The 52,207-nt window shown below is 43.4% G+C and overlaps 4 protein-coding genes across 13 annotated transcripts; 2 read left to right on the top strand and 2 right to left on the bottom strand.

Annotated features, from left to right (window-relative positions):
- Nucleotides 1–1,379: 1,379 nt before the first annotated feature.
- SCYL3 (SCY1 like pseudokinase 3) lies at nucleotides 1,380–18,189 on the top strand. 7 transcript variants are annotated; one of them, XM_069023767.1, is made up of 16 exons: nucleotides 1,798–2,075; nucleotides 3,074–3,255; nucleotides 3,490–3,544; nucleotides 4,774–5,048; nucleotides 5,877–6,062; nucleotides 6,719–6,832; nucleotides 7,422–7,478; nucleotides 8,166–8,268; nucleotides 9,405–9,516; nucleotides 9,875–9,952; nucleotides 11,359–11,498; nucleotides 11,796–11,983; nucleotides 12,337–12,508; nucleotides 14,348–14,491; nucleotides 15,729–16,450; nucleotides 17,749–18,189. In XM_069023767.1, the coding sequence occupies exons 2-16, from the start codon at nucleotides 3,175–3,177 to the stop codon at nucleotides 17,809–17,811; spliced, it is 2,490 nt and encodes an 829-aa protein (XP_068879868.1). In that variant the 5' UTR covers nucleotides 1,798–2,075; nucleotides 3,074–3,174; the 3' UTR covers nucleotides 17,812–18,189. The 7 variants fall into 7 exon arrangements, with proteins under 7 accessions (XP_068879874.1, XP_068879873.1, XP_068879868.1 ...); XM_069023772.1 differs by lacking the exons at nucleotides 1,798–2,075; nucleotides 3,074–3,255 and adding an exon at nucleotides 1,383–1,461; XM_069023771.1 differs by lacking the exon at nucleotides 3,074–3,255 and having other exon boundaries at nucleotides 1,966–2,064.
- An 88-nt stretch (nucleotides 18,190–18,277) lies between these two features.
- FIRRM (FIGNL1 interacting regulator of recombination and mitosis) lies at nucleotides 18,278–35,768 on the bottom strand. Its single transcript, XM_069023779.1, has 24 exons — nucleotides 35,652–35,768; nucleotides 35,025–35,064; nucleotides 34,230–34,318; nucleotides 32,912–33,016; nucleotides 32,233–32,373; nucleotides 31,079–31,241; nucleotides 30,653–30,737; nucleotides 29,969–30,107; nucleotides 29,436–29,516; nucleotides 29,037–29,101; nucleotides 27,486–27,634; nucleotides 26,804–26,912; nucleotides 26,152–26,338; nucleotides 25,726–25,808; nucleotides 25,298–25,349; nucleotides 24,890–24,979; nucleotides 24,005–24,190; nucleotides 23,206–23,328; nucleotides 22,198–22,293; nucleotides 21,654–21,767; nucleotides 21,124–21,228; nucleotides 20,284–20,364; nucleotides 19,455–19,568; nucleotides 18,278–19,148 (listed from the first exon to the last, which is right to left on the bottom strand). Exons 1-24 carry the CDS (start codon nucleotides 35,748–35,750, stop codon nucleotides 18,963–18,965), a joined length of 2,682 nt encoding a protein of 893 aa, XP_068879880.1. The 5' UTR covers nucleotides 35,751–35,768; the 3' UTR covers nucleotides 18,278–18,962.
- Nucleotides 35,769–35,798: 30 nt separating this feature from the next.
- On the top strand, nucleotides 35,799–37,593 carry METTL18 (methyltransferase 18, RPL3 N3(tau)-histidine). Of its 4 annotated transcripts, none has more exons than XM_069023776.1 (2): nucleotides 35,799–35,885; nucleotides 36,395–37,593. In XM_069023776.1, exon 2 carries the CDS (start codon nucleotides 36,516–36,518, stop codon nucleotides 37,572–37,574), a length of 1,059 nt encoding a protein of 352 aa, XP_068879877.1. In that variant the 5' UTR covers nucleotides 35,799–35,885; nucleotides 36,395–36,515; the 3' UTR covers nucleotides 37,575–37,593. The 4 variants fall into 4 exon arrangements, with proteins under 4 accessions (XP_068879877.1, XP_068879876.1, XP_068879879.1 ...); XM_069023775.1 differs by having other exon boundaries at nucleotides 35,830–35,885; nucleotides 36,392–37,593; XM_069023778.1 differs by lacking the exon at nucleotides 35,799–35,885 and adding an exon at nucleotides 35,956–36,082.
- Nucleotides 37,594–41,715: 4,122 nt separating this feature from the next.
- LOC138113829 (14 kDa phosphohistidine phosphatase-like) lies at nucleotides 41,716–45,110 on the bottom strand. The gene is made up of 3 exons (XM_069022650.1): nucleotides 44,922–45,110; nucleotides 44,393–44,517; nucleotides 41,716–42,052 (listed from the first exon to the last, which is right to left on the bottom strand). Exons 1-3 carry the CDS (start codon nucleotides 45,100–45,102, stop codon nucleotides 41,960–41,962), a joined length of 399 nt encoding a protein of 132 aa, XP_068878751.1. The 5' UTR covers nucleotides 45,103–45,110; the 3' UTR covers nucleotides 41,716–41,959.
- Nucleotides 45,111–52,207: the final 7,097 nt, after the last annotated feature.

The raw sequence follows: 52,207 nt of genomic DNA, 5'->3' as shown, positions 1-52,207 counted from the left end.
TGATTGGAGTTTGGGTGTGGATCTGAGGGAATCCCTTTTGCTATCCAGGGAGCTGTGCTGACGGGACTCTGGCACAGATGAGTCACTGTCCAGCAGACCTGTGTCTGGGATCATTTGTGCTGTCCAAGCACTGGAAAGCTTCACTAGAAATGGAGGGGGGAAAGCATATTGCGAAAGAGCACACTCTACACAGTTCATGCTGGATTTGACAGCACAAAACAGTGCAGGTTAAACTCGTGGAGTTGAGTTACTAAAGAGAGCCAAGGCGCTTGCACAGCTCAGACCACCTGTGTTAAAACACTCTGCCCTGGCCATTAAATCTGCGTCTAGACGAGGCCACGGGTCTAGGCTGTGCTGCCGTTCAGAGTGACTGAGCAAACCACATCCTCACGTCCTGGAGCTGCAGGAAACTGGAATAACACCGGCGATATGAAAATAGCGTGTGAAAAGCCCAGACCTCCCACCGCTCTGGAGTCGTTACTTTCAACCTTCGCTCCGCCGTCCAAAACACTCACGTGAAATCTCTCCCCGGAGTCACTTTACGCCGCAGCACGGAGAGCAATTAGTTTTAATGGCATTAAATGGATCCCCTCACGCAGGATTGTCGGACCACCTGCCTCGCTCGCATCCTGCCGCCCCGCTCCCGGGCTGGCGGGGAGCTGGCACCGGGGAACCAGCCCCGGACGCGGCCCGGGGCACTCGGGGTGCAGGAGGACCTGAGCAGGGGAGGGCAAGGACACATAAAAATGTCCTTTAAAAAGGACATTGAGGGGCAAGAGCGTATTCAGCAAAGGACAACAACGCTCGTGAAGGGTCTAGAAAACGTCTGGTGAGGAGCGGCTGAGGTAGCTGGGGGTGTTTAGCCTGGAGGAGGCTCAGGGGGGCTCTCATCGCTATCTGCAACCACCTGACAGCAGGCTGTAACCAGGTGGGGGTCGGTCTCTTCTGCCGGGCCTGCAGTGGGAGGACGAGAGGAAATGGCCCAGCGGAGACAGGGGAGATTCAGATTAGATATTAGAAAAAAAAAAAATTCACCATCAGGGTGGTCAGGCATTGGAATGCCAGGGCTGCCCAGGGAGGTGTTGGAGTCACCGTCCCCGGAGGTGCTCAAGAGGCGTCTGGATCTGGCGCTGGGTGATGTGGTTTAGTGGTTCCAGTGGCATTGCTGGGTGCACGGTTGGACTGGATGATCTTAAAGATCTCTTCCCACCCTAACGATTCCATGATTCCCTGGGTCTAAGGGTGCCTGGAGGGAGACTCGCCCTCATCCAAAATGGCGGCCGCCGCTTCGCGGGCCGCGCCCCCGCGCGGGTGAGGGCGCTGCGGCCGCCGGGCGGCAGGGGGCGCGCGAGGCGGGCGGCGCTGCCGGGCCGGGAGGGCGGGCGGAAGGACGGACGGACGGACAGACGGAGCGGCTGGCGGGGTTCAGTGGCACCGGCACCCCCGGCCCGGCGGGGACAGGTGGGTGGGGGACTGGGACAGGCGGAGCGGAGGACCGGAGGTGTTGTCGGGGGCCGCCTTGGGGTCTGACGGGCGGGGGGCGGGGAACGGGGGACGGGGCGAGCACGGGCGGCCCGGGCCCTGCTAACCGCGCTGGGGACGCGGTACCGCTGCCGCCCTCGGGCCGGGTGTGACCCGCGGGCAGCGTGTGCGCGGGGCTGCAGCTCCTGGGCAAAGAGCAGCTCCCGCCGTGGCGGCTCTGGCTGTGCTCTTCCCGCAGCCGGCGTTACCCGGTGTTCCTGGGGAGCCTGTGTGTTAAAACTGTGCTCTCCTCGGTGCTCAGGGTTGGACCGGTCTTGGGGGAGCGCGATTGAACCGGGCTTCCTTCCCGCGGAGCCTGCTGATCTCCTACCTGCCTGCGAGGGACTGCTTCTGCAGGGTGCCGGGTGGGCATTTGAAGGTGTCGCGTTGGGAAATCTCTGCCTTTGGGAGCAAAGCCCCCAGCACCTCTGAGAGCACTTCCAGGAGGCTCTGCTGGCGTGGGAGGTGGCCGGCAGGGCGCCTGGAAAGGGGGAACTGCCTGTCTCTGAGCTGTGGAGTGCCAGGGCTCGGCGTGTGTTTCAGGTGAATACCCTGTATCCTCCACAAGGAAGTAATTTGAAATTCCACCTCGTTCTGGTAGCAAATCCACATTGTCCTTAACTACCAATCCCTCTGGCTTTCCCTGCTGGGCTCCTCTTCGTCCCAGGGTGTGCTGTGTGTTACATCTGACGTTCATGTTTACAATTTGTTGAAAACAAGGTACAAAAGGGTTGATGCTCTTAACTCATAGTTGCGTGAGTAATGGTTTATTTTAGCTCTGGAGAGTTCATCGAAGGGTTGTAGCCACACCTGGGCATAGACCTTTGCAGATGCTTTTGCCAGCTGGAGTTCCAATAGCCATAAAAAAAGCTGAAAAGCTCGGGGTTCCACAGGCTGCTCTTGTCCCTTGTCTGTTTGGAGGTGCTCAGTGTTTGATACTGAGAGCTGCCGGGCGCTTCCTGAGAGGACATCCCTGGAGAGGGGAGGTGTGTTTGCAGCTGGCTGTTGTACAGCAGTACTCAGGTGGAGCACAGGCACGAGAATGACTCTGGTGTTACAATATTCGGCATGAGAAGGACATGGAACTGTTGGAGCAAGTCCAGAGGAGGCCATGAAGTTGATAAGGGGACTTGAACACCTTCCCTATGGCTGATTGGGTTGGCGTTGTTCTGCCTGGAGAAGGTTGCAGGGAGACCTCAGAGCAGCCTTCCAGTATCTGAAGGGGCTACAGGGAAGCTGGAGAGGGACTCTTCTGTAGTGACAGGACAAGGGGGGAATGGCTTCAAACTGAATGTGGGAAAAATTAGGTTGGGTGTGTGGAAGAAATTCTCCCCTGTGAGGACGGTGAGGCCCTGGCATATGTTGCCCAGAGAAGCTGGGGCTGCCCCATCCCTGGAAGTGTCCAGGTTGGACGGTTCTTGGAGCAACCTGTTCTAGTGGAAGGTGTCCTTGCCCATAGCAGGGGAGTGGAATGAGACAGTCTTTGAAAGTGCCTTCCAACCGAGACCATTCTGTGATTCTGTTCCTTAACTGTGGGTGTCTCTGAAGCCAGATATGTCCATGTGTATTTGGAGGAACCTGAGGCATCAGGTCAGCTCAGGTACTTACAGGTGTCCTGAGTGAAATCTGAGTGATCTGAAGTAGAACAACTAAATGAGGCACAACTGGGAAGAGCAGAATGCAGAGAAATGCATTGGCTGTGCCCAGGAGCAGCAGCTGGTGCCTTGCACACAGGTGAGGAGGGTTAACCTGGGGCAACCAGGGCAGAGCTCCCAGGTTCTGGCTGGAGAGAAGAATATTCTGTCTGGGGCAGCATGAATGCTTTTGTGCCAGGGAGTTCACCAAAAAATCCAGTTTAGAAACAAGTGCTATTGCTCCATTGTGTTTCATTTTCACCTGTCAGCCCCTCTGTGTATTGCTGGGAAGCTGCAGTTTAGACTTCCATAACTTTCCCTTTATTTCCTAAAGGTCCCATTAAAGGAATCAGTGCTGAAAAGGTGCACATCCGTGTCTGACACCAGAGGTGAGAGAATGAGAAAAAGCCCAGACCTCCTACCTGCAAGTTCTGTAGTTAATTCAGTTTAGATTTTAGGTGGATCAGGACACAGAAGCTCAGTTAAAAGCTGCTCTTCCCCCCCATTTTGGACTGCAGGGGTTGTTGTGCCCTCACTTGGTACCCTCTGGGGGGTTAAAGGAGCTAGGAAACCATATCAGACCAGCTCTCTCTCTCTCCCGAGCACTTCTGACCTCAGGGCTCCTGGGAGACCTAACTGGAGACACAGGTGAGGGCCAGAGCAGCAACTTTGGTGGAACAGCTCTGCTGGGGAGCTGTGAGACTCCTGTGTTGTTGCCTTCCTGAAACCTCAGGCCATGGCTGGAAACAACCACAATAAAGCAATTCTCGAGTTGCAAAAAAGAATGCTTGGGGGTGGGCAATTTTCCCCCACTTTTCCTGAAAACTGAGGGTTTGCTCTCCTTCAGATTCCTGATGAAGGTTTGCTGACTTCCATGTACAGACAGGTTCAGGTCTTGCCCATGGCCTGTGATCACAAACAAGCCTGATGACAGAGCATATGCTGGGTCAGTGTTTTCCAAAAGAGCCTCTGCAATCAGTGTGTTTGTTTTACCGGTTTTGTGTGTGAGGAAAAGGCACAAAAATCTCTGTCAGCCTCTTCCTGACAGGCTGTGGGAGGAAAGAAGGGTTGGCAGGCAGAAGGAATATTTGTCACATGGAGAGAAGGTAATCAACGGGGAAAACATGCTGCTGGAGGAGGGTACCTGGCTATAGGTAACCTCCTGAAATCCACTGTAATCCTTCCTCCTTCACTGAAATCTTCTCTGGCTTGGAGAATTGAGGAATGGTGTTTTTAAGAAGGCCAGAGGCTCCTTGTGGAGTGGCAGTCACACTTCCTAACTGCTGACTGTGCTTAATGTCAGTTAAACCCCTGGAGTGGGTGTCTATGTGGCTGAGGGTGTTGGTGGTTCCTGCTTTTGGTGGATCTCATCTTGGTAGCTGGGTCAGGGGTTGGCTGTGGATGCTGCACTGTGTCAGAGCTGGTGGTGATGTTGACACAGGTACCAGTGCAGTCCAAGCGCCAGAGCTGAGAGCTGCTCACCTGTTGATCCAAGCCCTTTTGTGAACATTGGGTTTCCTTTACAAAGTTAAACTTTGGGGATTTTATTCTTGTCCTTAAACTCAAGGAGAGGATACCGGGAGGAGAAGGTTCTTCATGGCTGTTTCATGGTTTGCAGAAAATGCTCTGAAGGTGAGCTGGCCAGCGCCTGCCAGAACTGAATCTGTCCAAAGGAAGTCCTCCTTCACCCAAAGCCCGTTTGTGGTGAGGAGGGGACCTGTGCGAGGGATGGGCTCAGAGAACAGTGCTTTGAAGAGCTACACCCTGGAAGAGCCGCCGTTCACGCTGCCCACCGGCCACACCATTTACCCGGCCGTGCTCCAGGATGGCAAACTCGCCTCCGTGTTCGTGTACAAGCGGGAGAACGAGGATAAGGTCAATAAAGCTGCCAAGGTACTGCAGTGTGCCTGGGACACACTTGCCACAGGTGTCCCTCCTTTTATTGGAAGGGTGGGAATCAGTTAACAGGGATCAAACCCTTGGGAGTGAGGGCAGGAGAAAAGGTGGAAGCCAACCCTGGCCACGGGGCAGAAGGGGGTTGGCAGCTGCCGAGTTCACTGTGTGCTGCATGATGAGGGCAGCAATGTTCAGATAGCAGTGCCTGCCTGCCTTTGCAGGGTGCTGCCTCTTCCTGCAGATGCAAGTCAGGGTCTGTTTTGGGTGAATCCCACCCAAAATACCATATTTATTATAAATAAGAATTTTATTCTGTGTTAGATTTTCTCAATCCGGTGCCAGCAGGGAGCCTGCAAGACAGATGGAGAGAAAGAGCATGTAGTGACGGGACGAAGGGAAATGGCTTCAAACTGAGAGAGAGTAGGTTTAGATTGGATATTGGGAAGAAAGTCTTCTCTGAGGGGGGTGAGGCTCTGGCACAGGATGCACAGAGAAGCTGGGGCTGCCCCATCCCTGGAACTGTCAAGGCCAGGGTTGGACAGGGCTTGGAGCTACCTGGGATAGTGGAAGGTGTCCCCGTCATGGCACAGGGGTGGAATGAGGTGATCTTTAAGATGCTTCCAACCCAGACCACTCTATGATTCTGTTTCAATGTATTATAAAAAGTTCTGCCATGAGTGAGGAAGATTTCCGGGTGCTTGGTGACGAGCAGGGATGGGCTGTCTGAATTCCATGAGAAAATATGGCTAAGGGGACAGGACTTAAGCTCTGCAGCCAGAGGAGATGCCTCAGATGAGGTCTAACAGATGTCTTTGTTTCTGGAAGCACCTGAAAACCTTGCGCCACCCTTGCCTTCTGCGCTTCCTCTCCTGTACTGTGGAAGCAAATGGGATCCACCTGGTTACGGAGAGGGTGAGGCCCTTGGAGATGGTCCTGGAGATGCTCTCTGCTGCAGAAATCTGTGCAGGGATCTATGATGTGTTGCTGGCACTCATCTTCCTCCACGACAGGGTAGGTACCCCTGGCGGCATCATCAGGCTCTGGTGGGAGATGGATGAAATGTGACAGGAGAGCGTTGTACCCGAGTTTGTCTGGGTGACTCATTCCTTATTCCTCCCAAAAAGACAGACATGTGCCCCACCGTTCTTGTAGTCTGAAACTGCTAAAATTGGCTGCTTTGGAGGAGGAAGGGTAATTGAAAATGTTGTGGAAACAAGGCAGCAAGCAGTTCTCACTTCATGGATCTGCTTGCAGTATTTCTTGCTTTAGGGAAATGGGATTGCTTGGCCTTGGCATTTGTTTACAGCTGTTGCCCCATGCCAGAGATTGGTGTCACCACTGCCCTGTCTGGGCACTGTGTGTTTGCCCAGCACTGCAGGTAAATCCTAGCTCAGACTGTAGCTCTGGGGTTTTGTGTTCACAGTTGAAGAACTCCCCTGGATTTACAGTTGCATTGCAAGGGCTATGACAATTAGGGCTTTGTCTGCTGTAAAACCCTGGCCCTCCTGCTTGGCACCTGCTGGTCACCTACAAAATCCCAGAGGAACTGTGTGCTTTTTGGCATCTTTCCCTCAGCCCCCTGCAGCACCTAATTAGTGCTGATTAAGATTTTACATCTTCATCTATCCCCCAAGTCAGTAACCCTTTTTTGGGTTTTTGTGTTTTAGGGAAACCTGACGCATAACAATGTCTGTTTATCATCCGTGTTTGTGAGTGAGGATGGGCACTGGAAGCTGGGAGGAATGGAAACAGTCTGTAACTTCAGTGAAGCCACCCCAGAGGTAAGAGCCAAGCCAAGTGCACCCTGGATGCCCAGGGGAGGATTCCTGGCTTGTGGAACCAGGCCATCTACGGATGTGAAGGGCCAAGTCCTTCCACTTAGCTGGATTTGCTATTAAATGTGTTGGCTTACTTCCAGCTCTGTCCTGAATCTTTGCTCTAAGGACACCGTAACTATAAACTATGATGTCTACACAAATTAATTCTCCATTAGCCCAAATGCAGCTGCTTTTCTAAGGGACACTGCTGTCTGGAGAGGGAGAAATCTTTGCCCTTCTGGACTGATACAAAATTTTTTTAAAAAGCAGGATTCAGGTTGAAATAAGTCACTAAGAAAAATAATTTAAATGCCTCCTTAGCTTGTGGCATCTTCACTGCTTGGTAGCAGAAAACAGAATTCCTGGTCTGATTTCTGCTGCCTGCTCTGCAGAGTCATTGCAGTGGCAGGCTCAGCCTGCCCTGGGTGCCAGTGGAAGGGGCAGGGGCAAAGCTGCTGCCGCCCCCCAGCCCTGGCCCATAGGGACAGCCTGCTCTGCTGCTTGGCACTGAGGGGAGGTCGAGGCAGCTCATGGCCCCCTCTTGTCCTTCCAGTTCCTCTGTCACATGAAGTCGGTGCGAGACCAGTCGTGCATCCCCTGCGAGGAGATGGTGAGTGATAGCATGTGCTCAAGGAGCTTCCTGCTGGCAGCAAAGAAAAACGTGATGGTCAGGAAATATTTTTTTATTCACGTTATATTTCCTCTTGCCTAAATGGCATGGAAGTGGCTCTTGGATAATATCTGAGGTTTCCTCTGTTCCTTTTGTCCCTCCTCTGTCCCATCCCTGTTTTGGGAATGGTGTTGGGCACAGGTAATACTACTTTTCAAACACTGTGTTGCTTCTAAATCACCAAAGTTTTGCAAAAATCACAGGGCAGTTGCTGAGATTGCCCAGATCACTGTGGTCCCATGGTTGTGTAACTCTCACAACAGCCTTTTTCCTACCTGTTAGTCACTTCCTATGTATTGAGAATCCTCAGGGTTGCTTGTGCTGAAAGGAGCATGCTTCTGCTCTCTAATTATCACCTGTTTCCATAGAAATGCTGAAAGCTGTTGACTGCTTGCATTCATCAGGGAGTTGTTCCATCATCATAGAGTTGCTCCTTTGGGTTATAAATTCCCCAGTGGAGGTTTTTTTAGCATAATATTCTACTTGTAGGGTACACAGTGGAGCTTTGATGCTATAAAAAGAACTGGAGAGTGTATATGGTGGGGGGCGGGAATAAAGACTCATGGAAAACACCAAATATTTCATAAGCTCCTGCTTTTCTGGGGTTTTTTTATGTTTTATTTTCAGTCTGCAGACTTCAAAATCCTGCCCAGCAGCTACGGGCATGCGAGGGATGCCTATGCATTTGGGACAACAGTTGAGAATCTCCTGACAGTTCTCAATGATCAGGGTAAGAATGACATTTTGCTTGTGACAGGCCCTGTGGTTCATTCCTTGTGTGGTTGTCTTGGGGTGACTTTATGATGTGTATCCCATATCGCTGCCCTATGCACAGAAATTAATTCTTGTGCCTTTCTATGCCTCTAAACTGAGCCTGAGAGGGGGAAGGAAAAACTGAGCAAAACTTTTTCAAAGCAGTTTGCAGCTTGTTTAAGGTCACACAGAGATAGCAACTTTTGCCCAGCTGTGGCAGGGGAGTGAGGAAGCACCCGGCTTGCTGCTCCTGGGTCAGTTTCTGGCTAGTTGTTCAGTTTCTTTTTCTCTGGAGAGAGACTGAAAGTTGACCTTTTTTCCCTTCCCTGGAATTTTGGATTTTCTCCCTTTTCTACTGGACTGCTTCAATATCAGAGCACATCAGGAGGATTTTCCACCGGGCACAGAGGGCCTGGCCCTGGGCCAAGCCCCAGCTCCGAGGAGACCAAAGGGAGGACTCGAACACTTTCCCGGGTTTTTCTCCACAGCGAGAGATTTTATTATTTAGCATTATTTTCCTTTTCCCATGTGTTTTTTTTGAGGAAAATTTATTTTTTCCTGAACCTAGTGGGGGAGGGGTGGTGACCTGCCTTCTCTCAGAGGATATATTTCTAAATTTGGCCAAACCAGCACAGTGGTTGAACATTTCACCTTTTGTTGCAGCTGGCAGGATTGTTGTGGGCTCAGTGGCTAGTGTTGGTCTTTGTTTGCAAACCTTGGCTTCTCCTGTGTTCCCCTTTTCCTGCATTTGGACGTGGTCAGATGTGGCTGGAGGTCACCAGCCCGTGTGACACGAGCACTCCCGAAACTGCTTTGGTCCTGCCTCACCAAGGATTATGGATGTGGCATGTGGGTCTTGAGTGCCACAGCTGAGCAGGGGCTGCAGCTTGCAGCAGAGGCAGCAGGAAGATTCTTGGGAGGACAGTAGCATTCCTTGAAGGCCCAGTAACCAGGCAGCTTAGGAAGAGAAATGGAAATGCTATTTTTCCCTTCCTTTTGCACTTTTGCTATCCATTAGAGCTAAAAATAAATTTTGGGGAGGGTGGAGGACTCCTGAACATATCTTGTTCAGTGTGGAGAGAGAAATCTAACTGTAGGTGCTTTGGATTTCAGTTTCAGCAGATATTCTCTCCAGCTTTCAGCAAACCTTGCACTGTGCACTGCTGAATCCAGACCCAAAGTGTCGTCCACCACTGTCCAGTTTATTGTCCCATGAGTTCTTCAGGTAAGGACAGGAATATCAGGCCTCTCTTAGTCTTGATACTGCTTATTTCTGTCTTGCAAAGCATTAGTTTTGTGAAGGTGAGATGGGAATGCAGACTTAATCCCTACCCTTTGCAGGGATCTTTGACAAAGAGGCTCCTTAAATTAAGGAAGTGTTACCAGCCTTCCCAATGAGGTGCTGAGCAGCAGCTTTCAGGTGTCACCTCCTTGCTGGCACTCTTGATCCACCAGCATTTGACTTGGGTCCCTCTGTCTCATTCTCTCTGCTGAAGGAATGGTGGGGGTTTGCAGTCTCTTCACTGTGGGTGGTTTAAGCATCAGTAAGGATTACACTTAACAGCTTTTGTTTTTGTGCTTAGGAATGATTTTCTGGAAGTGGTGAATTTTCTGAAGACCTTAACACTAAAGTCTGAGGAGGAGAAAACTGAATTTTTCAAGTAAGTGAAGGAACTGTAATGTGGAAGCTTCTTACTTCAGACATACTTCTTCCAAATGGATTGTGTGGGGACCTGGGAAGGCTCATGGCCAGAGGTACTTCCTCAGGTGGCAGATTTTGATGGCTTTGGCACATTATTTACTCTGTAATACCTTGGGTGCTCCAGCCAAAGTAACGATCCTATCAAAGAGGAAACTCTTCATCTCCTTGTTTCCTAGTTCCTTGTGAATGGTTTGGTGTTTGGGAGGAGCAGTCTCTGCTGGGCTCTGCATCATCCTGATGCTCCCCAGCCTCCAGAGTGATGCAGCTGCCAGTGAGAGAGTTTGCAGTAAGACTTGTTGGGTGAATTAATCATGCAGTGCCAAGAGTAAAGCTGTTGCCTGTAATAGATGTCTTGGCTGCAGTAGTGGAACATCTTGCAGTAAATCTCACTGTTGTGGACCCCAGTAATTTTTCTGTCAGGGAATCTTCTGTGTAATCATGGCATTATATAGGCCTGAAAAGGGGAGAAGCTGAGTTTTTTTCTTTTTCCATATAGAAGAGCCTTGGTGTTCTCACAGAGCTGTTTTCCTGCCTGTTTTATACTTCTGTGGTCACCATCAGTTATTTTTTCATTAATTTGAGGTTCAAGTGGAGGAAGTAAGAGAACAGGGATCCTTAACAGGAACATTCAGAGTGGTTCTCACTATCTCTGTGTCAGCAGTATTTACTGAGGGAGGGAATGAATACTTTGCTTAAAGACGGGAGTGTTGCCCTTTTATCAGGCAGAGGGGCCTTCACAGCATGTGCACCATTCTCCTGGGCTCCTCCAAGCCTAGAGAAAAAGCAGTAACTGTTAATTGATATTTTAAAAATGAAAATCTGACAGACAAGAGCAGTTGCACAAAATTGAACTCTGATAAACTCAGTCAGTACTCTGTTGGCCACATTAGATGGAAGTGGTTTCAAAATGGGATTCCCTCTGTGCAAGGGAAACTTCCTTTGTGTGGGAGGTAGAACAGCCTTTTCCAAAGCAACAGGAAAATTCTTGCAATGCACCAGGGTATACAGTGAGAGGAAAACTCTGCTGCAGTTTTGACTATAGCTCTCCATGGGAGATGCCAGCTCTGAGGCAGTTTGATGCCCCAGCAGCTTCCTGTGCCAGCTGGATGTGCTTGTGATAGCCCATGATCCGGGTGTGGGGCTTTACAGGATGTGGCTCTGGCTCCTGGTTTGTGCCTCCTCCTCTTTGCCTCAGGCAGGAGCAGAGGCTTCTCTGTGTAGGTCAGAGTGCAGACAGAGGGAGAGGCTGCAGTGGGGCACTGTCTCTGGATGAGTCAGACACAAAAAGGGGAGATGATATTAAGGGAACAGGCATAAGTGCATGGAAGGCTGCCTTGATACTAATTGCTATCTCCTGGAATGCAGATTCCTGCTGGACAGGGTAGCTGGCTTGTCAGAGGAGCTGATAGCATCACGGCTGGTACCTCTCCTACTCAATCAGCTCGTGTTTGCAGAACCTGTAGCTGTCAAGAGTTTTCTTCCTCATCTGCTGGGCCCAAAGAAAGGTGACCTTTAAATACTTCCTCATCACAGTTATTACTGACAAGTTTGGAATTAATTCAGAGCAGTTGTTTCATTGAATCAAGGGAATAGTGGTGTTTCTCTAAGCAGAACAAATACTATAACATACAGAACTGGGAAGGACAGTTATCTGTGCTTCCTCCTTTGCAGTGCTTGGCACTGCTCTGCTGATGCTGGGAGGAGAATTAGGAATGATCCTGGTGTCATCACTCAGTAGCTTCTGGGTGAGCTGTCTCTCATGGCGGAAGCAGCCTTTTCCCATCCTCACCTCTGTTCCCTAGAGCAAAGTGGGGAGAGCCAGACCAGCTGCCTGCTGTCGCCAGCCGTGTTCCAGGCCCACGTGATCCCAGTGCTGCTGAAGCTGTTTGAGGTGCATGAGGAGCACGTGCGGATGGTGCTGCTGTCTCACATCCATGCCTACGCAGAGCTGTTCTCTCGGGAGGAGCTGAAGAACATCATATTGCCACAGGTTAAGGACAGCAGACCAATGGGTGGTGTATCCTGGAATACGGGATTTCACAGAATCACAGAACGGTTTGGGTTTGAAGGGACTTTAAGGGACCATCTAATCTAACCCCCTGCCATGGGCAGGGACACCTTCCACTAGACCAGGTTGCTCAGAGCCCCATCCAGCCAACAGGATCCACCCTCTTTAGCTTGTAGCACAATGTAGAAGGCTGGTTTTATGGAATCCCATCCAGTTTCTACTGAGAGCTATAGGGGATTAGAAATGAAATGGGCTGCAAAGCTAACACTTAAAGAGGAAAGCAGTGCAAAGGCAGAGTTTTCTGTTGTGGTAACATCAGTGTGTTGTTGGTGCAGGTGTTGCTGGGCCTGCGGGACACCAGTGACTCCATTGTGGCGATAACGCTGCACAGCTTGGCCGTCCTCGTCTCCCTGCTTGGGCCTGAAGTGGTTGTAGGTGGAGAAAGATCAAAGATTTTCAAAAGCTCTGCACCAAGTTTCATGAAAACTGCTGATCTCTCCCCAGAAGGTAAAAGATACAGTCAGAATATTCTTGGGATGCTTGCATGTTCTGTCCAAGAAGTGTAGGCAGAATTTCTTGGATGATTAATCTGTTGCTGGTGACAGGTTAATTGAAAAAAAAAAAGCTAATTTGCAGCCAAACTTGGATTTTAAGTTAGGTGCTATTTGCAGATACAGAATTTATATCAGAAGAAGAGCTATATAAAAGTATTTTAAATATAGGAAATATATGGGGAAAAAGTGAAACCTCTTCTTCCTTTAAGAATCCCTATAAGTAAAGGAGATAGAGTGTGTGTGTTTGGTGGAAAAACTATATTACCTTTCTAAAGGACTTATATAGGCAATTATTTAATATTTCCTCTGTCCTTCCTGTTTTTAAAAATAGTAAATCTCACCTTCTTCCCCCAATTTCTATTCATAGATTGGAAAAGGAATACAAACTTCCCTATTTTATCAGCTCTCTGGAGGCTTTTCAGCTAATGCAAATGAAGACACTAGCCCCTGCACCTGCTAGATAACTTGGAACCAAGTGTACTAAGGGAAAGCTTGTCTGGATATTGAAACTAAGAATATTTGTAACAAGGCAAAAGTCAGCATTTGTGCAACTTCAGACATACAGATACCAAATGAAATACATGACAGAGATCAGTTTAAGTGTTTGCTTTCTGTTTATGTGTGTACTGGCAGCTACCACCCTTCATTAAAATCAGTGGATGGCTCATTGCATTGGTTTCTTTACATTATTTATTTTAGTAGACTGTAGTAAGTAAGCCACTTTGGATTGCAGGCTGAAAGCAGGTTTATTTTTCAGAATACACTTAAAATTAGGCCTGATTTAACTACTGATGAACAACAAAAACCCCACCTTTGTCCTCAACAGTGAGTGATGACCTGCAAAAAGCAACACAAGAGGCTGAGCACATGAGGTTTAACAAGCTGTTTGCTCAAGCCCCTCAAAGGATGTGCCCTTTATGAAGGGTGCTGGGGGAGGGGGTGGGTCTGTGTGTTCCTTGCAGTCCTTTCCAGTGGGCCGTGTGTCTGGGGGCACTGATGAGCCCTAGATTAAGCAGGCACAGCTGGCTGGGAATACAGATGAGCCCTGTGGAAGCAGATGCAGCATTGGCCCAAACTGTGCTAATTTTGAAGTGGTAGCAACTGGGTCCCACACAGCTGAGGCTGGTGCTGGCAGATGATAACCAGTGCTGATCACACCCTGCAGCTCCCAAAAATGAACTGCAACCAGGTGCTTGCCAAGCTGGTTGGACCAGGGAAATACACCTGCCTTAGGCAGCTCCAACACACAGCCTTGACTGCCCACCACCCACCTCACCTCTGGGATATAAGGGTAGCTGTCAGTCAGAGTCACTTCAGAGCAGACTCCCATTCCAGGAAGCTGCTGTGCCCATGCCCAGGTATGGGAGGGGGTTGGTGTAGTGTCATGAGTTTGCTTATGCTTGGAATTGTTGTGAGCAAGTGCAGTGCTTCTGTATAAGGCAGGTACCAGGGGATTTTGTGATGCAGTTGGGATTTTGGATCCAGCCAGGTGGCAAACAGCATTTTTAAAGCATCTGCTCTGATCATAATCAATTTATTCATTTTGTATTTCTTGAAAGAACATCTCAGCAAAAACTGACCATGTACAGTTGCCATAACTTTGTACTGGCAGGAGCTGGAGGCAGCAGGAACAAAGGAGCATTGTGTTATGTATGGATCAGGAGGTGCAGCTGTTGGATTGCTGTGCCAAGCCTCAGCATTGTTCAAATAAGAACATTCCAATGCTGCAGGCAGTTCAGCTCAGACTGACAACACACCTCGTGGACTTATGTCTTTTCCTTTATCCTGGTAGATTCCCCCAGTCACGGCATGAGCAGTCGGAGAAACCAAACCTCTCAGCCCCTGAAGAGCAGTCCCAGCTTGTTCCCCAGCTCTGCAAATGCACCTGTCAAGAAGCTTCCCATGCAACAAGACAATCCCCTGGCTTCAAAGACAGGTAAATACTACCCTAGTGCTTCCTTTCAGAAATCAAGTGTTTACCAATGAAGTGTTGCTTGAAAAGATGTGTATTTTCCCCCATGTGCCGATCTGAAAGATTCAATGAACCAAGGAAGGCAAGTGAAGGAAGGGGAGTGTGATCCTTAACATCCTAGGGAATAGCTATTTGGGAAGCTGACATACACAGACTGGGTGCCTGGACTTGAAGTTGTTTCCTTATGGCAGATTCTGTGCTGCTGTGCTTTCACCTCTCCCACAGCTCAGCAGATACTCTGGATTTAAGTCAGTTCATTCTGACAGTCAAAGCTGATTCTGTTTCCTTCCATGGCCTTTTCCCAGTCACCTGTTGCTTATTAGCAATCAGCTGGTATTTAATGAAGTTCTTGTGCTCGAGGCACGAGCTCTGGTGTGCCCCAGGTCAGAGAGAGTCCAACTGCGTTCCTCTGTGCGTCGCTGAAGCGACTTCGGCATCAGGAAAAGTGCTGCTGGCTGGGCTCGCTTGCTGGCTGCTTTGCGGAGGGAACACGGCAGGAGCCGATGGGATTGGCTCACGTTAGCTCGGAGACAAAGGAAGAGAGAGGCTGTTCTGGTCGGCCTCCTAACAAGTTTATTGTTAGAAGTTTCGCAACCTGAACAAGCTCAGAAGGGATGGAATACGATGGGATCCTTCCCCAAGGCTTGTCCTCAGTTTTATAGGCAATTTGAAAACCGCAGGGAAAGGGGAAAACAACCAATGAGTTACAAGCCAGGGGGAGGATACAATTTAACAAGAGCCACTGGGGTAAACCGAGAGACGGGAGTTAAAACAGAGAACCAGTGAACAACCGAGTAACCCGGAATTTTCCCGAACCGGGGAGGTGGCTTGTACCCGGGCACTGCCCAGGGGGTGCAGCTTAGGCTTCTGAGCTGCCCATTGACCCACCCTCTGAGTCTGCCTCTTCGGGAAACTCGATCCAGGGGATGGGCTGGGATTGATTGGCATCCCGCTGCCCCAGCCCCGCAGTGGGCTGAGTCACTGCAACAGGTATTGCCCCAGGGCTCTGTGTTAAATTCCCTGTTTTGCAAGCAGGAAGGTTCCCTGCTTTCTAATCCAAGAGGAGCTTTCTTTCCAATCAACTACTGGCTGGTTTCCATGCCAGTTGTTCCCTGTGATGTCAAGAAGTTTTAGACACAACTCCATCTCTGCCTACACTTGCTCTCTTTAAACAGGTATGTAACACCTTTGTCCTCCACAGGTGAGCAAGGCACTCAGCCCCCCCTGAACGGAATTCCTGGAAGCATTAATACATTGGGGAACAGCAGGAACTCTATGACTACCTCGGAAAAGCCAGCAGAGGAGTGGCCAGACTGGAGTGAGCCAGAGGAGACAGACACTGAGAAAACTGTGAACATTCAAATTCAGCCCCAGGAGCTGCGGGGAAGCACAGGACCTTATTTTGCTAATCATGATGTAGATGAGAAGCCTTGGGATGACTTTGAACCCAGGAGCCCCAGTCCTAAATTGTCCTCAGGAAACTGCCTCACTGTGACACACGCTGATGCAGTTGAAAGGCCAAGGCCTCTGCCAAGTACCCATCAACTGAGCAAAGAATTCAAAAGCCTGAGTCCCCCCACAAAGTCTTGCCATGGGAACAGCTGGAGCAATGACAAGTGGGACCACGAGGAACAACTGGGAGAAACTGTGTTGCCAAAAACCTTTCAGGAAAGGTTGAAGTCTTCATCAGAGTCTGGCTTGGGAGAAGAATTCACAATCAAAGTGAAGAGGAAACCAGTGCAAGACCCTGAGCTGGACTGGTTTGCTGACATGATCCCAGACATTAAACCTTCTGCTCTTTTGATTTTACCTGAGGCAAGGATAGAAGCAGTTGTTCCCACTCACTCGGGTGGGGTGTCCAGCAGAGAAGGTGCCTCCCAGAATGTGCTGTTTTCATCCAAATTTGCAGCTGATGTGGTTGAGGTGAGAGACTTGAGGTAGGGAGGTGTAGGTGACTGTAGCCCTGAGAGGCCCCACAGCACACAGCAGCACACACAGCACTGTAGCATAGCTGGCCCCTCAGTCAGATCGTGGGTACCCGAGGAGGGAGCAGCAGCACAGCCAGACAGACAAGTCTTTCACCTGGGAATAAAAGGTGCTGAGCTCTGAGTGACACATCTTAGGAGGCACCAGGTAATTCAGTGGGCATGTGATACAGCAAAGAGAGCTCTGTTAGGAAACAGTGAGGGAATGGACTCAACTTGTACACTACTAGAAGTACTAAGGCATTTTAGCTCCAGCTTTTACTCTGTGCTGCTGTATCCTGGATGCAGCAATCCTGTGCTTTGTTAAGGGGAATCTTGGTTTGTCAGACAGGTAAAACAAGGCTGGATCCGGGCTGCTGAATAGACATGGTCCCATTCTCAAACAGAAGGGGCTTTCAGGTACAGAGAATGCTCAGGACTGAAGTGTTTTTCCTGTCTCTTCTAGGAAAACCTAATACAATTGTAAATTAAGGTCCAGGAAACCAGAACTTTTGGATTACAGAGTAAAGCTTTTTGGGTGTGTTGTTTTCATGAAAGAATAGCTGGAGCATTTCTCTATTTCAGCGATAGAGGCAGGTTACAAAACTGGGGTTTTTGTAAGTAAGTAGATAAATCCCTGTAGCCCAATCACAGAGACGCCAAAGACCATTGCTGTTTCCTAGGAGGGGAGGCAGCATTCCCACTTGAGCACGTAACTCAGTGAATAGGTGTTGCCTTCAAGTTGTTTTGCTCATTCAGCCTCAGGAGAGCTACCCCATGAATAGCAGGGAGTATAGGGAGAGGAGCCTGGGCTGTAAACTGAAGTTGTTTATGACATTTGAAAATGGTATGGTGTCCTGCGACAGAAGCACTTGGAGGGAATGCAGTCACTACTGTGGGAGGGGGAGATCAAACTTACAGTGTTGGAATACAGCAGGAAAACAGCTCGTTCCTAGGGGGAAAGAAATAGTCTAATTTATAGCATTCTTTTTTAATGCAAAGTGGGTTTGATACAAGCAGTAAAAAGAAAAGTAAGACCCCCTGTTAAGTCTGCTTTTAAGGTGATTCCTCTTGTAGTTGAAAGTTCTTTAAGACCATAAGCTGCAAATACTGACACTTAATTTTTGGGCTTTTGGCATTGAGGATGAATGCTCTGCCATCATAAGCCACATAGGCTCCTGCCTGACTCCTGGGGCTGTGCTAAGCACACAAGTACATTCCACATGCCTTAATGTTGATAATTTTATGTGATTCTAGGCTGAAGCTACAGGCTGGGGTGAAGAAGAGGAGTTGAACTGGGAAGATGATACAAACTGGTAATAGTTCTGAAGGAGACCAAGGCGATTTATGGTGTGTTGGATCCTGTGCCAGGAGTTGCTGCTTCCCCAGTACAATGGATAAAGTACCTCAGCGCTGCTTTTGCCACAAAGCAGGCACTTGCTGCACAGCCATGAGATCCCATGGGGCCTGAGCTCTTGCCATGGATGCTCCTACCCAGTCTGTGCCAAAAGCTGCAGGGGTGAGCCTGCACTTGAGCAATATGCCCAGCTGTGGCGCTGCCACTGCTCCCAGAGAGAGGACAGGGTGATGGTGTGATGGTGCTGACGTGCTACTGGAGGCTAAGAGTGGTGTAGGAGATTGTTCCAGAACTCATCCCTGCCCTGAAAAACTGCTAACAATAAATGAAAGTCACACTGAGTTTCTTGGTTAAATGTGCCTTTTTTCTTTGGTTTTTTTTTGTTTGAGGTTTTTTTTTGAGTTTTTTTTTCCCCAGAAAAGTAAAGCCCTTAGAAAGGCTCCTTTTAACTTTTCAGCCAAGAGATGATTTTAAGATGAATTTACAGTTTATTCAGCTTATTTATTTCTGTTTGTATAGTTCTCAGTGGCACAGGAGGTGCTAGGAATCATACAGTGAATGACCACAAACTGCTTAAGCGCCGTGTTTTTCTGCTCTTAACTGTGACCAATAAAGATTATTTTTAAAGGATTGCCCTAGCATGAAGTGGAACCAGCAGCCAAGGTATGGTCAGAGAACAGTAGAGCCTTAAATTGTTATTCTTGAGTGTATCTTAAAATAAAGATAAAAACACCTACTGCCTGGTCACCTGTATGTGACAGGAACAAGGTAACTGCTACTTTAACAACAGATTCAAACCTCTCAGTATTCAGAATACACATTTCATGACATTGTATCTCCACACAGTAGAAGAACAAGCAATATACAAACCCACAGCTCAGATGTCCAGTAGTGTCCACTCAAATCCATCAGTCCTTCCAGCCACTGGCTATGGAGGACAGGCCGGCACTGCACGCCTCAGTCCATTCTGGCACGTGAACCAAGACCCAGCAGTACTGCAGAGCATTGCCCCATGTCACAGATTCTTCTTCTGCAGCACTCCTGGCACAAAGGCACCTCTTCCCTCCCACCAGGGAGCTGAGCTGGTTCGTTGTCCCCAAGCCCTGTGGAGCACCTACTGCAAGCTGTCCCTGAGGGTGGCTATGGCTGTGTGCAGAGCCTCCAGCTTCACTGCAAGCCAGGCTGGGGGGGACCCTTTCTGGAGCAGCAGCTTCACAGCCTCCACTGCCCCCTCCATCGTGCCTACTGCTGCCTTGTACTGCTCCTCAGAGGGGGGGTGACAGGCTTTTTTGGCCACAGGCTGCAGATTTAAGTAAACATGGAACATCATTTTAATACTGTACTTAAGGTATCAGTCTTTATCCAAATGTGAGAAACCCTTAGGTGAAACAGAGCTGCAAGACTCCCTTGTCCTGTGAGAGTTCTTGCTGCCTGGCAGGCACTACAGACCATTAGGATATCTTACTAAGGGCTGGGAGTGCACGTGTGACCAGTTTTCTCAGACCATGGAGGGCAGCCTTTTACCCATCTTAGCCTTTTCAGCCACTCCCCAGAACTGACAGAAATTAACAGGAGGACCCAGATAGCTTAAAGAAGCACAACATACCTCTCCTGTTGACTCCAATTTTCCATCCACTTTTAAAGCCTGTGCATGCCAGGTAATCCTTTCTTGCTTCAGGCGTTCCGTTCGTGCTTCTCTTGTCTCTTCCACCTGCCTTGTCTAGGGAGAAAGCCCCAAGAGAGGTAACTAAACCCAGGCAGCATTACCAACCTTCATAGGCTCAATTTATATGCCAGAACAAAAGGGAGGGAGGGAGAAATTTTAATGTGCAGTTCAAAGAATATTATGTCTCACACATTCTTCTGATCAGAAGACTGAAGTTATCTACAACTTTGGGTTAGCATCATTGGCAGCTATCAGTTCTTCTGTAAATGACCTGCTTGCCAAAAGCTGCTCAGCCAGAGAGCCCTGCCTCTTTCCCAGTGTCTCTGTCCTGCAACAACAGCCACCTGCTCTTAAGAGGATTTCTGCTGTTTTGCAAAAGGTAATGAGATTTTTCACATATGTTAATTTAGATTTCAGAAACTGATCCAAGAGAAATGGGGAAGGAAATAAAACCAAAACAACAAATCCTGTCTTTTTAATATGTAACTTCTTTTAAAAATAAGAGTGTAATTTAATAAGTATTTTTTGTTTAAGGAGGATAAATGCTTTGTTTTTAAAGTTGGAAGTACTGGAGGAGCAGTGTGCATAGGAATGGCAGTTGTTAATTCTGCTGATTAAAAAAAGTAGAAAAGTTGAACCAGACAGTTTATTTTAAAGTTATTTAATGGTCATGCAGATAATGCAAGTGTAGACCGATGCTGTGTATTGCTTATAGCAGATGTACAGCATCAACTAAGAAAGCAGTAAAATGGTTAAACAATATACGTACCTTAGCCAGAAAATTAACAACTTTGTTCTTAGCTTCTTCAGAATTAAGGCACCAAGGAACAACATCTTCATGTCTTGTTTCCTGTCAAAAATGTTATTGATTGTTTAGTACATTCATGCTAACAAGGGAACAAAATAGATGTTTCTGTGACAGTCCCTGCCCTCTTGCAACCAATCTAAACAACCAGTGCCTAATCTTTCTTCACTTCCAGCTCCTGAAATCAATTCCAACTGCACTAGCCCTTAGTACTTTTAATGTGCAGTAGCATCTGTAACTAAGATCCGGATTGTGCAGTGAGGAGCAGCAAACATTTAAGACAGGAGAATTTCTGTACAATACAAGTTAACAGAGTCAAATGCCTGTGATGCCATGATGATTTTTTGCCTTTTCTTTTATACTCCTTTTATAACTTTTTACAACTTCTGTATTCTTTGTGCTTTTTGCCTACATTCTTGGAGTTGTTTGTTCAGCTAGGAGACTAAACATTTTAGAAGCTTTGTAGTTAGGGACCAGTGCGCCCCAGACCCCAAGGTCCTCTCCAGAACACATTTTGTAAACCAAGATAGAACCATCCAGGGGAAAGCTCCTTGGGGAGGGGGGACTCATTCAAGCCTCTCATTGGGGAATTTTTGATAGATATGCTAATTACTAAGACCTATAATGTTAGACCAGATCTTTTGTGGGTGTGCATGGAGGTGCATTCAACCTGGCTGTGTGCACCTAAGGCTCCTTAAAATAAATACCAAGGTAAAATCCCTTTTTCCCTTCTAACCGTGTTCGACTCTTGATTTTAAAACCAGGAAAAGGCATCACCTGCACCCAGAGTTGTGCTCTTCTCACCTCTGCAAAATGTGTGAATGCCTCCAGTGCGTGCTGGTGAATCAGCCAGGTCTGGTCAGCCAGCAGAGAGGCAAACAGACACGACAGCTGGGGCACAACCTGCCTCTGCAACAAGAACAAGCATCCATCAGTTCCCAAGAGTTAGTTGTGCATATCTCACCATCATGATTTATTATTAAAGAATCACTGTAAGACTGAGGGACAGGTTTGGGAAATGTGTGAGTGTTACTGCCCTGTCTGGCTAAAGAACCACTGTGAGGGAGGTGATGTGTTCCATTCTCGCTTCTTGTTGCCTCTCACCAGTGAGAAAGGACTGGCATTTGAACCTCCAAGCATCTTGCATGTACTCAGCACCTCTTGATGAAAAATAAATCTGCTGCAGACTATTAATCCAAGACAATTATCCTGGCACTCCTGTAAGTATTTAACAAATTTGATCCTTTAACTGTAGATTTAAATATATTTAAATAATAGGCATATAGTTTTATCAAAAGACAAGATAATTTCACTAAGGCCACAATTACATTTACCTGTGCTTCTTGTGGTATAAACACCTTTCCCATGGAAGACAGAAAATCCACCATTGCTAGACGGACATGATCCGGAGGATGCAGCTGGAGCAAGAATGACTGCAGTGCAAACACCTGCGGGAGACAAAACCCCAGCAAAGCTCCATCAGACAGACTGCAGGTGAAAACTGCAGGCTCATCTCTAAATCCAAACACAGGGAGTTTAGAAACCTGAAGGAGGTATGCTGCACCTCCAATAAAACTGGCCAGGATAAAGCTGCAGGGTACATTTTAGAAAGAAATGACCATGCTCTCTGTAGCACATCCATATATCTCAATTATCTTACAGAGGAAAGGGATTCTCAAAAGCAGTGTTAACCAAAATGCCATGTGCTTGGTTTAAAGGCCAGGGAAGTAATCAAGGAAGATTATTTTCTTGTTAAGAGAAGGCCAGACCATGAAATAACTCATCTGAGGTTTCAACAAATCACAAAGAACTTGGTTTTCATGTAGTGAATTATTCATAAGGTAGTGTTGGGGATTTTATGATTTTTTTTTTTTTTACCTGGGTAATCAGTTGAGCATCTAATGCTTGGATGAAAAATTCCGAAAGGTGAAGTAATAAACACAGTGTCTTCTGGAGACATGGCTCATCTGAGACCTTGAAGAGAACACAAGATGTCAGTAACACTGCATTTTAGCTCATGAAATAACAACTTAGGAAATGTCAAGTTATAGTAGTGTTCCAAAATTCTTAGCTTGACTTCACACATGTATTGTAAGCACTGCATTGTAAGCAGCAGAAGAAAATATTAAAATAATCATATCAATATTTCTAGGTAGTCATATTGTATAAGACCATTTTCTTTGATTTTTATGGAGAATATTTCTTAACCCTCATCTCCTTCCACCACTCACTAAAATAAGCACCTAAAGGCTATCTGAACTATTTCTTTTCACTTTCAGTCGCCAAATGTCCTCACAGAATGGCTGACATTGAAAAAGACCTCTGAGGAGGCACATTGTTGGCTCTTCACTCCCACTCTCAAACTTTCTTTTTTAATCTGGAGCATGAAAATCCTGACAATCCTTTCTTCTTTCCTTTATGCAGCTGCAGCCATGAACAGGTACGTGGTCACAAACACATTGCCTGACCCCCTTGGGAGGAGGGTGATTAGCCCTGTGTCTCCCCATGTGCTGGGCTGTGTTCTAATCAAATCACCCTGAGTTTTGTTCACATTATAATGAATATTAAAATACACTAAGTTTGTAACTGCTATGAATCAAAATCAGGTATTGCAGGCTTCTCCTTGAGCAAGTCTGAATCTGACACTGAGTAACAGATGGAGTAACAAGGAACCAAATATGTAATACTCAGGAAATTCAAACTCAAGCTTCCCAGAGCTCATGCCTGCCCAACAGATAAACCAGATGAGAGCAGATGGGCAGCACTTGTACGCTGTACTTTACTGAAGCAGTCCAAACCAAATAAAACAAATGAGTAACAACTTGAGGAAACAGCACCCACCTCTCCAAGACATGTTTTTACCAGTGGAGCAGCAAATTCTCTTACCTGCTTAGCCTGGAAAAAAGACCAGAACTGACTGAGTACTCCCAAGACAGATGCCTTAAGTTCTGCCTCCAGAGTGTCATCAGCAGAACTGCAGGCAGCCAGCAGGACAGAAAGGGCAGTGTTCTAGGAGAAAAAAATGTGTAAGACCAACCAAAACAAACTACACATAAACCAACCCAAAACCCCAGGCTCATACAAAACATCTAAAATGATACAAGATGGCAAGAAGCCCAAAGTGCTGTGTCAACTGTAGAGAACAGTTAATCCAGCAGGACACCAGCCAATAAAGCTTCCAGAGCAGGGAAACCATCCATTACTCCTGTGAGTTTCACACATGCTGCAGGTCATTTGCTGCACTGGCCGGAGAAGTCTGGCAGCAGACACTTCATGTGGAAGCCTCTGATTTCTCACATTCCCTCACCAAGGAGACCAGTGAACATCTTTCAGATATGATGCTGCATAAAACCAGCCAGGACTTTAAAACTGAAGAGTAATTGTATGCTAAGGTACAGCATAAATCAGAAATGCTGAAGAAAAATACATCTGCTCACCCAGAGAGCAAAGAACAACTAGAGTAACTAGTGAATCACAAGACTTCCACTGTCACAGTAGAAGTCCTAAGGTGCTGCATACTACAAGAAAACAACATGAGAGTTCTTGCTCATGCATATGCCAGCCAGGTGGAGAAAAAAGCTGTGCAACAGACTGAAAAGTAAAATTGAGGTGACAGCAACAGAATCTTTGTAGTTTGAAAACCCAGAGTTCAAACATTTTCCCAAAGATGAGCAGATCTCCTTACCACAGGTGGGAGCTCTCCCAAGGCATGGCTGCCGTTCAGCCACCACCGGCACCGCGCGAGCCCTGCCGTGCACAGCTGAGATGCCACTTGTATCCTAAGGTCAGGATTCAGGGCTCTGAGAGACACGTGCTGCCACACAGCCAAGTTCTCCACCTCTTCAGGAAGAAACTTATAAGCAAATTCTACCTGGAAACAAAAGGTAATAGAAACTAAACAGACCACAAAACAATTTGATAGTCTGAAAGATGAGAAACCAAAATGCACTGCTGGTTTGCTTCAGATATATTATGTGAAAAAAGTTGAGTAAAATATTTCATTTTTTAAATAAAATCCAACCTTTTATATAAAAAACATTTAGAAACTGCCACCTCCCTTGTCACATATAGGACATCAGAATGATTAGGCAACTGATTCTTTCAGCTGCTTGAAGCAATGGCACCAGTGAGTAGAACAAAGGGCTCTCCAGAGTACACAGAGAAGCACTGACAGGACAGGACATTACTCCTGATACCTGATGTCATGGGAATGCTCACAAACACCAGTCACAGATGCAATGACAGGACACAGTGTCAGCAAATCTGGGGAGTTATGCTGTTTTTATATTTTGTCAAAAAAAGGACTTCACTGGTGCCCAATAACACTCTTAGAAAGGTCAATGTGCTTTTCTTATTTTAAAGAGCACTTCTGCAAAAAGTAGGATCCACAATAAGTAATAACTTAGTGACTTAATGACTTTGACTAAGTAATAACAAGTACAATAACAAGTGCAGCAAGTGAGCACTCAACGTCTTGTCACTTCTCCAGAACTGAAATGGGATATTTTAACACAGGTCACTGATTCAAATCTCTTCTACTGACAACAGCAGATGCTGGTGCTGTACTTGCCTGATGCTCTGGAGCCATCAAGAACAGCATTCGCTTCAGCAGCACACCCAGGGCAGAGACCTGGGAGCAGTCACTGGGCCAAGCCTTTACCTGCATTAGGGTAAAAAAAGTAATGCACCTCATTACACTAAGGGAAAAAGCACCACTTAGCAAATAAATTCTATACAGGATGTTCTCAGAACTGCTATGTGCAGTCACAGCAGTAACACTGTAAATAAAATAAGCAGGGCATATTGTTTTATATTTTCACTGTACTGCTTCTGCTAATTACTAACCCAATCTGAAGAACTGAAACAATCTCCTTTTGGATTTATAAAAAGAATTCCTGTCTTTGATCATTTAGAATCTTTGCTGGTAGCACTCAGATTTAAAGTGATGCCAAACTGCAAACATCACTGTGGTTCTTACCAAGTGGGCGATCACATTAACGTGGTGAGCACACAGCTCAGCTGTTCCATACCTGAAACATGAGCGAGAGCAGTTTGTGAATCTGTACTTCCTATTCTTTTACAGACTAAATATTATAAATCTTGTCTGAGAAACTGCCATTTCCTCTAACATATTTAAACTTGATTTGCAGACCCAATCTACTTGAGACAACCATTTCAAAAACCAATTACTAAATAACAGAGAAGCTATGTTCATCTTGCTTGCAAGAATGTAAAAACGGCTAAGTCATTTCTACTCCTAATTTTCAAAATATGCTCTGTATCTGAAAATAATCCAATTCTGGGACAATTCTGTCTTACAAAAATCTCTCTCAAGGAATTAAGTACAAAAACAAAATGAACTGGATGTGTGGAAAACCTGCTTGACTTGTAATAGGAGCATCTTACCGGGCAAGGAAGCACCACGAGTCCATTGCTAGCAGAGACGTGATCATACTAGAACCCAGCACAGCGTCCAGCAGGGCACACTCCTGAGGAGAAATGGGAAAATTAACGCAATTTGAATACTGCATAAAAGAAAGCACCGAACTTTTATAACGACTTGACTTTCCCTCCTGCGAAAGAGCACAAAAATTGCCAAAACCACTAGGCCCCCAAGAACTTGTAGGAAGCTTTATTTTCCCCTTTCCCACAAGTGACATTTGCTGTATAACTGAACTCCAGCCATGTAACTGTGTCAAAGCTGATTTCTACAGAACCACTTCTTACCCAAGCATCTCTCCAGAGTTACATCATTAGAAAAAACCCATTCTTTTTAAGGAGCACCTATGCATCACAACAGCTGAAGAACTGATAAACAAAACCCAATCTCACCAGCTGAGGGAAGTATGATGGGAGTGTGGAAGCAATGAAGGAGCACAGGTGGACACAGACATAGTGATAGAGGGTGATGGGAACTGCTGGCTGTCCAGTACTGACCACCTCTGGCAAACGGACAGGGAGAGAAAGCTCCCCACAACATTGCTGGAAACTGAAGAAGAGAGCTGAAAACAAAGACAGGCTGCAAGGGGGAAAGAAAAAAACCAAAAAAGATAACAGCTTGGTTACAGATATGTAAGTCCCATATCCTGCAAGCAACATCTGTATTAAAAAATCTTTGTCTTTGGCCAGAAAAGATGGCAATAACTTCTGTGCTTTTACACCAGATTATTAGAGGGTTCAGGCATAAAAGTGTGAGATTTTAACTTAGTGAAGTATCAATGAATTACACACATATCCTTCTTCCTACCCTGCTAGTACTCAAAATACCATTCCTTTCCTGCAAAAACAAAGACATCTCTGGCTCTGTAGCCTTCACTCCTGAGGCAATGAACACCAGATCCTATTTGTCTTGGCATAAGGATATAAATCCATAGTGACAATTTTACTGTTCAGTTGCAAAGGAAACTCAAGCAGCTGAGCCCCTTTGTTTGCCTGTATGGAACAACATGCTGTTGAAGAACTACAACCAAAACCTTTTTAGTACCTTTTTCTTGTGTTCCAGAGAGTTTGCACTTCTTCAGGCTGAGAGGACAGCTTGTCCATTATGGTAAGCAGGAGGAGACACTGGGGCAGCTGCTGCTCAGGAGGGAGACCTGTAGAAGTTTGGGTTTCAAATGTGAAGTAAGTTGGATGGATATATTTACTGTGTGTGTAAACTGGCTTTTAAGCAAGTGTATAGGCAAACTGATGAGCTACCTCAGAATTGTGATATGTTGGTCAGGGCAGAAATCAGGGAGAAGGGCTTGTTGAAACAAAAGCTGATAATTTTTCAGTTTGAAGGCATTCTACTTTTCACAGAAAATACTTAATTTAGGAAAAAATAGCTGTCTTCCCCCAACAACAGAACAGCAGAAAAATTTCATCTTACTTTGAAAGTTTGTGGCAAATGTGGATTGAAATTATGCAAAAGAGCAGAATTGATAGGATTGGTGCTAACCAGATTAATATTGCAGTTGTTATGAGTACTTTGGAAAAGATGAATTCAGCAACAACATGAACTATCCATTATAAAATCCATCCAAGTTAGCATGCAATCAGTTCTATCACAGTACTTACAAAAGAACCAAAGACAAGCAAACGAGTACAGAATATTGCTTATGGTCCAAAAAGCCAAAATGTCAATCCTGATCCCTCAGACAGCACTGAGAGCTGTACTTTCAACCCACCTAACTTTTCACTTAACACTTGCTCCATGAAAGGACTAAAGGGAAGAAGCTGGTTGATCAGAGGGTCCAGAGCCACAAGAAAAACTCGGGATATTTCATCTTGATGAACTTCCAAGATCTCTGGAGCATAAAGACTGTGAGGAAATTTGCTGAGGGGGAATAAAAAAAAAAAAGTTTAATTTTCTCAGTAGCATTTTCAGCAACACTACTTTTCTCCAAAAGAACTACAAAAAGGCAAAATCATTATTTCCTTGTTCCCGTGAAATAAAAGACAGAAAAAGCTCCCCATTTTAAAATCTGCTATAGCCCAAGAGTTACAACTCTGCATTCAGTCTTTAAAATAAGCATCTGTTCCATCACAATCCACATTTTACTAAACATTTAAAGAAAACCTTACAAGCTCACAGAAAATGCACGTAAAATACATAACATCTATTAGAAGAAACACACCAAATCACAAAGAGTTGAGCGAAAGGAAAAGCCAAGAAAAATGCCTTTATAAACAATTTGACAGTCATAAATGTGACAGCACTAATTTAACACATGACCCTAAAAGGGTACCACAATTCCTCTGAAGAGCAAAAAAAACCTTGGGCAATAAAAGAAAAAAAGAAGCAATATGAGAAAAAAGCAAGAGATCATGAAATGAAAACCTTCTACTCTTGCAGCTTATAAAGTCAACTGTAAAAACACTACCTTCCTACTCAAAAATCCTGCTCAGTTTCCCTGAGTGAATAAAAGTTTACAACCTTCCCCTTGAGAAAGACCTACAAGGTAAGTAAACTTAGAAGAAGAAACTCATAAAAAAAAATCCATCCACCCAATCTTGCAGTGGAACATGCAGTAAACTCATGTGCACATCTCACCACAGAACCTGGTTTGAATTCCAAAAAAAAGGCCAAAATCAGCCTGATTTCATAATATAAAGAATTACCAGTACAAAGTCTGTGTTTCCTTATGCCTCCCCATCACTGCAGCAAATAGAACAAAATTTTTTGAAAGGAACGTGATAAACCACTTGCAGACATTTATAATTTATTATAAGAGCATCTGCTGCCAGGAGAACCAAAGTCCTTCTGTGAGACTTCACAAGATTATTAACACAACAATAAAGCTATGAAAAATTTCAGGATATTCTCTTTCTGATCCCCTCTTTCTCCAGGACAAATTTTTCCATACTTTGTCTTAAAGTAGAAACAATCTGTCAAAAGGCACTGCTGAGACCTGCATTTAGTCCTAGAATTTTTTTTCCTGCATATTCTACAGATAATTTGTTAATAAATGTTGCCATAAATAGTTGCAACAAAGTTAAAGGTTTGTCATTACGGGACATGCACAGTACTGCTCAAGAAGGGGGTTAAGGTAACTTTGTAACACAAAAACGCATGATTTATTAAAAAATATTTTAGCTTTCTGTACATGAAAAAAGATAGCAACAACTCTGGAATGAGAACTGCATTTTTACATCTCAAAATATTTTGTAATGTAAGAATACAATATGGAAATGTTATTAAGACACTACCAATAATCGATTATTTGTACTTCACATACCTGTATATCTGAAGAAAGAGCTGATGTAACTGAGAACAGGAGTCAGAGAAGCAAGCAAGAAATTCCTGCAAAAGCCATCAATTTTGAGTGATACTTTTAAAATAAAATACATGATTAATTATATTAATTACTGGACATCTCCTACCAACTACTCAGTGCCACTGCATGAAACAACCTGTTTTCGTTTATTTTCCTGGGAAGTCCCAGCAGTAACCCTGCACAGGCTTGTGAGTATTTACTGGTGGAAGAACTACGAGCAGGTGATGTAGGGATGTTAGTTACACTGCCCATATGGGATAGCCGAAAATTGTTAAGATATTATGCAGTACAAAATTATTCCATTTGCAGACCAGAGGCTTAAATTTAATACTAACATAGAATTCAAGTATTAAAACATACCTTGGTGTAGTGTACAAGGGAGTTAGCAAAGAACCTGCACAATTTGACGGTCTTCTGGAACAGCCTGACGTCAGTGCCCTCCTGTCCAAAAGAAGCAGTTCTAAAACTTAATATAGAGTAATACAGCAAAACAGGAAGTTAGATTGCTAACAGTGTTCAAAACCTATTTCACATTTGATTCTCTACAGACTCTGCAGCTAAGGGGGAAAAACTTTAAAAATATTCAGTATGTATGCTTCAACATTTTTAGAGCAATATTAAGAATTTTATTGACCTTGGGATATTGTCAGTTTAGGAAATAAAAAAAATTCTTACCTAATTCTTACATAAGTGAAAACTTAAGTGTCTCAGTAAAACATTCTCAATCTACACAAAGTTATGGGCCTCACATTCATGTGGTTTCACAGGCGTTTTGCCTACCACATGAAATAAAACCCCAAAAAACCCAAACCAAATTACTCTAAGTGATAATACAGCACAAAGAATTTATCCTCCTCAAGTTCACTGGCAGCTTTGGAAGCTTTTTAATTCACCTGTGTCTCTGACACCTTCATTTGCTCAGCCAGCTGCAAACAGGAGTCAAAAGAAAGAAGAGTGTCCCTGCACAGGCCACCAAGGATGTCACTGTGTTTCAGGTGGCACTGCAGCAGGGAGTGATGCTTCAGGCTTTGCCTGAAAGACAGGAATATAATCAGGTATTTAATTGTCAGAAGTGATCGTGCAATGAGTTCCTACAAATCCAAGCAACTAATTCTTCTATTTAGGCTTTTATTCAGCAGTGATTGGTGCAATATCCATGTACACTGAAAGCAGAAACTCAGAGAGAACAACTCTCCCCATGGCCATGGCTGAAACACAGGGGACAGGCAGGATGGAAGTGCAAGACAGACAACTCAACCCAAAAACGTCTACAAAATTGCAGGTCAGACCTCTTAATATTATTTATTCAGACAATGGTGTTTTAAATTTTCTTCTGCATTGCAATACAAAAAGTCAAGTTTCTATTACTTTTCATACCAATTCCTACCTACTTTCACTGGAAGTGCTTTAATATTATCTCCTAGCTAAATTTCTCAATTGTTTCTAAATTTACTTACTAAATAGCTACATTAAATTCTCTAATTTTAATTTTATTAGAAACTCTGAACACAAAGCAATTGAGATGTTCATTATTTAAAATGATAGCACACTAAAATCCAAAGAGTTCCATGACATACTTGATTATGAACTTCCATGTATTGGCATGAAGAGCGTGGTCCATATTGGAAATTACAGAGCAGATCTCCAGCACAGTGTGGATTACTAAGGAAATAACAGCAGCAACAGAGTTAAATCAGTTTATGAGTTCACAGCAATCCCAAGAGAATACTAAGAGAATAGCAGCACATTGACATGAATTGGGAAAATGGCTCAGCGTTTAGGTGTTGCCCCTTTCCTACAAACCTACACAACATGCCCCATGCCACAGAGGAAACTTCAGGAATAAAATGGAAATATTTCAAGCTTCAAAATGCTCCTTTCTGAAAGGCTGGTCAGGACAGTAGGAACTGAGCACACTCAGAAACTTGTTTTAAAATTTCAAACATACTCTCCATAGAAAAAAATACTGAGCAAGACTAAGAAAGTATTATATCCAAATATACCTGACACCATATATGTGATGTCATCTTCAGTGGAAGCAGACCCTATGGAAATCAGATCAACCAGTTCCATCAGCTGTTTCTGAAGGGAGTAAGTTTCCTTAAACACGGCTTGTAGGAGGTCAGAAATTAAATGCAGGTGCCCACAGTACACTGATTCACTGTCCTGAAATGGGGAGGGAGAGGTTTATAAAAGAGTTCAGGACTCACAGCCTGATTTTTCACATGCTGAAAACACCAAGAGCTTCACCATACATTTCTCTGGAAAAAAAACAAGGCACAGATATACCTCCTTTAACTCAATTTAACTCAGTAACACAGCCCCTGACCACTCAATATAAACTGCATTCACCTGCAGCTTGTGGACAACTAATGAGGTCTGACTGGCTCTTGTGCGTTTTAGGGGGCTCTGGATTAGACCTCTATGTATGAACCTAAGATCATATTTCTGAACCAAACAGGGAAATGCTAGCAACAAAGGAAGTAGCATTCCAAATACTTCCCAATACTTCCATATTAGAATTGCTAGATAAAGGTATAGCACCTGAGTTTGAGTCCTGACTTGGAAAACTGATGTAAATATTCCCATAAGAAAGACAAATTAAAAGTGAAAATGAAAGACATCCAAAAGTTAGTGTGTTCTTACAATAATCTTATTTTATTTTCAATGCTTAGAGGGAATTACTGTTGCATCTGAAGATCCAGATCAGTCCATATCTGAAACTGATACACGCTACTCACGGTAACCAACCTAAATCTGCTAATCTCAACTTTCAATACATTCTGGAACTTCAGAAAAACCACGTAGGTCACACCATGTTTGTAGCCATTTGTAGCTCTGAAAATACTGCAGCCATCAAGGCTGCACAGATCTCTCAGAGCACTCTGCTCATGAGTAGAATGTTCAGTTAACACTGATGCAAAATATGGAAATAGCCCAGTCTGAGCCTCTCACCAGCAGGTCAGATTTGCTGGGCAGACAACTGAAAAATCATCTTTGTACTTGTGCACTAAGTGCATTCTGCAAACGATTTAACAACTAAAACTAAAAGAATAATAATTCGACAACAATATAATTTTAAAATAGGATCTTCTTATAAAGTGTTTCCTAAAAGCCAAGGAGCGTAAGGGTTTTTGTGCTTCCAGCAGAACCCTACCTTGCAGTGTGTGAAGGTGCTCTTTATCACATAGAGGACGGAGGAAGGGAGGGAGCGGATGCTCTGCAGGGACACGCACTCCTGCAGCGAGCAGACGTAGCGCACACAGCCTGTCAGAGTCTCCAGCAGCTGCACCATGGTCTGAGAGCAAGGATGAACAACATCAGGCTATGCTGTTCACTCCTGCAATACCTCCAAAAGCATCTTTTCTTAGCTGAAATGCACCGAGATTTTTATGGCATTTAAAGTTCACTGCTATTTGCATAAATAAGTAGCTTGTTAAAGATAATGAAGGTCCAGAGCTTTTCTCCGATACCATATCCTCTGTGAAAACTTCTTACTTCTTTGACTATTGTTCTCCACTAACAAAAATTTTAAAACTTAGAATGAAGTGACTGTATAAACAGGCGCCAGATTCACTCTTTAAATATGGGGAGTCACATTCCATCTGTAATAGGAACTTAAGCAGAATTTGAGATGATTTTTTAAATTATTATTAGCATCACATGCTAGATGTAATCAAATCATTCACAAAATGTTAACTGAACTACAAAGGAAGATTAAATTACATTTTAACCACCAGTAGCTGGCAAAAACATTCTAAAAACATTTTCACAGTTTAGATAAAAGCAAAGAGTGATGTAAACATTATTTTGACAGCTTATGTGATGGGACTTGCCTGTAACAGATTCCGTACAGTACTGCATAACTCTGTGCTCTGGCTGGTCAATCCTTTGGCCTCGCTGGATAATTCACTCGTCAAGTTATCAAAGAACCGTAGAGTCTGTCAGAACACAACAAAACTGAAACATTTTATTTACAAAGGTAACCATGCAAATAGTAACACCATGCTATACCTGCTTGCTTCCTTGGCATGGAGGCACAGACAGAACTTACAAGAGAAAACACTTTCCAGCATTTCAGTCACAAAGCATGATACAACATGAAGCAAAAATCTTCTACATATATATATATATATTATAGACAGAAGATATTGTAGCTCTTATTTCTTCTAAAATCTGTTAGTAAAACAAAATTCTTAGCTAATTTGCTTGAAAAATATATACCTCATTCTACCAAAGATTTGTACTTAGTTAAAACTATATCATTTTAAAAAATATTTTCATTTTGTCTCAGAAAAATTATTTATTTGTTGAGAATGATTATTTACATTTTGAATACCTTAAAAAAATAAGTCCATGACGTACAAACAACCTCTATTTCTACTTTAATTGAGGTTTTTTGGATATCTGATGAGTGTTACTGTTGAGACTGCAAAGACAGTGAGGTGCTTCTGGGCACATGCAGGATAAACAGTGGTACAGTGATTCTTTTTCAGGATATGCCTATTGGGAGACAATTTTCTTGTAATCTCCAAAATTTGTTACTTGAGATAAAGTAAGAGAAATCCAGTGGCCCTTTTTACTGGCTTCTTAAAATGGACAAGCTGAGGCCCAAAACTTAAATCAGTAACTTGGCACCGCTTTACTTCACTTAAAACACAAGTACTGATTTTAATACAATTATAGCACAAAAGTCTCCATCATTTAATCAGAAAACATGTGTGAGGTCAGTACAGTCTAAAACTTTATTCATTATATTAGTTCACAAATTTCACAACATTTATTCATGGTATAGGAATGTTGAGTTCTTCAGTTTACTTGTCCTGAAAAGCTACCTCTCATAAAAATTCTCCACCTCGGTCATTTTACAAAAAGCCCAATCTTCTCAAAAATAAATAAAACCCAAGTCTACTGCTGAATATAGAAAGCAGAATTGTATATTTGATTCTCTCCCTACTGTAAAGAATGAGAACAATCACAGAAACAATTCAACACAACACTGTGAAAACTCTTAAAGGGTAAAATTTCAGTTTCAATTTTTGTATCCCACAGAATAATTACATTGTGCAACTTCAAAAAAAGAATCACTGCATTCCAAGCAGGTTCTAGCACTGGACTGACTGACAATTCCACAGTTAATTGGAGCTGTTCTACCTTAGGTAATACTTTAGAGAAGAAAGTTTCTTCCAAATCTTCAAGGCTGATATGTGGCAAAAACATTTCAGTCAGGATCCTCAAAACACCTGCAAAGAAAAACATTTACAATGTGTGATTATCAGAAATATACAGCAACCTTGGAAACAAAGAACTGCAGAAAGCAAAAACAGATCAGGTACTTGATTTTGAGAGATGCAACACAGCATTTGCCTTATCTGAAATGCATGACAACACACATGCATTATCTGAAAAATCAAGTAACTGTAACAGCTCCAACATGCACAAACCCATTAAAAATAGCAGCATGCCTGACTAAACTTAGTTGAAGGCTGAGCACAACTGCCAGCCTACAGATCTAGTATTTGCCATATTCCAAACTGCAAATAGTTGCACATTTTATAATGTAACATAATATGCAATGTAACAGTGAGTTTTAGCAACACTTCTAAACAGTTACATATGAGCCTCATTTTCTTTTAACTATCAACTTTGTCACCTGGAAGATAACAGCCCAAAAGACAATAAAACGCAAGATAAAAAGCACCCTTCTTTCATGTGTTTCAAGATCAGAAGTAGCAGAAAGGAAAAAACAGCCTTACACGCAGAGCTTTGATAGGGACTTTTATAAAGCTTATTCAACATGCAGTTTGTGGAATTTGCAAGGGCCAGCAGGATTGCTGAAGACTCTGAAAATCCCCAGTTGTATCAGAAGTATTTTAAGCACTGCAGTGATTATAATGCAGTTGCAATACAGGGTTCCACAGGAAGAGGCACTTCTTAGCCATTACTTACGAATATGCTCAGTCCAGTCTTCAGACTCTTGATACATTGAGTAAAAACGTTAAAGAAAATCAATTTGTTCTGCTATAAAGGTTATCTTTAAAGGACCTGCAGAAGCCACAGTGGCTTCTCTCACTCTGTCTCATATACGTATGAAATTGGCAGGGATGCTCCATAACCAAGGCAGTCTGATAGCCCAGAGTGCCCACAGGAAGAGAAAAGCATTTCTGCAATGTATTAGAGTAAATCTTGATGGTTGGTTTTTTTGGTTTGGTTTGGTGTTTTTTTTTTGGTGGTGTGTGGGTTTGGGTTTTTTAGGGGTTTGGGGTTTTTGGGGGGCCGGGGGGAAGGGTAGATGAGGGTTGTGTTGGGGAATTATCTACAGTGCTAAATGAACCACACGCGATTTTCTAGATTCTATGACTTTTATTTCAAGGAAGGGCTGTACTCGTCTCCAGAAAAATTCCCTGCACCCGGCCGTTCTATGCTGTGTCGGCCCCTCACAAAGGTCCCATCACTTTCCCTCACACAGATTTGATTAAACCGTGGAGCACTGAAGGATGCACACAACCCCCACACACCCCCTCACCACTCCTGTGCCTTCGCGCAGCTCCCCAAGAGCCCTGCTGGGAAGGATATAAGGAGCCGGGGCAGGACAGCGGGCAGCTCCCGGCGGCAGAGCTCCCAGTCCCAGCCCCCGAGCTCCCGCAGGAGCAGCTCGGGGTCTGTCTGGGACATGGCGGCGGCCACGCTCTCCTCAGGACGGGGCAGCGGCGGGAAAGGCGCCCCGCGCTCCCACAAGGCTCCGCGGCCGAGGAAGCGGAAGCGGCTCCACGTGGGAGAAGCGGAGGACGGCTCCGCCGGCAGCTGCGGGTGGGTACGGGCACGGGGCAGGGAAAACGGGGTGGGAAGCGCGCCCGGAGCGCCTCAGCCGGCCTGCGTAGGAGCGGGGAAGGGGCAGTGCGGCCACTCCGCGCATTGGGTTTGCGCCCATTGAAAGGCTGAGTCTGAAATGCGAGTTTTAGCGGAGATAGCAGCTGTCCTAATTCCCTTGCCTTCCCATACCTATGGTATGTGAGAAGGGGGCGGGCACCGGTAACGCTGTGTTTTCATAAATTTAAAGGGTTAGAGAGCGGGTTTTTAAAATCCCAGAATCGTTAGGGTTGGAAGGGAGCTCTGGAGATCATCCGGTCCAACCCTCCTTGCCAAGGCAGGGTCACCCAGAGCTGGTGACACAAGGACGTGTCCAGGTGGGTTTGGAATGTTTCTAGAGAGGGAGATTCCACGACTTCCCGGGGGAGCCTGGTAATGAAAATCAGGATGCTACAATTAGATGGCTTGTGCTGATATTAATGATACATAAAACTATTTATTTCCAGCAGTAATTCACCTGGCTCTTTGCAAGACATCTGATACTGCACCAGCAAAATACTCTTTCCTGTAACAATACCATAAAATCTGGCTGTAATAAATTAAGCTTTTTTAAAAGTGTTATTCCTGAAAATGGATTTTCGATTTAATTTTGCTGTTGATGAACATGAGAACAGTGAGGGAGATGCTCACTTCTTGGTGCTGTGCTCTCCACAACACAAGCAGGAATCCACAGAAAAGAGCAGGAAAACGGCTGATCCTGCAGCAGACTCCAGCCCTAAGCTGGGTACTGAGGAGCACCAGAATGAGACAACTTCAAAGAAAAAGCTCTGTGTGAAAGCTGCCAAGGAGCACAGTATTCCCGAAGATCTCAACAAAGTATTGGAAAATAAAGTCATGGAAACGGTATTGGACCTGTCTTACGTAAAGTTGTCTGTATTGGAAATTATGTGTTCGGGTGACACTGACAGAGAAGGCATCGTGTCCAAAAGTGTTTCTTCTCACTCTGATCTCATCCCAGGGTTCTATGAAGGAGGACTGAAAATCTGGGAATGCACCTTTGATCTCATGGACTACTTTTCTGAGGCTGAAATAGAATTTACCAACAAGACTGTATTGGATCTTGGCTGTGGGGCTGGATTGCTGGGAATTGTTGCTTTAAGGGGTAAAGCTGACAGAGTCCATTTTCAGGACTACAACAGCACAGTGATTGATGAAATAACCTTGCCTAATGTGGTAGCCAACTGTATTAATGAAGGCAGGATGATGGGCAGTGGGAAGGACAGAAAAGCCAGCAAGCCTCCTTCAAAGAGGGCCAGAAAAGCAGAGGACTCACCTGATGTGCTCAACAGATGCAGATTTTTTTCTGGAGAGTGGTCTCAAGTCAGCCAGCTCCTGTTAAGCAGCAACAAACCCTTTTCAAAGTATGACATCATTCTCACCTCTGAGACCATCTATAATCCTGACTACTACAGTGCTCTGCATGATACACTAGCTGAGCTCTTGGATAAAAATGGCTGTGTGTATTTGGCAAGCAAAGTACATTATTTTGGAGTTGGTGGTGGTATCTATCTTTTTGAGAAATTCATTGAAAAGAAAAATGTGTTTAGAACCAGTGTGGTTAAAACAATTGATCAGGGTCTGCAGCGATGCATTATGGAAATTGCCTTTAAAGATTCCTGTTCAAATTAAACTAATCCTTCAAAAATAACTCAAAAGTGTTTTAATCCTCCTATCTCTTTGCTTTTTCCTCTGTTATTCTGGTTTGACAAGGATGCTGGTTGTTGAAATGTTTGACAAATTCTGGTGTCTGACTAGAAGTGAGAGACTTTTCTGATGTCAACTTTGCATAGAGATCTGCTTAAAGCAGCACCTTTTGATGATAAGTAATTGTAATTTATTTGTGTTTAAAGGTTAAGCAAGTAGTTGTCTCCAGCCAGACTTTCACATTCTTTGTCAGGACCAGAACTGTACAGCACAGGAATGACATACATCACATGGGGATGACACAGCAGTGACCATGATGTATTGTAGCTGAATTAGATGCAGTTAGCATTCAAAATTAGTGCAAGAGGCTTTTCTCAAGGGTTGGGTGGTTTAACTGCAGCCAGATTCAGGCAGGGACCGCACACCTCTGAGCTCTGCTGCTTTGCCAGCAGAGGGGGATATGATTGTAGTTATCACTTTTGTTCTACCCTGCTGGGGATCTCAGAAGTCCATGTAATACTTCCATGTGTAATGCACACATGACTTTTTCAAGCCTTTTTAAAAGTGTAACACAATACTTACTACTGTGGTCTGTGAATTTTCACATTCAGATTCTGACAGAGGCTAAGAAAATTTTGCCAAGGAATTAGAAAAAGCCACACTGGTTTAAAAGCTAACTTGAAAGAATATTCTACCCAAAAATAAGCTCCTTATGCCAGCTAACCAACAAGCCTACAAATGAAATACTGGAGGATGATAGAACTGAGCTTTAGGAGACAACTGGAAAAGGAGATAAACTTTGCTATTAAATAGGACTTTAATTAGATTGCTGTACTGTTTTAACAAGATTTTTCCATAAATTAACTGTCCCATTTTCAAAGTTTGCTGGGGGTACTACTGAACATCCACACCTCTTCAATCTTTTCACAGCAGTTTGGCAGGACAGAAAGCACTCAGAAAAGCCTGCATACAAGGCACTTTCATCAGCTGAAGATAGTGATGTTGCTGAAGAAATTGCCTTACCAAAAATGCAAACAAACCTGAAGAACTACAAAACCTGGTCTTGAGTGCTGTCACCAGCAACTCAATGAAAGAAAGAAAATCCACTGCATGTTTTGTCTTAGCCAAAACCAGACAAGAAGCTATTACACAGCTTATGTCATCATGCACTGCTTTATCAGGTGCCCCTGCAGAAATAGAGACTTGGAGACAGCGGCCACTGCAGTAAATTGGATGCAAGGATACTCAGTGTAGAGCAGAAGGAACAGCAATCTGATGGGATGGAAAGAAACTTATTACAGCAGTGATCTAAATCACTTTAATTATGGCAGCAAGTTTCCATCACTGAAGATGCTGAAACCCCAAGGTTCCTATTTTGATCCTGGTGCTATTAAGACAGTTGTAAAGGATTTCCTGTACTTTACAGGAGAGCCTTAACTACTGTTTCAGACTATTTTAAAGGGATGCTTTGGAAACTACTGAACTTGCCCTTTCATAGGGCAGGAGAGGGAGGAAAAAAATCAGTTTTGCCATGACCATCACTCTGCTTTGGAATTTTTCTGCACCAACTCTGAAACTTATTGACAATAACTGCTGACTACAGCCTGAGGAACAAAAAAAGTTTTAGCTTTGGCAAATCAAGAAGGTACTGTTAACAGCGTTTTTTTTTTTTTTTTTGGTCAAAGCAGAAAAGCTGGAAACAAATGGATTACCATTTGTCATTTTTCAAACTCAGTCATAAGACAAATTATGGTTTGCACTGAATAGGTTGTTCTACACCTGCTAGGTCTAGTGCAGTTTCAGAGAACCATACCTGAAGTAATAAGAAACACTGGCCACTATGACAAAGAATATGGTTAAGAACAAGAATCTAATTTACTTTTTGATGAATAAATGAAGGTGCTTACAATATTCAACTATAGTATTTCCTCTTGATAATATTCCACTATCAAACTCACCATCTTTGGTTTAATTACTATGTCTTCGCTCAGTATTTTGCTCAAACATAGCTGAATTTGTGCAAATACCGAATCAGAATATTTATGACTTCAAAGGAAGAATGGCAGAGCCACGATCTCAGTGTTTGCACACCTGCAAAACAGGTAACCCCACACAGTATAATTAGCCTTCCATTTCAGAATATGATGAGAAGATGAAGGATACTTTTTTCTCAGGTGAAATCAGCAAAATTAGCATTGGGATTTCCATATTCTATGAGTTCTGTTCTTAGAATTCAGCAGCTATATGCTGAGAGGAAAGAGAATTCAATACTTAGTCTTAACATAGATTAGGGAAATTAGTATTACTTGAAGTTGTTGAAACACCAATAGCCTTTCTCGAACTGAGAAATCCTCACCACCCTAGTGACCAGTGTCCTGCTTCTCTTCACAAACTGGAAGAGAATAAATTTTTCACTCCTTTGTAACACTTGTACATATTAGTTAATGACCAGGGAAATTAAATTGTCCCAAATGACATTGCACTAAGTAAATGAACTGGGAGGTCCCTCAGAGTATTTTTTTGATGACACATTAAAATCCTTCTTCTATGAAGAAGTATAAGGTAGAGATAAGCTGGTAACTCAATTTTGATCAGCTCACTCCAAATCATCACTTTTTTTCTCCCCTTATGCCATTACCTCACACATTTTGAACGAGTCATTACAATAAGAAATCCGGTCTAAATTATGTCTTTCCTGTAAGTATTGTGGAGACAAAGATTAAAATCACTCATTAAATACCCCAGGAAACAAAATTCAAAGGCTTGTTTGTTTTAACACAGCTATTCCTAACTGATGACTTCCATTTGAAGACTATTTGCCAGTTTTGGGAAATGAGGCTATTTAAAATCCAGGTTTGTATACTGGCAATTACAGTTATTTTACTAAAGCTTAGGGGAAAAAAAGCCCATGATAATGGAACTGGGAAGTGCCCAATTTGCAGGTTACTGACTTGTATGCTATTCTGGGTTATTAGGCACACAAGCATTAAATTGTGTTCTGAAATCAAGCCTGCAGTCATTACCATGGTAGTTGAAGCAGTGCAGCCAGACAACCATTGCACAAGAACTCAAAAGCACAAAGAGCACATGCAAAAGCAGGCAAGGGTGCTGGAGGGGAAAATCCAGGCTGCAAGTGGGGGGAAGCAGGTGCCAACCAAGAGACCTGCAGCACCAGGTTCAGGAGATCCGTCTCCCTGGAGATTATTGGGATGGAGACCCCTGGAACTCTTCTAATGAGGACTGGACTGAAAGGTTTGAGGATGAGAAAAGAAAATTCCTCTCCACCTAACCAAAACAAAGCCACAGAAAGGTGGCTTAAGATGGATCACAGCTGTAAGAAGACAGTAACAGCAGATAGAAACTGGCCTAGTCTCTCAGATTTCCTGGTTTGTACTGTAAGAGTCACTTGCACATTGAAAAGAAAAAGCTTCTCTATACCACCAGATACTGGTGGATAAGTGCAGTAGGAACCACAGGAAAGGGAAAAACTAGAATTTGTATACAAATACCTCTTGAAGTCAGCAAGCCTTCAAGACAGCAAGTCAATAAATCCACAAATGAATTAAAACTATCATGAAATCAAAGAAGTGAAAATTGTAGCAAGTAATTTCACAACAAGCAAAAAGCAACATCCTGCCACAACAGGATGGTGATATTAGTTAATTCAGACACTGCCTAGGTGTACTGAGGAGGTACTTTACTATAACGTAATTATTGCTAGGAAAACAAAAAGAAAAAAAGTATTATTAAATTCACACAAATAAAAGTAGTGCAGGGGAATCAGAATGAAAGCAGCATTGGCAGAATTTGACATTGCCATCAGTCATCGGGAAGGATCTTAGAGGAACATCAAATATTTTGACCATTACTTCTGTAAAATACTAAGTTTTCAAAACCATGGAGTAAATCAAAGATTTGGATCATTGGTGAAGAACTGTAACAGTCAACCCCATCCTCCACACCAATTTTTTTAGATGTGGAGAAGAAAGATGAAAAGTCTAAAAAATAATAAAAAAACTGGAAACACTGTCGTCAAAAGACCAGTGAACAGGTTTGGTCCGATGATGTTTGAAGTTGATAGTAAACCCTCAGGTATCCTACAATAGATCAGTACAATTGGACTGGATGAAATAAACTAGAGTGTGGAAGTGTTTAATTAAATGGCACATTAAAAGGAGAGTAAAAAGGCTTGCATGAAGGAGTGATCTGAAAAATAAGATATATCTGGGGATTACCAACCATATTATAAATTACAGCAGAGTCCAGTTACTCAAGATTTATGGTTACATACATAGAACACACATTAAATTTTATTTATCAAAGTACTGCTCACAGTTACCAGGTTTGAACTGCTTGTTGTGTTCACAAGTTTATTTCTTGTCATCTGACCATGTAATTTCATAATCTGTATACTCTTTCTTTAGTATCTCTACAGTCACTGAGTGATCTGCTTTTCCATAGCCCTGCAAGACAAAAAAAAAAAGCTTACTGAACATGGACAGTAAGTCTTCAGAACCATTCAGTTCTTATCAACACAAGTTGTTCACATGCAAATCAAATAAAAGTTCTAAAAAAGTTATTCTTGCAGTATCATGTTTTATTTTTCTTTCATCCTCTCCAACTCCCCCCTGCTACCCAAATTCAAGTTCTAGAAAATAAATGAGATGGGGTCAAGCAATCTCAAATAATAGAGAATGCATTTTCCACATAATTTCTCCAGCAGAAAGCTTGTTTTACAATGTTCCCAACCCCTCAGCCACCATATTTATTGAATGTTGACCCACTTTAATGTGTGAGCATACAAACAGCTGATGTGGCTCAGCTGAAGGAAAAGGGAATAAGCAAACAAGTGTCATCATTTGAGCGCTATTCTGGCCACTAAAGAAATCACAGTCTTCATGTTTTATTTATTTTCAATCTTGCCTTAGTTGATAATAGCACAATTTTAAGTATCTGTGCTCTTCAGCCATTACACCTCCAAGCTAAGGGAAGGTCAGATGACCCATGTGATTTTTAACCCTCATTTTAAAAAATCACTGATCACAGTGTTACTCTTCCACTGAAACTGTGGCAGTTGTGGTCGAAGTGGCCTTTCCATTATTGTCTTACATGATCAGAGTTATCTTGATTTCTTATTTCAGAACTACACAACTTTCTCCCTGAAAAAGCCTTTACTGCACTACAGTGCAGTGTACTGATAGAAATCTGTGATTTACCGGTTGTTTTTTTCCCATAATATTTCACATGAAAGTTTACTTAGACTGAAAAAAGAGCCCAAGGTCGTACTATCAAACAAAACATACTCTTCATCAGTAACTCAGCCCCAAAGAAGAAGAGCTTAGATAAACAAGCATTTAAACTGTAAAGGTTAAAGCTGATGCATTATAAAATGCAAGCTTTTCAAAAATAACAGATAATATAGTTATGTCAGTTGGAAAGCAACATATCCACAGCTCACTCTTGCCTTGGCAAGCACTTTGAAGACCCCATCCAGCCTTGTAAATAGCAGCACAGCTTCAAAAGAAGTCAGTGACTATTTCTCTGGTTTCCATAAAACCCCAAGGTAGTTCTCTGTCAACAAACCTTCAAGTCAAAAGAAGCATTAAACCAATGCAATTAATATTTTAACTTCTGACCTGGGACTGAGGTCATCTGAGCCTTGGGATCTCTTCCTGAGAGAAGCCCTCATGGCAATAAAAGTCTGCTTTTACCTGCTGCTCCTCTGTGAGCATCAAGGCACCAAAAGCAGAGAAACAAAGTGTATTTCTCAGACTGCAAGAGTTGACCACTGCCTCTAACACTTAACTTGGCAGCTAGATTAGTAATACAGGTGTCAAGTCTCACCTAAAAATGCAATCACAATGCAAACCAACCATCAGGAGAATTTAGTATAATAAGCATTATACACTGCCTTCCCACCCCACACAGATGTTAAGGGGTTTGGTTTTGGTTTTTCCCTCCTTACAATTCCAGGTGGCACAAGTCATCCTGGAAGAAAACCAGCATCAACATTTGAAACTGCTTAAGACATTCAAGGCCCAATCTTCACTCCTCATCAAAGGCAGGCAGATTTGAAGCAACCATCACTTCTATAGAAAATTAAATTAACTTGATTGAACTATTTTCTTCTTGTCTCCTTTAGAAGCTTAGAATCTTTACCCAGTTGTTACTACAGAAACAGCTAAGCTTCATCACTAAGCAATACCAGAAATAGACTATAGCACACTCCCTAAATGAGAGAAATTCTGACCATTTCCTGAGTCTTACCTAAAGGAACTGAATTTAAACAGAACAATAAGAGGTAACAAAAATGCTACTTTTATTCCCACAGAATGCATTACTACATCTTCACCTACTAAAAATTTACCACACCTAAACTGTATCTACCCTTCTCACCCAACACATACACAGAATGACATTCACAATATAGCTGGTCACTACCAACCAACATTTTTATTGGCAGATAAAGATCATACACTAGCTGGATCAAGCCCCTGTGGCTACAAATGAGCTATTCCTGCTCTAGCAGTAAGACTAAAAGATTCTGAGTCAAGAGATGCCAACTTCCATTTTTAGTCTTAATTCTAACTTAACCTAATGCTGAGTAACAGCAATGTTATCTTATTGGTCTCCTGCCCTAAAACTATTGTTTTTCTAATCTATCTCACACAAGAGGCAGGCAAATTTTCCAGTTAATGTTTACAATATGATGCAAATTGCCAAAAGCCACCATGCTATTAACCAAAAATCCCAGAGCATCAGAGACAGAAGCATTTGAAGGGTTGCTTGAGAGATGCACTTACTGTTGAGAGTCCAAATACCCTAATTTTCTTGTCTTTGCTATTATGTTCAATTTTTCCTCCTCCAAGGCACTTGCACTCATATCCCAGCTTTTCCATCTCCGGATTTACTTTTTCAAATATATGATCTGCACAAGAAGAATGGTGAGAGCCATTAGAACAGGCACTAGGCATTACATAGTCTGGAACTCGTTTTTAACTACTTTCTACTTATTTTCCCGCAGATCCCTTCTTTCAGCTAGAAGAGAGGGAGGTTTCTCTTCAGAGGCTGCAGTTAAAGTCCTTTAGTTTTTCACTTAGCTAGAACATACCGTTCTCCAAAATGAGGTTGACTGGGTTCAGAAATGGCACCTGAAATATATTGGCCCAGTTTTCATATCACACGGGGGACGTAGAAAGTGGGGAAAAGGGGACTTTTGAGCTACTCAGGCCGGGGCTCCCGCTCCGTCTTAGACTCGCCGGGGGCCGCGTCCCGCACCCGAGGGGCCCCGCTCCGACCGCTGTCCGCTCGCCCCCGCGCGCTGTCACGCACTGTGGAACTCGGCCGCCTTGGTGCCGCGGACAATGTCCCGCTGCTCGCCGCCGCCCGGGCGCTGCAGGCGCACCAGGATGTACTTGAAGGTGCCCTCGGGGTCGATCGCCACGTCCCGCACGGCCGCCATGGCTCTGCCGGCGCGGAGGCCGCAAGGCAGTGGGGGCGGGGCGGGCGCCATGGCGGCCGTGAGGGGGGACGGGCTGTGGGCGGCAGCTCACCGTGAGGGGACGAGGGGATCGGCTGCGTGGCTCCCTCAAGGTGCCCGCCGATAAAAACATGCCAACTTATATCGCTATGTCAGTTGCAAAACAACACATATACGGATCACTCTTGCCTTGGTAACCACATCCAGCTTTAAAAGTAGCAGCGCAGCGTCTACTTAAAAAGAAGTCAATGACTGTTTCTCTGGTAGTTCTGTTATGTAGTCTGACAACAAATCCCCAAGTCAAGAGAAGTATTAAACCAATGTAATTAATATATTAACTTCTGACTTGGACTGAGGTCATCTGAGCCTCAAGATCTCCGCCTGACAGAAGCCCTCATGGAAATAAAGCTCTGCTTTTACTTGCTCCTCTGTGAGCATCAAGGTACCAAAAGCAGAGAAACAAGGTATTTTGCATAGACTACAAGAGCAGGAGTTGACCACTGCCTCTAACACTAAAATGCCCTTTCGAGAGCTCTTATCCTGCATCCCTCCCTTTGCAACTGCGGCCTCCTCTCCACTTGTCCTCAAGCTGGAACTTTGTAGAGAGCACCTTGCAAAACAAGGTGTTTGTGCCAGGGAAGAGAGTCATGGAGAGCCTGGTAGGTTTGATAGTCAGTATTCTGTAGGTTACATTTCACTGATGCTGAATAAGAAATACAAATTTAACTTATGGTTGCCTTATTTTATAGGTGCACTTGATGATTTAGGCAAGCCCCACAGAAATTGATCATAAAGTCACAAATGTTAGAATGAATAATTTTTAGAATCACAGAATGGTTTTGGTTGGAAGGGACTTTAAAGACCATTTATTACTAACCCCTGCTATGGGCAGGGACACTTTCCACTATCTCAGGTTGCTGCAAGTCCTGTCCAGCCTGGCCTTGAACACTTCCAGGGATGGGGCATCCACAGCTTCTCTGGGCAACATGTGCCAGAGCCTCACCACATTCACAGTGAAGAACTTCTTCCCCATATCCAATCTAAACCTATTTTCTTTCTGTTTAAAGCTATCCCGCCTTGTTACCACTTCACTGAGGACTAAACCTATAATATTTACCAAAGGAAAAATAATTGCTTTCACGCAGTGCTGAAATAAGAGCATAGTCTTGTTTCAAATGTTTACTCCAAAATCAGGGAATTTTCATATATTAAAGACTAAAAATTTTTCAAAAAACTTCAGAACATTTACATAAATAAACTTCAACATAACTACATTTTAAAGTTATATTGTAGATCGCTTTTAACTGAACTATTTTATTCTTTTTGTGCATACAAATATTAAGCTATTGTTGACATGAATTTCTCCATCAATAATAGTTTTATAACCTAAAACTAGCATTAAATACTTCACCTGAATACACAAACAATATGCTGTAAAAATTAAGATAAAATTAATGGAAAATACCAGTAAAACAGAGGAAGAGTACATATAATCTAAATACAGTATTTAGAAGTACTACAGAGATAAATGTAAATTGGGGCTTGGTTAGACTATTTTGAAACTTGTTAATTTAAAACTAAAGTTGTTTCCTAAGCTACGTTTTTAACTCTAATAAATCTTAATTAGCAAATGCAAGCATTTTGTTATTTCAGAGACTCTTGTTAGTTACCTTATCTGTGCACAGAGTAGCAGTCATACTGGGAAGAAAAAAACCCAGAGACCTAGGAAGCTGAATCCTTACTAACTAAATTTTAAGGGGTAAAGAGGTGTGAAGGGCTTTAAGTAGAAATCAAGCCTCCTACCTCAGCTGCTCAGGATTTTCAAGGCAGGCAGAGAAAGTGATAAAATCTGTGCCTAGTTATGATAATACAGCTTGGAGAGTCACGTGGAGTTGAGGTGGTTGTGTAAACTTGCTTTATCTAGTGGTAAAGGCTGGTAGGATTAGTCCTTTAAGTTTGCCTTTACTAATCTAGCAAGGTCTTTTTTTATTTTGGTTGGTGTTGTGTATTTAGCTTATTCCTTGATTACTTTGTTTACCAATCTACCCAAATATCTCATGTTCTTATTTATCCTGTATTAAGAAAGTGTTGTGGAAGTTGTTTGTTTGCATGAGCTCTGTCTTTTTCACTGGAATGGGCTGCTTCATTTCCTCAAGCACAGCAACCTGTTGTGTGCCTGTGGAAACCTTTATTGCCCCCTTTCAGTTATGATGCGCGGAAGGAACTAGCAACAAACAATAGCTGTAAGGATGGCAAAGGAAATACTTGTGGCATACCTTAGAAGCTAAACTTGAAAGGAATTTGCACTCAACAAGGAGGGCAGGCATCAGGCTTCACCCAACATGAATTTGAGCAGATAAATTTGTGACTTAGTAATAGAGCAGAGCTTTGTCCTGTTTTCTTTAATGTTTTTCTCTTCCCCAGCATCCATCTTACCCAAGAGTAGTTTCCTATGCCATGCCCAGGTATAGGAGCTTCCTGTTGGCTTTTAGGCTGCAGACAAAAATTCCCCGCTGTTGGTGGGAATTGTTTGTGCGTCACTTTGTGGGCCTCAGGGGTACAGAGAGGATGGCGTGGGGTGACAGGGGTCTTCAACCAGGCACAGCCTGTCTCCAACAAAACTGCATGGCGGGACTTTCCTTTTGTCATGGGCTTACTCATGGCTAACTGGGGCAGTAAGCTTGGCACTATTTTCTGAAAAATTAAGGGGGTTTTTATTTATTTGGTCAAGTGACATCTTGTCTCTTTGCAGTGGAATCCTAAGAAACATTATTTGGGTCTTGTTTTGCATTATGGCTTGCAGGATTTGGACTGCACCCAAATGACTAAAAATTGTTTTATGTCCTTCCTATCATCAGATCCTGTGAGGAGTATCTTAATGTCAAAACATCTACATTTATTTTCCTATTTAACCTCTGAATGGCAAGTGACTAGAAAAGGCATGTTATTATTATGCAAATATGTTAAGTTATACATGGTGCTGCAGTGAAACTCAACATTAGATTCGCTCAAGCCATTGGATCAATCCAGGCTACTAGAGTCAGGAAAGGGAAGCAATCATTTTGCTGTCCAGGTGTATAAATTTCTCCTTTTATTGAGCTCTCTGACAGAGAGCACAAGAGGTAAGGATACATTTAGCCCGTGCTTGTATTACAGGAAAATATTAAGGAAAGGACTTTGAAGTAGGTGCTTTCCATCGTGTGTAACCTTCACACAACAGAGAAAGTAAATTGAAGGCTAATTTTTAGCTGTACTTGCAATTTTTTTTTTATTCCAGAGGGGGAGTTACCCCAGAGTTGAGCAGGAGAATGCCTAATACACTTGTGCAAAGGAAATGCACTGTTGTAAATTCTATCATGGGCATCAAAGATCACAGGTTCTTCTTTGCTGCTTGGCCCACCCAATTTAATAGGATTTAATAAAGATTCTTCTTCTACAATTGTTGATTAGCAGTTCCTCAGGTTAGCAAAAAAGCCAGAACAAAGGCAGGGTAATAACATTATCTCTCTTGGGATCAACATCTTTGGGATCTGTGTATGTATATAATCAGTCCAGGATCCAGAGGCTTGGTCTGTGCACCAAAGTTTAGGAATCCAGACCAACCTCCAGCATGCTGGATTGTGAAGGGCCTCTTCTGGGCCCTTCATACCTTGCTTTCATGAATAATGGTCCCCTATGATCCCTTTCAGAAATTGAGCAAGATCTGAGGAAAACCAAGTTTTGTTTCGCTCCACATAGGAAGCAGTTTTATAACCCCATTGCTCTTCTGGCTAAAAACACCCTCTAATTTCTGGGTCTACATTTACTCAGAGGTGGTTTTTTTTATCCATCTGGGTTTTTTGTACCAGCTGTATCTGTTTATATACAGAAAACTTCTGAGTACCTTCTTACTTTTCTAAGCACCTTCTTTACTTTTCTGAGCCTTCCTATCTGCTTCCTCTTCCCCAGGTTTAAACACAAATTTCTAATAGGCTCCTGGAGAGGTATTTCTTTAGAAGGGACTTGATGGCATGTATCTATCCTTTTAAAAGCCTAGAGTTTCCTACCAGGAGGTGTCATTCTCCTGGCTCTCCTTCTGAATGACCTTAAATATCACCTGCGTGTCACAGGATTGTTAATGTTTGAAGTGAGAGAACACTGAACAGGCCCAGATTCCCCTTATTCAATGAAACAGCTCTCCAGGTTTGTTACCAGGGCTCTGCTGTCCTTTGGTTGTCCTTCCCTGCTCTTGGTGTCCGTGCCTTGCACCATATGTTGGGGGCATGATGGAAGCAGTGTGCAGGTGATGATTCCCGAGGCCCAGCTGTTCCTTTGTGGTCTGCAGAGACAAACAGTGTGAATGAGCTGTTTAATTGATCAGAGTTCATTTATGCAGGATATGTGACATTCCGAATAGAAGGGCCTTTCAACTGCTTTTCTTCAAGATGAGCTCACAAATTTGCATTAATGGAGTAGAGATATGAGGGGGTTTTGATTGGTGGATTTAGGGCTGGAGGCACTCAGCAGGGAAACAATGTCCTTCCTTTGTCATGGTGTTGGGATTGCAGCTCCTAAAAAAAAATCAGAATGAAGATGATGGATGGGGAATGTAATGGTATGAAGTCTTACTAGCATAATCCTGGATATAAATTAGATAAACGTTTGTCTGTCTTTAACTCTAGAGGGTATAGAGCAACTGCACTCCTAATTTACTTATCTTTGGGTGGGCATAAATCTGGATCTTTCATTTTATTTTGAGAGTAGGGTAGCTTCCGCACTGTATTTATGTACCCCCATTGTGGGGATTTTGTAGCTTAGAAGCACAGATGAACTGAGCTCTTAACTGCCTGAAGTAAAAATGATGTATGCAGGCCAAGTATTATTTTATTGATGATAAATGGCAATTCCTTCTCTTCCTGCTGATACAATACCTGTTATGAAAGTAATATTACTTCTGTGGGCCAAATAACCAAACTCTGCTACTAATTGCAATCATGTGACTACAAATGATGAGTAAATGGCTATTGATAAATTAGAGGAAAAAACCACAACTTGTATGTACCAGGAAGGATAAATACAGAATCACAGAATCAGTCACTTACTTTGGAAAAGCCTCGTAAGATCAGAATGCAAATAGAAACCTAACACTGCCAAATTCCTAAGCATCTAAATATCTCCAGAGATGGTGACTCCGCCAGTTCCCTGGGCAGGCTGTTCAAGTGCTTGACAGCTCTTTATGTGAAGGGTTATTAACAGGGTCTGTGGGGTGGGGTACATGCTCAGCACTTGAGAAAACTGACTTTGTGGATTGTTTTTTGGGCTGAAACATAAAAGTGCAACAATATCAGGATAGGTGACGGACTCATCCTTCCTTGATGAGTCAAGAAATCTAAAAGGGTTGGAAGAGCAAAATCTTCACTGGAAAAGTTAAAGTATTGTTTTCTAGCTCTGGTAAAAAGGGAAGTCCTAATTATCTTGGTACCAGTTAACTGGAACTTAAAAAAACCTTGTGGTGCTGGTTTGTTGGGATTTTCTTGTCCAGGAAGTGATAAAATTAAGTAATTTAACACCATTACTTTCAATGTTAGTGATGAGTTCTTTGTTCTTGAAACAACAATTATATGCAGTAATTAAAGTACACTTCACTAATTATCTTGTGTTAAAAATGCCTGTCCTAAAAAGTACTTACCTATCCAGCTGATGGAAATAAATTTCTTTCTTTGAATAATTCATAGATGGTATGGTTGTGGCAAAAAAAAGCTCCTGAAAGAGTCCTTAATTCAAGAACTTCTGCTCTCTCATGGTCTATTGACTGAGAAAAAGAATGACTAATAAGAACGATGCACCTTTGATGGCTGTTCTTGGGTCAGGTTTTACTTCTCAGTGCTATGCAGATGTTCCTTGTGCTTTAGTCTTCTGCCTTGAAGATCTCAGATTTCAGACCCAGTGGCAAGATCTCATTCCACAGAATTCCAGTAGTTTTGGTGATGGACCTTTACCGATTGTTGTATTTGTTACAATGAATGCTATATTTAATGACTGTTGTTGAATACTGCTTTAGTTAAGGACTCAAACATATTAAATACTGTGTCAATTGATGTATAAAAATGATGTACCTGAAGCTGACTTGAGCACTGAAGAGAACAGACCTGAAGCTTGGAATTCATAAACTCCTGGTGAGATGCATAAGTAAGGAAGTTAAACTACTGCCTCTTCCTCCTTTTTGTAGCCGCTCCTTCATGATACCGTACATGAAGAATTGTAGGTCATGTCAGCACTTCAATGCTGATGATAAGCTCACATGCTCTCTGATAAGCCAAATCAATATTTTATTGGAACAGAGCTAGGCAGAAGCTATGCAAAGAATCTGCAAAACAAAAAACCGATCTCATGATGACCACTTTTACATTATCAGCCACCTGCTTAATCTCCTAATCCTGAAACTTGCTTTCACTCCTTCCACTTGCCAAAAGCTGTAAATGTTCTGTTTGTCAGAGCCAGCATCCCCGTCAGTGTCACTTCTGGGACATCTCCCCTGTTGAGACCATGGGGCTGTGGAACAGACCTGGATAGTAAATGAACGGTCAATGCATGCATTATATACTTATTCTTTCTATGTGTACATGAAGGGTGACAAAGCTCCAAGAGCTTCTCTGCCATGATTTCCAACAGTGGAACTAGAAATAATCAAGTTCTGCACGGGATCAGTTCCACCTGCAACTGCAGGCAGCCAGTGTGTGATGTTAAGGTGTCCTGCTTTTATCTTAACTCAAGGTGTGAGTTGCTGTTTCCTCTGCTCCTTGGCTCTGTTTCATGTTTCAATGCTCTGAATCATACCTGGCCAGTGCAAGTGACCCCTGACTTCAGGTTAGATTCTTCAATGTATATTTTTTGCCTGTTTGGAGGAAATTGAGCACTATGAGTCACATCAGAATTCCCGAAATGAGAAGTGGAGATAAGATTTTCTGACTCCTGGGGTTCCACTCCAGACAGAGTGGAGACTGCCTTAGGCAGCTTGAGAAATTCCAGCGTCTTTGTAGCAGTTGCATTGCCTACCTTATTCACACTTAATCAGACACAGAGGCTGAGGGATGAGTATGTTTTCGGAAATTATCTTTTCTTCCCATCTGGACCTCAGGGAAAATTTGTGCCTTAAACC

This window comes from Aphelocoma coerulescens, chromosome 8 (assembly GCF_041296385.1).
Source record: "Aphelocoma coerulescens isolate FSJ_1873_10779 chromosome 8, UR_Acoe_1.0, whole genome shotgun sequence".
In the NCBI taxonomy this organism is placed as follows: Eukaryota; Metazoa; Chordata; class Aves; order Passeriformes; family Corvidae; genus Aphelocoma; species Aphelocoma coerulescens.
Note: the sequence above shows the minus strand (reverse complement) of the source record. Positions and strands in the feature narration are given on the sequence as shown.

Excerpts from the sequence above, each read along its gene's own strand:
- SCYL3 (XM_069023767.1), top strand. The coding sequence starts at position 3,175 with ATGAGGCACAACTGGGAAGAGCAGAATGCAGAGAAATGCATTGGCTGT. Across the intron at positions 6,833-7,421 it reads TCAGTGAAGCCACCCCAGAG|TTCCTCTGTCACATGAAGTC; the intron begins GTAAGAGCCAAG and ends TTGTCCTTCCAG. Across the intron at positions 9,517-9,874 it reads TTGTCCCATGAGTTCTTCAG|GAATGATTTTCTGGAAGTGG; the intron begins GTAAGGACAGGA and ends TTTTGTGCTTAG.
- FIRRM (XM_069023779.1), bottom strand. The coding sequence starts at position 35,750 with ATGTCCCAGACAGACCCCGAGCTGCTCCTGCGGGAGCTCGGGGGCTGG. Across the intron at positions 24,191-24,889 it reads TGATGGCTCCAGAGCATCAG|GTAGAATTTGCTTATAAGTT; the intron begins GCAAGTACAGCA and ends TTTTGTTTCCAG. Across the intron at positions 23,329-24,004 it reads TGGGAGAGCTCCCACCTGTG|AACACTGCCCTTTCTGTCCT; the intron begins GTAAGGAGATCT and ends TTTTTCTCCTAG.
- METTL18 (XM_069023776.1), top strand. The coding sequence starts at position 36,516 with ATGGATTTTCGATTTAATTTTGCTGTTGATGAACATGAGAACAGTGAG.
- LOC138113829 (XM_069022650.1), bottom strand. The coding sequence starts at position 45,102 with ATGGCGCCCGCCCCGCCCCCACTGCCTTGCGGCCTCCGCGCCGGCAGA. Across the intron at positions 44,518-44,921 it reads CAAGGCGGCCGAGTTCCACA|ATCATATATTTGAAAAAGTA; the intron begins GTGCGTGACAGC and ends CTTCTTGTGCAG. Across the intron at positions 42,053-44,392 it reads GGGTATTTGGACTCTCAACA|GGCTATGGAAAAGCAGATCA; the intron begins GTAAGTGCATCT and ends TTTGTCTTGCAG.